This window comes from Uranotaenia lowii, chromosome 2, assembly GCF_029784155.1.
Source record: "Uranotaenia lowii strain MFRU-FL chromosome 2, ASM2978415v1, whole genome shotgun sequence".
NCBI classification, from domain to species: Eukaryota; Metazoa; Arthropoda; class Insecta; order Diptera; family Culicidae; genus Uranotaenia; species Uranotaenia lowii.
Genome location: NC_073692.1, coordinates 60274114 through 60346202, shown reverse-complemented (window position 1 = coordinate 60346202; position 72089 = coordinate 60274114). Strand labels below are relative to the sequence as shown.

General features: G+C 32.8%; 2 protein-coding genes across 2 annotated transcripts; both read left to right on the top strand.

The window, feature by feature from the left end:
• The first annotated feature begins 34871 nt into the window (after positions 1-34871).
• LOC129741455 (uncharacterized) lies at positions 34872-35924 on the top strand. The gene has a single exon (XM_055733191.1). The coding sequence runs from the start codon at positions 34872-34874 to the stop codon at positions 35922-35924; it is 1053 nt and encodes a 350-aa protein (XP_055589166.1).
• Positions 35925-62687: 26763 nt separating this feature from the next.
• LOC129741454 (uncharacterized) lies at positions 62688-68042 on the top strand. Its single transcript, XM_055733190.1, has one exon. The coding sequence runs from the start codon at positions 62688-62690 to the stop codon at positions 68040-68042; it is 5355 nt and encodes a 1784-aa protein (XP_055589165.1).
• The last annotated feature ends 4047 nt before the right edge of the window (positions 68043-72089 follow it).

Below are 72089 nucleotides of genomic sequence, written 5' to 3'. Positions count from 1 at the left end.
TACTTCTTCCACTGAGCAAACGGGATTATTGTTGACAATGCCGTCGGGGACGTTGGAAACGCACCTGAGAATTGGAACCGGACCTAGATAAGTATCTATAGGTTTAATTTAAAAAAAAAAAAAAAAATTAAAATAATGTTTTTAATGTATAGAGTAGTCAAAAAGCTAAAATAATATTTCGACTTTTAGGAACAAACAACAAACAGAAAAACAAAACATGGAAAACCAAAACAGCCAACAGAGGAAGAGAACAAATGAAGAGAAATGAAAGACAGAAAAAAAAAAAAATAATAATAATCGTAAGTAGAAACTGTATTTTTTAGAAATAGTGCTTCTTCCCTACTCAGGGAATGGATAGATTTTTAGAAGCGGGAGATTTACTTAACCAGCTTCTGATAAACCTCAAAAAGAATAATAAGTTAAGCAAAAAGACAAGGAATCTTAAAATCTTACAGATTAAAGATACCTTGTCTGATGCAAAAAACTTTGTTATAAAGCAAAGAGGAAAAGAAAACGAACAAAATATAAATAAAAGATATGTACATTTGAAAAATGTTGCCAGAAGTTGTTTGGCAATATTAAAATCAGATAATTTAGAAAAAACAGAACTAGAAGTAGTCCTACTAGAAAAAGTTACCAAAGGTTCTGAAGGACCAGGTATTTCTAAAAGCACTAGACCCGAAGGAGAACAGGAAACCGACGACGAAGAAGACGACACTGGAGAAGACGAAGAAGAATCCGAGATAGAGTCTGATTCAGAAGAAGAAGAACCAAACGACAAAATGCCACCAAAGCTAGACTTAAACATAGCTTTAAAGGTAGTAAAATCTTTCGATGGTTCCGCAGTTAACCTGCAGAGCTACATCGAAAGTATAGAACTTTTAAAAGACTATGCGGAAGGAGTACCTCCCGCAGAGCTGATAAAATTTCTGAAAATTACATTGACCGGAACTGCCCGTGGGGCATTCGACAGTGTTGCAACCGTCGATGCCGCCATTGAGGCATTGAAACAAAAATTCGGAGTCAAGCTCACTCCGAAGGCGGTGGAAAGTGAGATGCTTTCCAAACGCCAAAGCAACAAGACACTAACTGATTTCGGAGACGAAATCACCAAATTATCGTCCAAATTGGCCGCTGCTTACGTTTCGCAAGGAACGTTTGCCAGCGAGTCAGCCGCCAGCAACCTGGTAGAAACGGTTGCTGTGCGCGCATTTGTTGATGGGCTTAAAGATCCATCAGTAAAATTTTTATTAAGAGCACGAAACCCGACAACTTTAAACAAAGCGGTTTCAGATGCTCTGGAGTGTCAAGCAACACCCCATCAGGAAAACTGTGTTGACACTCTAATGGCACTCTGGTGCACAACCGGAAAACCGTCATATAGAGGCAATGGACAAAATCAATGGAGAGGCAGAGACCACCCTAGAGGACATGGTTCCTACAGAGGGAATAATGGATACCGTGGAAGAGGTAACCATTATACCAACTACAACCGTGGTTACAACAATAACAACTATGGTAATAACCATAGCAACCAAAACCAAAGAGGGAATAATCGAAGAGGTCGAAACGGTCCACACATGGCAAACATTGCCGAAGGACAACAACAACAAATTCAACAACAACAACCACAACCCCAAAGACAAGAACGAGAAAGGGAAGAAGCCAATCTAATTGATCTTTTTCGCTAATTTTAATGCGAAAAAGGCTCTCAGAATAAAATTTTTATTATTTGGTAAGGAAGTAGAACTAATAATTGACAGTGGAGCATCTTGTTGTATTTTGGACAAAAGATGTCTCCCTGAAATTTTCAATATAAATAATTCACAAACATTGGAAATAAGTGGTGTAAACGGAGTTACCAGCACGCTGGGATACGTTGAAACTTTTGTAGGATACAATTCTGTAGAATATCCCATTAAGTTTAATATAATAGAGAGTTTACCGGATACAGTTAATGGTTTAATTGGTACAAATTTCCTTAAGGAGTTCGGAGCAAACATTGATTTCGCAAGAATGAAGATGGAACTCAAAAACCCAAATCACGAGTATTTTACAATACCGGCTAGAACGGAAATTGTTAGATACATCGAAACTAATTTTTTTGAAACGTGTGTTGTATTGAATGAGGAAATACAACCACAAGTATTAGTTGCAAATGCTATTGTACAACCGTCAAACGGAAAAATACCCATCCGAATGGTCAATGTTAAAAACAAACCAGTTCGAATTTCAAATCTGAAACCAACAATCAAGCCAGCCAGTGAGTATTTGATACTAGCGATGGATTATAAGAATGATAAGTCAGACAGAATCCAACAGCTTTTCAAAGAATTGGATTTGAGTCTTTTGCCAAAAACAGAGAAACAGCATATGGAACAAATTTGCACAAAATATGCTGATATATTTTGTCTTGAAAACGACAATCTGACTGTAACAGATATCTACAGTCCAGTGGTTAAAATAAATAAAGAAGCCCAGCCAATTTATAGTAAACCCTATAAATTGCCGCAAATGCAAAAGTCGGAAGTAGAAAAGCAAATTCAAAAGATGGTAAAGAACCAAATTATTGAGAAAGCCACTTCCGCATGGAATAGTCCAATATTGCTAGTGCCCAAAAAATCTTCAAATGACAAGAAAAAGTGGAGACTTGTTATAGATTACAGGAAGCTAAATACGGTAATTGAGGATGATAAATTCCCTTTGCCTAATATTGAAGACATAATCGATACACTTTCAGGTGCTCGTTATTTTTCGCATTTAGACTTGTCACAAGGATACTATCAATGCACCCTACGTCCAGAAGATAGACCAGTGACAGCTTTTTCGACACCATCCGGACAGTATCAAATGACGAGACTGCCGATGGGTCTCAAAATAAGCCCCTCATCATTTTCCCGTCTTATGACGATAGCGATGTCAGGGTTAGATATGACAAAATGTCTTGTCTATTTAGATGACATTATTGTCTTTGGTAAGTCAATTGAGGAACACAATAGGAACCTCATCGCAGTTTTTGAAAAACTTCGAAAAGTCAATCTAAAATTGAATCCTAAGAAATGTAATTTCTTTAAAACAGAGTTAATCTACTTAGGACACTTTATATCCGCTGAAGGAATAAAGCCCGATCCTGCTAAAATAGAAGCAGTGAAAAAATGGCCTATTCCGAAAAATGCGGACGAGGTGAAGCGTTTCGTAGCGTTTGCGAATTATTATCGCAAACATGTTAGAAATTTTGCAGCAATATGCGCACCACTAAATCTTCTAACAAGAAAGAATACACAATTCAATTGGAGCATTGAATGCAATGAAGCCTTCAATACTTTAAGAGAAAAATTTATAAATCCACCTGTACTTGATTTTCCTGATTTTGGTAAAAATAATACCTTTACGTTACATACGGATGCATCTGGGTATGCAATTGGTGCAGTTCTTTCCAATGGAAATGGCAGACCGGTTGCATATGCTAGTAAATCCTTAAACCAGGCTGAGACTAGATATCCAACTATAGAGAAGGAACTGTTGGCTTTGGTGTGGGCAATTAGACATTTCCGACCGTACCTTTACGGAAGAAAGTTTATTGTTCATACTGATCACAGGCCGTTAGTTTACCTGTTTTCTTTAACGGATCCTTCAAGTAGACTAACCAAATTCCGGTTGGCACTTGAGGAGTACGATTTTCAAATTAATTATATTCCCGGAAGAAATAATGTGATAGCGGACGCGTTATCACGCATTTCGATTTCCGATCTAAAAACTATGACAGAAACAACAATGACAATGATAACACGGTCAAAATCAAAACAAATCAAAGAAACCACTGACACGGAAGGAACTGATCAGCCTCAAGAGTCAAATGTGGAATATATGGAAATGGAAGTATGTCCAAATATAAAAGAAATTGAAATAACCCCACAAAAAATAAGAATACCGCAAACTCAAACGTTAACTCACCTACGGGGAGTAATGAAAAAGGTAGCGGATTATATAAAAAATTTAAAAATGAACGTATGCATACTATTAAAAAGAAAAAAGAGCGCTCAACATCTTATGGAAAATATCCATGAAATAAAAATGAAGGATATACCGGATATAATTATTATAGGGGAGCACATAAAAGTGATAAAAGAAGACATACAGAAAAAGATAATAATGAACGATTATCATGTACTACCAACGGCAGGCCATGCAGGCATCAATAGAACTCTGCACACTATCCAGCAAAGATTCTATTGGAAGAATATGAAAAAAGATATCAAAGTTTTCATTGATTCGTGCCAGTTATGCCAGAAAAACAGAATCATAAATAAACCCAAAACACCAATGATAATCACAACAACAGCTGAAACTGCGTTTGAAATAATTTACTTAGATCTTGTTGGTCCTTTACTGCCTAGTGCAGAAGGTAACCGATATATAAACAACGCAATGCGACCTGACAAAGTTTATTACGGCAACAGCCATTAAAAACAAAGAGACAGAAACGGTAGCGAAAGCTTTTGTAGAAACCATTGTTTTAAACTATGGGATTCCAAAAAGAATCGTAACAGATAGAGGCAAAGAATTCATGTCGAATCTATTTTCGGATATATGCAAATTACTCGAAATAGAAAAACTGAATTCAACAGCATATCACCACGAAACAATCGGTGGACTAGAAAATTCTCATAAAAACTTGGGAAATTTCTTACGTATATATAGTGAGAAATCACCCTTGTATTGGGACAGTTGGTTAAAATACTACCAGTTTGCGTTCAATACTACAGTCCACACAACGACAAACAAAACACCATTTGAGCTAGTTTTCGGTAAAATCTGTAATTTGCCATCAAACCTATCTGACGCCGAGACAGTTGACCCAATATATGACATTGAGGATTATTCAAAAATTTTAAAAATTAAATTGAAATCTTCGCAACAAGCAATCAGGGACAGAATAGTACAAGAAAAAATAAAACGAGTTGAAAAATTCAACAACTTGGCGAAACAAATGAATTTTAACAAAGGAGACTTAGTGTTATTAAAAAATGAAACTGGGTCCAAGATGGAAAATATATATGTAGGACCATACCAAGTAGTTGAAGATTTAAATTCAAATTTGAAAATAATAATCAAAAATAAGGAAGAAATAGTTCATAAATCTAGGATAAAGATATTTAGGGAATAAAACCAGAGCGTGTGGTGGATAGAATAAGGACTTAACATTATAAACATCATAAACATAACATAACAACACTATTTTACATTTTATTAAATACGAATCATACGTATAATTTAAAAATTAAATCTATAAACTAATTTTTAAATTTATTAAGGAAGGGCGTGTGGTGGACCCGCAACATTGTATTTATCAATATTACAGTTCGTTTATGCATGCAAAGCATAAACAAACTGTATATCGAACAAAGTCCAATGTGAGGGCTCAGCGCAAGACGCTGACTCCGCACTTTCGGACTGTACTATGTTCGGTCGGTCACCGCACGCAGCACTGTAAAGAAAGTAGCAAATAGATTAGTCTTAAGTGACACACGAACGACAGCACACGTATTTTTATTCAATTAATAATGTCTGCTCTGGTTTTAACAGAGCATCCATAACACTTTCAAAACAACTTAAACAACATTTTAAGTAAAGCATTACAAGCGTTTTCAAAACTACCTGAAAACAAATGGTCGAAACAAGAGTATAAACATTTATTATGACTATTGTTGACTAAAAGTTATGAAAACAAACAAACATAATATATAACACTAGTATGTGGCAACACTGGAAAAGAACAAGCAAAGTGTAAAAGGAATTTCTTTATTATCTGACGGGTTTGCGCCGTTGATCTTCAGATTATCCCCAAAATTGAAAATTTGGTTCATATTTACGACTTGAAAATGCATGTATTATTTCAGATTTCTTACATTTATCGGGATAGATTCGGTTGAAATTTGATCAACTTTTCAAATAAATTATTTTAGCTTAGCTTAGCTTAGCTTGTTTGACTACTCATATTCACCTTAAATCATTGAACCCGAAATGCTTCTCTAACATTGTTTTCCTAATATTATAATTTTTTGATTGTTTAAAAAAATATATATTGAATACATTTTGAGCTTCATGAATCGCTGGCGTGGCTAAGTAGAACGAGTTCCACATCGCCAATGGTTGCTACTCCGTGATTGATCGAGGCCATCAATTTTGTACAAGGGCCAAAAGAATGCAGCTTGGGATTAGAAATTCCTTCTCAATGCACAAAACTCATGCTCTCCCTATAAAAAAAAAAAAAAAAGATCAATAACGACGCCGGCCACGTCCTAGTAGTCAATGAGGGATGAAGGAAGGATTGTTAGTGAGATACTTTTTAGGATCAACTATAAATCTGTTATTCCAGTTTTCTTCAAAAGCTTGTTTTGAAAAACTCTGAAATAATGATAAGTCAGTATCACCAGCTATAGAAACCGTCTATACGTCTGCGAATCTATATTCAAGTATCTCAGGAAGGGTTGTGTTAGTAAGGGAGAGGTTTGGATCAGGAGCCATTTTTGGAAAATGGTGCGATCTTCGTTTTACCTACACCTCCTATGCTCCTAGACATTTCCTGAGAAATCTCCTATTAATACCTACGGACTGCGGTGTGTTATTATGTTTTAAGATCAGTTCAAAAGAACTGAAATGTTAGCGCATATTATTATAACTTTTGTTATTATTTTTCCTCTTTTTTCCATTTCTCATTCAAGACTGCCTCAGCTCCGGAAGTTCTTGAATAATATATTTCCGAATTCCATAATTTCAAATTTATTTGAATCCTTTTGCTTTTAGAGTTGTAATGCATAAAGTCTACAAGCTCTTATAACGACAATTAAAAAAAAATTTATATAAAACTAAAATGCTTTTAAATATAAAATGTCATCAATAGTTGCTGAATACGGGCTCAGACGAAAATTTAATTTTCTAGTTTTTCAGAAACTCAAACAAAAATTTTAGTTAAACTATGAAGCATTTTAAACAGGAAAAATATGTGGTATTAAATAATCATAAACTCATTGAGCAAACCTAGTGATGCAATTTTATGGTGAGATAGTCTTCTATGTTTCATTTGTTTTCTATTTAAATTATTTCCAAAAAAGATTAAAGTCTTTTATGTTTAATTCTCTATTTTTTTGTCTTTATTTAAGAGGTTTTAAGCCGCAGGCTGGTTTGCCTCTGTAAAACATGGTATTGATCTAGTTTAAATCTATTTTCGCCTTAAGATTACTTTTTCTTCACTGTTTATGCTTGTTTGTACAAGCAGATTTAGAGAGTTTGAAGTAAATTTATGATATATTTAAATGGCATTTGAATGATATTATCAATTTCATAAAATAGTACAGTATCTATTCAAATTTGGCATTAGTCCTTTTTTTATATGCCCGAAAAATGTCTACGTATATGCCCAATAAAACTTCAGAATCAATTCTGTTATTCTTTTCATGATGCCGTTTCAGATTCTTCAAAAACTTCTTCTGTTGATTCCGATTTCATTTTCTCAATACTACATTTCTTAGGTATGAGATTGATGGATTTCCCTTTGAATTTTTATTTCTAAAATTTCTTATCAGAAAAAATGGCGATTTCCAAAAATAGTAAAAACTTGGTATTTACTTGATGCTCTACTTGTGATGAAAAAAAAACGCCAGAATGTGCTATATTTACTTCTGTGAAAATAAAAAGCTTCTCAACAAGAATATTCTAATTGAAAGAGCCTTTCGAATCTGATTTGCTAGGTACCAAACTTGTATGCATGAATGAAATACAATATAAAATATATCTCGTTTTGCTTGAAAACAAAATTCTACTGACTAAAATTAAAAACGTTGGCTTCAAAAACTTCATAATGATTTCCATAATGAAACAGAAGCAATGAAATAAGTCTACTTATCTTAAAATTGATGCTTTCCGGTATTTACTCCTTCAGTTTAACGCCCGGTGAAATGAACAGCTACTCTGCGTTGTTTTGAAGGGCTTGGTGCCAGCCCTTCAAAGTCAGCCACTTCAGATAATATTCGATTTTATCAAGTCAATCGTATCTGGGTCTAAACTTAACTTGAAAAACTTGAAAAACTATAATTTTTCATAAATTTTGACTTGAAAATTTTTGCTGCCAGAAAAAAACTTCGTCTAACTTCTACGAGCATCGCCTACCGAGTCCTTTTCAAATAAAATATTTAATTATATTTAAGTCATGACTTAGACCACTAAAAATTGTAAATGATAATTTACAAAATTAGCTTTGTTTCTATTTTCAAAACTTTCGTTAAACAAATTTTTCACCATTTTGTCGCTATTTAAAAAAAAATCGTCACGATTGTTATTTTTCTATAGTCTTGTCACAGTTTAGTAATATTAAACAAAATTGTCACTAAAGCTTAGTTCTTTTAGAAATGGGACAGTTACGAATGCGTGTATATCAAAAGCCATTCGTTTGATGAAATACTTCCTATAAAGGAAATTAAGGTATGCTTATGATAATTCATGAAAAAATTTGAAAAAAAATTATTTTTCGTTTTTTGTAAGAAAAATTTGTACTTTATTCTTGGTATCTCCCATTGGCCGGCGCACCCTTTTTTCAGTCATGATATTGATCAGTTTTTCCAACTTTTACTGCGTCTCATTTTTTTTTCTAGGTGGCTGCATCCTCCTGCTTCAGTTTCTGATACTTTTCGGTCCAATACTACTCTTTTGAAAGAAACTTAGGGCAATTAAGTGGATACAGCTGTTTCGAAATTAACAAAACTTGATTATTTTTATGCTACATAAAAGCGTTTTCAATGGTATTTCTGCTGGTATAACCAGATAATAACGAAGTAAAACAAATATGAGATTAACATTAGAGTATAATTGATTAGTAGAGATCGTAGGTTGCGAAGGGTACATACAAAATTATTATTTTAAGGCTTTTAAAAACAGCAAAAAAGTGCTGTGTGGCAGCGGCCTAAAGAATACTGCCACTGGGATACTGGTCCATATCGTACGAAGCGACTTATCCAGTACTTCCCAGATACGTTTATCTCATATTTTTGTCTATTGGAAATCAATGAGGCTGTATCTGGGCGGGGGAGAAAATAGGTCAAGGTCAATTATTGCATGCAGAGTTCAGAAGTTTTTCAAGTTCAAAACATTGGAAGAAAATGTTTTGAATCTGAATCAGTTTTAAATTCTTGCTAGTATTTTTTAACCGTTGTACGTATTTTCTCTCGAGAAGGGTATGCCAATAGTGCATATGTAGTACATGCATTTGCACAAGCTGTATTCTTCCATATTTTCTCGTTTTACCAATTTGGAATATGATTTTTCATTTAACTAATCTCTTAGCTCTCCTAGTAACTCCGTTCAATAAAATCTCTTCACAAGTGTTCGAATGTGAATCGCAAACCCATCGCTTACGGTCCCATTGCTTTTGGCAATCTGTTAATATTAATCGATTTGAAATCATAGAAGAATATGATCTACATCAGTTATAGCTGTTACGTCAAGCGCAAAATTAGTGTATTTTCCATATAATGGACAAGTTTTCAGTCCCTTCTATCTTTGGATTGGTAACAGAATTTTGTGGAGTTAAATGTCCGTTCAAATAAAGATATTTAATTGTTAAGATTGCGTCATGGTTATTCAATCATTGAAGCTGTACAAATATCGTTTCCGTGGAAAAAAAAAATTACAAAAAAAATTTTTTTTTAGGTTGCCAAAAGGCTTCTATATTCCCTATTAAATCAATTTTTTGATCAAAACTTGTATCGCATGTCGACAGTCATATCTGTTTCACCTTATATATGTCACTTCTCTTGTATTGACACATGTTCCTTTTGCTTTAGAATGGTTATAGTGTTAAGAAGAGTCAAAGCTCCATTAATATCGTACTCTGATATTTCGTATCATACGTCAATCCTGGTTCTGGAATCCACTGCTACAGCTTCGTGCACAAATTTGGCGTCACAGAAGCTCATTGTAGTCGTCTAACCAGAGCGCTAACTGGACAGTTAAATATTTAACAAAGAAAGTTAAAAAAAAAGTCCTTATTTCCAATATTATGATTAAAAAAAAGCTTCATTGCTTAAAAATCCCTATGTGGATAGGCTAAATGCCAACTTTGCCATTATAAAATCGTTTATTTGCCCTCATGGTAGCATCCTGGTTAGAACATTTTCTGATCATTGTAAACTCAAATTTCCTGAATTTTGTAGTTGTGAATCAATAATGTAAGATTTATTTTAGCTCATATATGCCTGTTTTTTCATTTGTTAGAAAGCTTTTATTTGCTCTCGCCTATCCTGTTAAAAGTGTATCTAATTCTAAGAATTAAAATAAAATAACAATCTGTCATTTTTCACCCAATGTGGTTATAAGCTTCAATGCTTCAAAATCCCTACGTGGATCGGCTTTATGCCCTAAATATTTACTTATTTTCTAATCCTTTTATGGTTTTCAGGTTTCTCAGGTATATGATGAAATCTGTAAAAAAAAGGCTAGGCACAATTTTCCCGTTTGTTTGGATAACGTACCGCTATTAAGCCTACACCTTTTCTGATACCTGATGTAGGAAATAGATGAAATAAAGATAATGAAATCGATAAATGAATATTAACATTGGGATGAAAGCAGTACACACAGTTTATAAAAATATCAAACAGGTTATAAAACAACGATTGAATTAGCATCGCAGAACTATCGTGCATTTATACTGTGTGAAAATATTCAAGCGTGCGTGAGCAGGAGAAAAGTCAGTTGATTCGCGGCTATTGATAAAAACAGATGTGTTTATTTTGTGACTGTGATGAAATTGAAATCAGTGACTCAACCGGCAAATTCGACAATGGCGCAGTTGAGACTCCCTTGGCCGGGTGAGTAGTCGGTAATAAGGTTTTGTTTAAAGGAACAGAAAGGGAAAGAAACGAGAACTGGTAAAAAGTGGTCTCATGGCTTGCTGAATTGGAGGAGCTCTGCCCTTGCGTCAGAGCTCCTCCAATTCAGCAAGCCATGAGACCACAACTCAGGGCAGAGCACTGACGCATGGGCAGAGCTTTAGAAAGCAACACAATTTAAAGAAGTTGATGTGAATCTTATGGATGACAAAGAGGCACTGACGCAAGGGCAGAACTCAAGAAAAAAAAAATAATAGAAATCAATGTGATTTATTGACAAAAAAAGAAGATGAAGTACTGACGCAAGGGCAGAACTTCAATGCAAAGAGGTTCTGACGCATGGGCAGAACAATACAAATGGAAAGCAAGAATCTGACGCAAGGGCAGAGCTACAATGAAAGTTAGATCTCCAATACAAGTAAAGATTTGCCAGTTGAAAGTTGTAATGAAAGCGAAAATTTGATTAGTATGAAACTTAAAGGGAAAAGCTTTGACACCGAAACTTTAATTCTAAAAACACTAATCAAAACAAATTTAAGAGAATCGAAAAAAAATTGAAAAAAATGCAACAAAAATAGGAAATGAAAAAAAAATGCATGTAGAAATAACAGGCCAAAATAAGCTAATTTTTATACACTGCAGTGACTGCAGTAAGTTTGTTTATTGCTGAATTATGCAGTCCACAAAAAAAAAGTAAAAAAATGTTTTTTGTTTTAATTGAAATGATCAAGTGAAATTAATTGTAAGAACTGAGAAAAAACTGAAGAAGGGGTGGCAAATGAATACTCCTGTAAATCAAAGAAAAAAAATGAAGTAACTTACAGAAAATGAATGAAAATAATCAGAAAATGTAACGCCTTAAAACAATATAAGTTGAAATGACTGGTCAAAGAAATTGTAAAGAATTTAAAAAGGCAAAACAAACATCAATTGTGTTAAATGGAGCTTTAACACAAGATCCAATGGACCAATAAGAAAAAAATTGCAACATTTATGCGTAGAAGTTCAAGAAAATGAAAAAAGGATGCAAAGGTGTCAATGGAATAAAAAAAACTGGAATAAATTTGCAATGCAAATTGCAAATAATGGAAATGCAGAATAAATTTTGTTTATCGGGAAAATTTTATCAAAACACAATGAGAAAAAATGGGTACTTGAATCAAAATCAAATGAAGATATTAAAAGAATTTGTATTCGTGAAGCTTTGAGATGAGAGTTGTATTTTAAAAACTCTTAAGAATTTGGTTAAAATGAACAACTTTCAAGGCATGTAAGTTGATTGAAACATGTCTGTACATGTCTGTACATGTAGTAAAAATTCGTGATGGTTTTTCAGCAAATACCTTGCTTTCAAAATTAACAATAACAAAAAAAGGTGTTAATGAAATCATGAAGGTATCAAAAAAAATCGAAAAACTATGAGCAGGAATTACTGAAACAAGAATTATCGGAAAATTGTAGAAAGTACTGTTCGTAAAACAGCAAAACGGTTAAAATGATGATTTTAAATTAATAAAATTAACAAAAGCTAGGATTGGTAAACATTAACAACTTTCAAGGCATAAACCTAAATAATATACAATTGGCAATTGAATTGAATCAAACCGGAGAAGAGAACAGAAGAGTTAAGATCAACAGGTTTGAGCTAACCTAACTCTAACAGATTTTTTTTTGTATAGAGATTTGTAATAGCCGATAGAAAATTCAAGCGACATTCGAAGTTTGACCTTGAAAATAAAATGAATCACATTTTAGCCAAAGGGAACCTTTTGTACAACAGAGTACAGGAGGAGATGAATGTAGAGAATAGATGAAATAAAGATAATGAAATCGATAAATGAATATTAACATTGGGATGAAAGCAATACACACAGTTTAAAAAAATATCAAACAGGTTATAAAACAACGATCGAATTAGCATCGCAGAACTATCGTGCATTTATACTGTGTGAAAACATTTATACTATTGATAAAAACAGATGTGTTTATTTTGTGACTGTGATGAAATTGAAATCAGTGACTCAACCGGCAAATTCGACACCTGATACCTGAACATTAGAGTATATTTAATTGATTAGTAGAGATCGTAGGTTGCGAAGGGTACATACAAAATTATTCTTTTAAGGCTTTTAAAAACAGCATAAACCAAAGTTTTCGTTTTGAAAATTGTTGTTTTTTTCCACAGAGACAGAATCTTTGCTAATCAGTATATTTCATACAAACAACCAGCAAATACATACTTTGATATGCTAGGGACCTTACCACAAGCAGACATGTTATGGGATTCAAACGCTGGAATTTGTTTGACATTGGGTTTTTCATAAGTTTTGCCGTCTATCAGAAATCATCTGTCCCTTAGGCTCAGTACCGGCTGTACACCTTACGAGCTCTGGAACTAGCAAAAATTTGTTGTTTGAGGTTAGGTTAGCATAACTCCTAACGAAGCAACACTTTCAGCTTATCGGAGAAAAAAAAAATGCTGGATTTTTCAGCGATCTACACTTAGTTTTCTGCTTATTAAAAATTAAAAATTCTGGTATGAGCCTTGACTTTTCTGATGAACCTTAACCGTAGTTGCCGATCATGTGCTTCACTACAATGCTAGATTTGAACTTTGTGGACATTTTTGAATGTTTTTGCATACTTTGCCACTACTCACACACGGTAATTTTTTGAATATTCAATGGTTTTTTCAGCAATCAATTTGATAATGATGGTTTTTGAAGAAACTGTGCAAGATATTTTTTTTCTTTTTCTCTTGCATCGTAGAAATCTCAAAAACGCGGAAATTTAAAATTTTGAAAAAGTAGGTTGGTTAGTACTTTTCTCAGGCAACAAAATCATGTAAAAATTTTGTATGTTTGATTACTAGTAAACGAGCTATTAGCAAAAGAAAGTTTCCCATTTCTAAAAGAACTATGCTTTATTCGTCACAATTATGACATAACTTTTGTCAACTTTATCAATAACTTTTATTTTTAGGTACACTAGCATTGAAACTTGGTGATGCTTCATTTGTTTAGTTATATATGTTGTCAGTTTAGGAAGGCAGTGTTGCCATAAAAAGTTATTCTACGTCATACAATCGATAACATACCAAACATAGATTAACCACTGATCATACTGACAGGACACTTAGAACAAAAATTTGATCATTTTCTGGCAAATTTTTTTCGTCACATTTAGCAGGTTCGCAATACCGACGGAAGGTGGCGAACCCACCATTTTTCTACAAATGCCCTATAGGAAAAATGTACCTGTTTAGCCCGATTTTATCGTCGAAATTGCCTGTTTTTAATTTAAAGTTGGGTAGCATTTCCTAACTGGGATAGCATTTCTTCAAATTGATCGATGCACACTCTGGAATCGATATTGCGTACTATTGGAAAAATTATCCACAAAACGAAATCGAGTGTCCAATCAGTATGGTCAGTGGATTAACTCTATTTTCTGAATCGATCCTCGAGTGATGATGAGATTCCCTGACAGCGAGGACGATGAATGATTCCGCTCGCGGATGGACAGCGGTCGAAAATGAAACTCTCCGGAAGTGTGGCTTACTTTCGCGTCACTTTTATGATCCAGACACGATTCCATTTCTCACTCCAGTCCGTGCAGCCGGAAGTGTGGTTTTAAGTAGAGCGATTGCTTCCTCACCAGCTGATGCTATCGCCTTCGTCATCGGTCGCGTCATTCATCGAGACCCAAAACCGACCAGCAGCGTTTATTTCCGCTTCCTGGATTATGGAGCCCGAGCGAAATGGAAACGTGAAAATGGCACGAAAAATCATTTATTCAATAACGAGCTTTCTCTAGCTGAACAAAAACCGAACCAATCATTACGTGAAAGAGGAGAATGGGATAGAATTGTAATCTTCGCCCGTTAAGTGGTTATTTGCGGAAGCGATTTCACAAAATGAAGCTCATGTTCAGAAGAGATAATGCCGAACTTGAAAGCTTGCGCTTCTTTTTTCTTCTTTCATTTTTTTTTTTCAACAAGATTGAAAACAAACTATAAGTTTGTGTGACAGTGTGTTAAGATTTTTTTTGTATGTATGTATACGAGTTGTACTTATATACAGTTTGAAAACTTATATTTAAAGTGATGCTCATTATATCCCTGGAAATTGCTCACTTCACCCCACACAGGAACTTATTTGCAGCTTTTGAAATACCTATTAAATTAGTAAAATACATTTAAGATTTTGATCAATTTACTAAATTTCCCCTATAGTAGTAAACTATAAACGAGAACTAAAAACGGATTTTAAATTTATTTATTGATTGGTAGTGTTAGATCCGTTTGAGAAAATTTGAAGGATAGTTAACGATTAAATCATTGGAAAATCATAAACAATCTCCTTTATTTTGCGTTTCATTGATTGTCCTGGCACTCAGTTTTTGCCACAAGATCATAAAGAGACCTGCACCAGGCAAAGAAAGGCCATAGGGGACTCATCATCTATTATCGTTGCCGAGGCTCAGAAATGTGGTTCATAAATCATCGGGCAACCGAATTGCAAATTGCAATCGAATATGTCACTCCGATGGCAGCCCATATGTACACATTTCTTCCTTGATGACTAGAGAGCCCAGTCCATTCATTGTCGGAGCAAAAACTTACAAGCGACGTGAATTATGTTTTCGCTTTAACGACCTTCCAATCCAGAAGTGGTGCTGTTATTGCTGCTGCTGCTTCTGCTGGTGGCTCTTGCTCTCACTTTCGATGTTATTCTCTGTCTCGCACTCCACAGGATCCAGTCTCTATAAAAGTCATTCGGATGGGCTTTCGCAAACGAACCGGAATAATTGTCTTTAATTGAGTGTCACCAGCTTCCGGGACCCCTTGATGGGATGAAAGTAGTTCGGTACTTCAGAAAAATATTTTACTGGTTTACTGCAAGTACCTACCTCAATGAATGTATGCTATTGGTCTGTTGGTTTGTGAGGCTTTGGGAAATAAATTGCTACCGAGGGCAGACATCTGTCTCTGGTAGATCGTTAAAGTTGGCTCTAGGATGAGTATTGAAGCATGAATTGATGGAGAAAGAAATTCAAATATATTACTTTTTCAAAAAAAAAAGGTAGAATAAGTTTTCAGAAAAATTAGGTCTAGTTTTGAAGCGAATTGCAAACCTATGAAAAACTAAGCTTAATCAAACAAAACCGAGAAGTCCGGAAATAAAAGTTAGAAAATATAAAAAAAACTGTAAAAAAACCCAACAAAACAACAAAAACTAGAAAATGGTAAATAAACAGAAAATCAATTGAAAATGAAAAAATGCTAAAAATGACAAAAATGACAAAAATAAAAAAAAACGACAAAAATGACAAAAATGACAAAAATGACAAAAATAACAAAAATGACAAAAATGACAAAAATGACAAAAATGACAAAAATGACAAAAATGACAAAAATGACAAAAATGACAAAAATGACAAAAATGACAAAAATGACAAAAATGACAAAAATGACAAAAATGACAAAAATGACAAAAATGACAAAAATGACAAAAATGACAAAAATGACAAAAATGACAAAAATGACAAAAATGACAAAAATGACAAAAATGACAAAAATGACAAAAATGACAAAAATGACAAAAATGACAAAAATGACAAAAATGACAAAAATGACAAAAATGACAAAAATGACAAAAATGACAAAAATGACAAAAATGACAAAAATGACAAAAATGACAAAAATGACAAAAATGACAAAAATGACAAAAATGACAAAAATGACAAAAATGACAAAAATGACAAAAATGACAAAAATGACAAAAATGACAAAAATGACAAAAATGACAAAAATGACAAAAATGACAAAAATGACAAAAATGACAAAAATGACAAAAATGACAAAAATGACAAAAATGACAAAAATGACAAAAATGACAAAAATGACAAAAATGACAAAAATGACAAAAATGACAAAAATGACAAAAATGACAAAAATGACAAAAATGACAAAAATGACAAAAATGACAAAAATGACAAAAATGACAAAAATGACAAAAATGACAAAAATGACAAAAATGACAAAAATGACAAAAATGACAAAAATGACAAAAATGACAAAAATGACAAAAATGACAAAAATGACAAAAATGACAAAAATGACAAAAATGACAAAAATGACAAAAATGACAAAAATGACAAAAATGACAAAAATGACAAAAATGACAAAAATGACAAAAATGACAAAAATGACAAAAATGACAAAAATGACAAAAATGACAAAAATGACAAAAATGACAAAAATGACAAAAATGACAAAAATGACAAAAATGACAAAAATGACAAAAATGACAAAAATGACAAAAATGACAAAAATGACAAAAATGACAAAAATGACAAAAATGACAAAAATGACAAAAATGACAAAAATGACAAAAATGACAAAAATGACAAAAATGACAAAAATGACAAAAATGACAAAAATGACAAAAATGACAAAAATGACAAAAATGACAAAAATGACAAAAATGACAAAAATGACAAAAATGACAAAAATGACAAAAATGACAAAAATGACAAAAATGACAAAAATGACAAAAATGACAAAAATGACAAAAATGACAAAAATGACAAAAATGACAAAAATGACAAAAATGACAAAAATGACAAAAATGACAAAAATGACAAAAATGACAAAAATGACAAAAATGACAAAAATGACAAAAATGACAAAAATGACAAAAATGACAAAAATGACAAAAATGACAAAAATGACAAAAATGACAAAAATGACAAAAATGACAAAAATGACAAAAATGACAAAAATGACAAAAATGACAAAAATGACAAAAATGACAAAAATGACAAAAATGACAAAAATGACAAAAATGACAAAAATGACAAAAATGACAAAAATGACAAAAATGACAAAAATGACAAAAATGACAAAAATGACAAAAATGACAAAAATGACAAAAATGACAAAAATGACAAAAATGACAAAAATGACAAAAATGACAAAAATGACAAAAATGACAAAAATGACAAAAATGACAAAAATGACAAAAATGACAAAAATGACAAAAATGACAAAAATGACAAAAATGACAAAAATGACAAAAATGACAAAAATGACAAAAATGACAAAAATGACAAAAATGACAAAAATGACAAAAATGACAAAAATGACAAAAATGACAAAAATGACAAAAATGACAAAAATGACAAAAATGACAAAAATGACAAAAATGACAAAAATGACAAAAATGAAAAAAATGACAAAAATGACAAAAATGACAAAAATGACAAAAATGACAAAAATGACAAAAATGACAAAAATGACAAAAATGACAAAAATGACAAAAATGGCAAAAATGACAAAAATGACAAAAATGACAAAAATGACAAAAATGACAAAAATGACAAAAATGACAAAAATGACAAAAATGACATAAATAACAAAAATGACAAAAATGACAAAAATGACAAAAATGACAAAAATGACAAAAATGACAAAAATGACAAAAATGACAAAAATGACAAAAATGACAAAAATGACAAAAATGACAATAATGACAAAAATGACAAAAATGACAAAAATGACAAAAATGACAAAAATGACAAAAATGACAAAAATAACAAAAATGACAAAAATGACAAAAATGACAAAAAGACAAAAATGACAAAAATGACAAAAATGACAAAAATGACAAAAATGACAAAAATGACAAAAATGACAAAAATGACAAAAATGACAAAAATGACAAAAATGACAAAAATGACAAAAATGACAAAAATGACAAAAATGACAAAAATGACAAAAATGACAAAAATGACAAAAATGACAAAAATGACAAAAATGACAAAAATGACAAAAATGACAAAAATGACAAAAATGACAAAAATGACAAAAATGACAAAAATGACAAAAATGACAAAAATGACAAAAATGACAAAAATGACAAAAATGACAAAAATGACAAAAATGACAAAAATGACAAAAATGACAAAAATGACAAAAATGACAAAAATGACAAAAATGACAAAAATGACAAAAATGACAAAAATGACAAAAATGACAAAAATGACAAAAATGACAAAAAATTACAAAAATTTTGAAAAATGTCAAAAATGACAAAAATGTCAAAAATGTCAAAAATGTCAAAAATGTCAAAAATGTCAAAAATGTCAAAAATGTCAAAAATGTCAAAAATGTCAAAAATGTCAAAAATGTCAAAAATGTCAAAAATGTCAAAAATGTCAAAAATGTCAAAAATGTCAAAAATGTCAAAAATGTCAAAAATGTCAAAAATGTCAAAAATGTCAAAAATGTCAAAAATGTCAAAAATGTCAAAAATGTCAAAAATGTCAAAAATGTCAAAAATGTCAAAAATGTCAAAAATGTCAAAAATGTCAAAAATGTCAAAAATGTCAAAAATGTCAAAAATGTCAAAAATGTCAAAAATGTCAAAAATGTCAAAAATGTCAAAAATGTCAAAAATGTCAAAAATGTCAAAAATGTCAAAAATGTCAAAAATGTCAAAAATGTCAAAAATGTCAAAAATGTCAAAAATGTCAAAAATGTCAAAAATGTCAAAAATGTCAAAAATGTCAAAAATGTCAAAAATGTCAAAAATGTCAAAAATGTCAAAAATGTCAAAAATGTCAAAAATGTCAAAAATGTCAAAAATGTCAAAAATGTCAAAAATGTCAAAAATGTCAAAAATGTCAAAAATGTCAAAAATGTCAAAAATGTCAAAAATGTCAAAAATGTCAAAAATGTCAAAAATGTCAAAAATGTCAAAAATGTCAAAAATGTCAAAAATGTCAAAAATGTCAAAAATGTCAAAAATGTCAAAAATGTCAAAAATGTCAAAAATGTCAAAAATGTCAAAAATGTCAAAAATGTCAAAAATGTCAAAAATGTCAAAAATGTCAAAAATGTCAAAAATGTCAAAAATGTCAAAAATGTCAAAAATGTCAAAAATGTCAAAAATGTCAAAAATGTCAAAAATGTCAAAAATGACAAAAATGTCAAAAATGTCCAAAATGTCAAAAATGTCAAAAAAGTCAAAAAAGTCAAAAATGTCAAAAATGTCAAAAATGTCAAAAATGTCAAAAATGTCAAAAATGTCAAAAATGTCAAAAATGTCAAAAATGTCAAAAATGTCAAAAATGTCAAAAATGTCAAAAATGTCAAAAATGTCAAAAATGTCAAAAATGTCAAAAATGTCAAAAATGTCAAAAATGTCAAAAATGTCAAAAATGTCAAAAATGTCAAAAATGTCAAAAATGTCAAAAATGTCAAAAATGTCAAAAATGTCAAAAATGTCAAAAATGTCAAAAATGTCAAAAATGTCAAACATGACAAAAATAACAAAAATGACAAAAATGACAAAAATGACAAAAATGACAAAAATGACAAAAATGACAAAAAATGACAAAAATGACAAAAATGACAAAAATGACAAAAATGACAAAAATGACAAAAATGACAAAAATGACAAAAATGACAAAAATGACAAAAATGACAAAAATGACAAAAATGACAAAAATGACAAAAATGACAAAAATGTCAAAAATGACAAAAATGACAAAAATGACAAAAATGACAAAAATGACAAAAATGACAAAAATGACAAAAATGACAAAAATGACAAAAATGACAAAAATGACAAAAATGACAAAAATGACAAAAATGACAAAAATGACAAAAATGACAAAAATGACAAAAATGACAAAAATGACAAAAATGACAAAAATGACAAAAATGACAAAAATGACAAAAATGACAAAAATGACAAAAATGACAAAAATGACAAAAATGACAAAAATGACAAAAATGACAAAAATGACAAAAATGACAAAAATGACAAAAATGACAAAAATGACAAAAATGACAAAAATGACAAAAATGACAAAAATGACAAAAATGACAAAAATGACAAAAATGACAAAAATGACAAAAATGACAAAAATGACAAAAATGACAAAAATGACAAAAATGACAAAAATGACAAAAATGACAAAAATGACAAAAATGACAAAAATGACAAAAATGACAAAAATGACAAAAATGACAAAAATGACAAAAATGACAAAAATGACAAAAATGACAAAAATGACAAAAATGACAAAAATGACAAAAATGACAAAAATGACAAAAATGACAAAAATGACAAAAATGACAAAAATGACAAAAATGACAAAAATGACAAAAATGACAAAAATGACAAAAATGACAAAAATGACAAAAATGACAAAAATGACATAAATGACATAAATGACAAAAATGACAAAAATGACAAAAATGACAAAAATTACAAAAATGACAAAAATGACAAAAATGACAAAAATGACAAAAATAACAAAAATGACAAAAATGACAAAAATGACAAAAATGACAAAAATGACAAAAATGACAAAAATGACAAAAATGACAAAAATGACAAAAATGACAAAAATGACAAAAATGACAAAAATGACAAAAATGACAAAAATGACAAAAATGACAAAAATGACAAAAATGACAAAAATGACAAAAATGACAAAAATGACAAAAATGACAAAAATGACAAAAATGACAAAAATGACAAAAATGACAAAAATTACAAAAATGACAAAAATGACAAAAATGACAAAAATGACAAAAATGACAATAATGACAAAAATGACAAAAATGACAAAAATGACAAAAATGACAAAAATGACAAAAATAACAAAAATGACAAAAATGACAAAAAGACAAAAATGACAAAAATGACAAAAATGACAAAAATGTCAAAAATGTCAAAAATGACAAAAATGACAAAAATGACAAAAATGACAAAAATGACAAAAATGACAAAAATGACAAAAATGACAAAAATGACAAAAATGACAAAAATGACAAAAATGACAAAAATGACAAAAATGACAAAAATGACAAAAATGACAAAAATGACAAAAATGACAAAAATGACAAAAATGACAAAAATGACAAAAATGACAAAAATGAAAAAAAAGTCACAAAAATGACAAAAATGACAAAAATGACAAAAAATTACAAAAATTTTGAAAAATGTCAAAAATGTCAAAAATGTCAAAAATGTCAAAAATGGCAAAAATGTCAAAAATGTCAAAAATGTCAAAAATGTCAAAAATGTCAAAAATGTCAAAAATGTCAAAAATGTCAAAAATGTCAAAAATGTCAAAAATGTCAAAAATGTCAAAAATGTCAAAAATGTCAAAAATGTCAAAAATGTCAAAAATGTCAAAAATATCAAAAATGTCAAAAATGTCAAAAATGTCAAAAATGTCAAAAATGTCAAAAATGTCAAAAATGTCAAAAATGTCAAAAATGTCAAAAATGTCAAAAATGTCAAAAATGTCAAAAATGTCAAAAATGTCAAAAATGTCAAAAGTGTCAAAAATATCAAAAATGTCAAAAATGTCAAAAATGTCAAAAATGCCAAAAATGTCAAAAATGTCAAAAATGTCAAAAATGTCAAAAATGACAAAAATGTCAAAAATGTCAAAAATGTCAAAAAAGTCAAAAATGTCAAAAACGTCAAAACGTCAAAACGTCAAAAAAAATGTCAAAAATGTCAAAAATGTCAAAAATGTCAAAAATGTCAAAAATGTCAAAAATGTCAAAAATGTCAAAAATGTCAAAAATGTCAAAAATGTCAAAAATGTCAAAAATGTCAAAAATATCAAAAATGTCAAAAATATCAAAAATGTCAAAAATGTCAAAAATGTCAAAAATGTCAAAAATGTCAAAAATGTCAAAAATGTCAAAAATGTCAAAAATGTCAAAAATGTCAAAAATGTCAAAAATGTCAAAAATGTCAAAAATGTCAAAAATGTCAAAAATGTCAAAAATGTCAAAAATGTCAAAAATGTCAAAAATGTCAAAAATGTCAAAAATGTCAAAAATGTCAAAAATGTCAAAAATGTCAAAAATGTCAAAAATGTCAAAAATGTCAAAAATGTCAAAAATGTCAAAAATGTCAAAAATGTCAAAAATGTCAAAAATGTCAAAAATGTCAAAAATGTCAAAAATGTCAAATATGTCAAAAATGTCAAAAATGTTAAAAATGTTAAAAATGTTAAAAATGTCAAAAATGTCAAAAATGTCAAAAATGTCAAAAATGTCAAAAATGTCAAAAATGTCAAAAATGTCAAAAATGTCAAAAATGTCAAAAATGTCAAAAATGTCAAAAATGTCAAAAATGTCAAAAATGTCAAAAATGTCAAAAATGTCAAAAATGTCAAAAATGTCAAAAATGTCAAAAATGTCAAAAATGTCAAAAATGTCAAAAATGTCAAAAATGTCAAAAATGTCAAAAATGTCAAAAATGTCAAAAATGTCAAAAATGTCAAAAATGTCAAAAATGTCAAAAATGTCAAAAATGTCAAATATGTCAAAAATATCAAAAATGTCAAAAATGTCAAAAATGTCAAAAATGCCAAAAATGTCAAAAATGTCAAAAATGTCAAAAATGTCAACAATGTCAAAAATGTCAAAAATGTCAAAAATGTCAAAAATTTCAAAAATTTCAAAAATGTCAAAAATGTCTAAAATGTCAAAAATGTCAAAAATGGCAAAAATGTCAAAAATTTCAAAAATTTCAAAAATGTCAAAAATGTCGGTAATATCAAAAATGTCAAAAATGACAAAAATGTTAAAAACGTCAAAAATGTCAAAAATGTCAAAAATGTCAAAAATGTCAAAAATGTCAAAAATGTCAAAATTGCCAACGGTGTCAAAAATGTCAAAAATGGCAAAAAATTCAAAAAAAAATAAGGAATTATAGTAAAAAATGACAAAAAAGGAAAAAAATAACATTTTTAGTTCTTGTCGTTTTTTTTTCAAAGTACAACTTATCTATTGAGTTGGTTTTTCCGCTTGAACCTTTGTTGGGTTGCCAAGTGAAAACATTTGATCGACTGTTCATGTTCCATGCTTAGTTGTATTCAATTTTAAAATCCCTAGCTGTGTGCAGAATTTAATCTCATGAATCTTTAATGGGATGCTTGGCTCGATAAGCCGGCAATGTTTCAGATAATGATGCATCAAGAGCCCCCTTGAAAAACACAATGCGAGTCGCCGTTTGTTTCATTCAACCCTCAGTGATTCCAATCGTTTCCCGGTATTCTACAAGAGTTAATTTTTATGATCATCCCATTCTTTGGAAAAATCCTTAAACTCCAACCAGAAGCGGAAATTCACCCAATTTATGTCGCTACTGAATTTCCACCAAAAATAAATAGGCTGCTCAACGAGTTTTCGGAATCGGGAACGGTAAATCGAAGGTGGTGAACCGAGAAGATGCAATTTCGAGTACACCCTAGGCTTGGTACTAAACCCTTGACAGTCCGAAATTGCGAAAGAATATAAGGGGGAGTCCTGGACTGACTGTATTTGCACAACCGAACAGGCAATTCCAGGATTTTTGGCAACTGTGCGGGGGTGAGGACTAATAATTAAGACATCCTAACAATGAAAAGCTATTTTCGGGCGACGGCTCATTTATTCACGGCTGGATGTGGTGTTTTGTCTAGTAGAAGGTACAAATGTTTGGTTTTTGGCGATTCTGAATGGAAGGGTGTGACTGTAACGTGACTAATCTCGGTTTCATTTATGACCGATTGAATCTGTTTGCGAACATATTTGTCGACCAGCAACGCCAACGCCTAAATGTTTTCTAACCTCCAGTTTGTTTTCATGTCTTGTCCATCGATGAACATGTTTCGACGTTCGATTTATGTTTCATCGACATAACGCGCGTTACGTTAAGCTATGTTCTATGAATACCGGCGAACGATTTTGACAGCACCAAACTGACAGCCTCCTGAAACATATGATTTGGCCGAAGTGAAACCCGAATGAAACACGAATGAATCGGTTTTCCGATGTCGTTCGTTGTGTTTATGGAATTGCACTCCGGGGAAGGAAAATGCAACCCTCCCGTGATGTTGACGGCTTAGACGAATGCTGGTTCAGTCAGTTGTGATGCTGTGGGGTGGAGGGTGATTTGTTGGAAAATGTCCCAGTGCAAGATGAACTTCCACAGTCAATTTTTAGAAGAAAATCTTTGAATATTCATCAGATAGAACTGTGGAGATTGGAGAGGATATTCGAATGATTTTATAAATGATTAAAAAAAAATCTTTATTTGAATATCTGTTCAACAGTTCATTAGACTGTTCATTGGCTGGTTGATTCACGGACAAATCCCAAAATAATAAATTATAAAAATATTTTATCATCAAATTATAGTTAGCAGCGGATAAGAAAATATAGGCAGTGGCCAAGAGGAAAGCGTTCAAAAGCCAGCGATCATGAGATCGAATCTCGGTCACGGCATACATAGCACTCTTTATGTGGGTTGGTGGTTTCAGCATTTGTAAGATGTTAGCTATCATATCCTAGTAAAAAGTACGCCTTAGTGTTAAGTAAATTAGACATTTCTTTATGAAACTTGAAGTTTCACTAAGATCTAAAAAAAATCAACAATACGATTACTATTTCTATCCCATTTTAAGTTAGCGAACAGCTTTTATTAATTACCAATTTTAACAGAACATTTAATGATATGAATAAGCGTCCAAGAGCTATTTCCACCCACGGGCTCACTCAAAGTTTCTAGAGTTGGGTCGACCACCGACAAAAAAAAAGTTCAAATTTGGATTTCTCATTCAACCAACTACAAGAAAAAAATAGCATTCAGATTAATTCAACCCAACAATGATATCATATGGTATCACAAAAGTTTGAACCTCATTCTAGCAGTGTCGGTATCAAATGATTATGTTGTGATTATTTTTCTATTCAGTAATCAATAAACTTAAAAAAAGACTAATTTACCAACAAAACACATTCAATTTAGTCTGAAAAAAAAAAACTTCAAAACTTTAATTTTTTTTTGTACTACCGAACTTTTTTAAACCTTCATAATACATTATTTTAGTTGTTGCGATAGATGTAGAAAATAAATTATTGATAATTCGAATATTTGGCTCACTGAATAGTTGGGCTGAATATCCGCCCGAATGAGCCGAACTATATAAATTTTGCATTTTTTTATAAAATATCCAAAAGTAATTTTGAAAAAAGCTACACAATTATCAAAACCTTTAATTTATTTTATTTATTTCTGAAGTCTTTGACTATTGTCATACAGACTGATTGCTTAAGATTAGCTTATAATTAAATTACATAGCAATTAAGTTAGGTGACGTCACGGATTGCACATTTAAACTTAGATTTAGTAACATGATAGTCAAACAAGTGAGAAACAGCATTGAAAACTTCACAACATCGAAAGAGGGGGTGATTCTGTCCGAACACTGTCCTGCTTCTTGGCAGCCAAAACATGGTTTGATTACGCAGTCGGCGTGCTGGAACGTATATGTTCAATCTCTGGAGCAATTGCGGGCAGTCAACGACATTAGTCAAGATGTCGTAGACGAAGGTGCGCTGTAGAAAAGTTCTTCTTTGGCTCAAAGACGTCATTGATAGCAAGGCACACCTCTCAGAATAGGGTGGTAACCGTACGGGATCTTGCCATGGCAATCGACGCAGTGCGTAGCGGAGGAATTTTTTCTGAATCCTTTCGAGCCTTTCGCTGTGGACAGAGTGGTAGGGTGCCCAGATTGGTACCGCGTATTCCAGAACACTGCGTACCAATGAGCAGAAAACTGTTTTCAGAGCATACGGGTCCTCAAAGCTGAGTGTATTTCGCCGCAGGAAGCCGAGCAAAGCAAAGGCTTTGGCTGCAGTAGTCGCGGTGTGTTGAACAAATGAGAGCTTTTGGTCAAACGTTATTCCGAGGTCTTTAATAAAGGTTACTCTTTCAAGAGAGGTGGCACTCAAACCGTAGTCGTAGACAACAGAGGCTCTGGTCCTAAAAAAGCTTATGCACTTACATTTTTTGGCGTTAACTTCCATACCGTGTAATCCACACCATACTAATAATCGATTGACGTCCTGCTGAAGCGCAACACAATCCAATATCGAATCAATGGTCCGGTAGATTTTAAGATCATCTGCGAACAGCAGTTTCGGCGACTGAAGGAATGTAGCTAGGTCGTTAATAAAAATCACGAAGATGAGCGGTCCAAGATGACTACCCTGCGGAACACCAGACGGCATGTCGAACAAGGAGGAGTGAGTCCCACGAATGTTTATAAAGCCTTGACGGTTCAGCAGATACGAGTACAACCATTTAGTTGCCCACTCGGGAAATCCATATCGATTAAGTTTTTCTCTTACGATTCTGTGAGGTACTTTGTCAAAGGCCTTGGCAAAATCTACGTAAATTGAATCCACTTGCAGTTTTTTACCTGTTGCAGAATGCAAATCGCTGGCATAGATCATTAGGTTTGTCAAGGTTGATCGTTTCTTGATAAACCCGTGCTGGACATCGGTGAATATTGGAGTGGCTGCTGAATAGATTCTCTCGTATATCAGGACTTCTAGCACTTTGGAAAAGCAGCAAAGAATCGATATTGGCCTGTAAATCTCCACACGATGAGCATTTCCTGACTTATGGATCGGTGAGATTGATGCGATTTTCCAAGGAGTAGGAAAAGTACCTTCCGAGATCGATCGATTGAAAATCATGCACAGCGGTGTGACAAGCGAAGCAGCTATTTTTACAACAAGCGACGTTGGAATCCCATCAGGCCCAGATCCTTTCGAGGGATCAAGGGAATTTAGCACTTTCAGAACTTCTTGTTCACTGAAAACGGGTTGCGGTAGACTGATGTCGTAGCTAGGAAGTGTATCAAAGTATACATTATTACAATCAGGAGTGACTGGGCTATACACGCTGCTAAAAAAATCAGCAAACAAGTCGGCTGACTCTTTGATGCATTCCGATGTTCGTCCTTGAAGCGTCACAGATGATGGGATACAGTTAGTAAGGCGGCGGCTATTGATGTATTTCCAGAATGTCGAAGGATCTTGTTTTACGTTGCGTTCGATGTTAGAAATATATTGGTTGAAGACAGCGTTGCGAAGAGTCGAATATTCAATCTCTAGCCTTGAGAGCATTGACTTGTTCAGGTCCGTTCGGTCACGAAGGTAGCGTTTGCGGGCCTTGCGAACTAAGTTACGGCTTCTCCGTAAATCAGAATTCCACCAAGGGAGCTTGTAAGGCTGGTGTCGGTGTAATCGTTTAGGCGGCGTGTGAATGCGTAAAGCGTCCCAGAGTTGATCATAGAAGGTTGATACAGCAACATCGATGTTCAGACCCTCGAAAAGTATTTGCCAATTTGTGTCCAGTAACATTTCCATAACACGATCGGTATCACAGCGCATAAAATCTTGATTTAGTCTATGCGGGCTAACGGGATCCGTAAGCTCATCAAAAAAAATAGTCGAGCAGTAAAACAGTAGGATGATGATGTCGATCGGTATTTAAAATTGCGTTTGGAGGGTGTAAAATATCAGCTAAATCGGGTCTATTCACAAACAGAAGGTCTAGTATTCTACCATTGGCGTTCGGAAGCGGCTATCGTCGATTCGATGACCGCAAGCTCCTGCTCGGTGGAGGCGTTCGCTGGTAAAAATCCGTCTGCATCCTCGTCGAAGGTCCAGAGCAAATTCGGTAGGTTGTAATCCCCAGCTACGACGATTATATTATTATTACTAACCATATTCATCAGGAATTCGAGAGCAGACATGTGAGACGCATACATGGCAGTTTCGCTGTTTGGCCTAAAATAGGCACAGCAGAAATAGACATTGCGACACCGATCTTTGATTCGCACAACAACTTGCTCCAGGTGGTCACAGTTTCTGCAAAACATCTTAAGAGTATCCGTGTGAATTTCACTGTAGATCGTACAGGAGAATTCTGACAAGAATCGCTTTATACTTTGATTATCGGTTATTCCAGGTTTTCTTTATGTATCAAGACTTGCCCAAAAATACAATAAAGAATTCGAAATAGGTCAAATTTAGCTGACATGCCCAGATATTGCTAAAAACTTTCCGGAAATGAACATAATCTTCCGTCATCTCCTTAGATATGATTTTAACACAGCTCTTGTGATGCAATGAATACTCGAAATTTTAATTAAATTTTCTTTCTTTTTTCTATTGTATGCAAAGACTTTGTTCAGATTTGCCCTTTTGGAAATTTTTCAAAAATTGTCCTGAATCGCCCGACCGTAAGGATAAGTTGTTTCAAAAAACTTTTTAAAGATTTTGCTCAAATTCGACCTTCATCTAATTCGTAATCAAATAAGCAATTTCTAATTGCTTGGCGCCTGTTTCGACATGTTTTGTCCCAAATTTTACAGGAATTGATAGGTTTTGAGGGAATGGTAAAGTCACCAAATTCAGGATAGCAGACACAGTTTTGTGTTGATCAGCTTCGAGCTGTAAATTACAGTTATATTATAGCTTGACATTATGATTTCAGATTTAATGCGCTTATAAATTTTGGTGCAACCTAGAACTTTACGGAAGGTGAGTCGGTAATATCCACGCGTTAATCTTTATCTGTTCAACAATTTAATTATTAGCTAAATGCAACGACCAATTGTTAGAAATACAAACAGTACAAGTGAACGGTTATGAGCTGAATATAAAGTTCACACTGCAGTTAACGATACGATTCAGGTAAAAGAAAGATACTTTTAAAAAAATGTACTATTCCAGAAAAGGTTTGAAGTTGGATACCTTTTTACTGATAACATTTCTTGACACGTACGTCAAATGCGTCAGCCAGTGCAGCATCGCGTGCAGCAGTGTGACAAGGGACCCCGTCGTCACTGGAATTTAATCTTTTTGGTGATAAACGCCCTTCAAGCGACAAGTCAACTGATGTCTTTTCAATTATTGGTGACAATTTTCTAATCCAAACTGATTGTTAAGACGAGGAAGGACACAGTTCTATATAATATTTAACGAAATATATCGAATCAAAACTTTTCATGACCTAATATTGCCCGTTGCACTGAAAATTTGATTTCTTAAAATTTTTGCAGTTGCAGTTATTCAAACAAAGTTTAAATAACCAAAAAGCGATTTGTGTTTATCGAAATAATATGATTAACACCGGTTTGATATTTAGTCCGCAGTTATCAGAAGCGCAGTTAAATTTAGTGTGATACGCATAAGAAAAAGGTGATCGTTGAGCAGCCTCTGTAACCGGAATCAAAATTTTGGATACAGATTGCAATACCGATTTTTGAGATTTTAAACACATTTAATTGGTTTTTTGCCTCAAAAATATATGTAGATTTGAATGTAGCATCGCTGACCATGATGCAAAAGACTGAGTCGATTTGGGGTCAATTTTGAATTTTTCAAACCTTGGTATCTTAAAAGCTTTGTTGTGGTTCAAAACTCATCCATGATTTTTTGTAGAATTTTTCAGTAACGTTTGCAAGAGTAAATATGAGCTTGTAGGTTTTTGTGAGAAAATGAATATTTTGTACTGAAAAATCAACATCATTTTTGATTTTTCTGTTGAACCAAGCCTGCTGATGGTTTTTGTGTCAATTTATAAATTTTTATAAAGTCAATTTTTCGCTGAACAACTTTGTCGAAGACCGTAGCTTCGTATCTAATAAGGCAAAAAAGTTATTGGCTGTTTAACAGGGGTATGTCATTTAGCATTGAAAAACAATAAATTCAATTGACATCACTGCTGGGTAATTAGCGAGATATTTCATGACTTCTTTTCATGCAAGACTGTTTCGAGAGTCGGAAGAGCAGGCAAAAATCGGAAGCTACGCATAATCAAAGGAATTTCGAAGTTCGTTAGTCAAGTCATTTTTTCGTATATTTTTTTTAAATTATTCTATTCAATTCGGCAGAATTACTTGTTTTGTAAGCATTCAAATATTGGCAAAAAAAATGTAAACGTAAACCTTGTGAAACTTTTTTTTAATTCTGAATAATGACAAAAGTTTTGACAGTTTATTTAATAATAATGCCAGGGTGATTGATTTGCACTCGGTAGGCTGTGACCGTCGATGACGGAAGTGTTTTTTGTGTTGGAGCAAAATTTTCAAGAGTTCTGAAATGGAGTTTCTGGTTTTTCTGAATTTCAAAGTTAATGAAAATTATCCGAAAACGGAATGCTAGCGCTACGCCTTCCGTAACAACCTTGGGGTGTTGAAAAGCTGATGGAGAATGGAATTCAAATGCCGGACGTATGAACATTATTTCTCAGATAAGTAGTTTGATTCAATTTTTTGAATATATATTTAGTTGAAATAAAAAAGGTTTTAGAGGATTATTTGGGATACTTTAGTAAACAACATGGAGTCAAGCAGGAAATATTTTTTTGCATGGTTGATTATATTATAAAAAAAAATAGTGGAATCTTATAGTGTTTTGCTGCTAGTTAATGTAATTGAGTTGGAATAGGAGTCAGTTAAATTTTTTTAACACGCTTTGTGTAGTTCGGATTATTTAAGAAGTTTTAGTGCTTCGAAATCATGTTGAGTTTTCTCAAATAAGGTTTTAGTTTTAACTAGTTCTTGATTCACCTAAAAACATTTATCAACAAAAGCATGTTCGTTTGCTTAGATAATTTCAATTGTAAAAAAATTAACTTGTTTAAATGTCTCAAGAACTTATGGTTCATTTTTTATTAATTATTATGCTGCCAAACATTTACCCAACATGATCCGAAATGTATAACCTGAATCGCTTCAATTTGCTTCTCAAGATACAAAAAACAAAAGCTTCATCACACTAGCATTACCTTAGAAACAGAAGATTACTTGTGTGTGGGTATATTATAAAATTCTAACTATCAAGATAGTAATCTGATTCTTAAATTCATAAATGTGACATAAATGTCACAGTCAACAGCTCACCAAAAAACTAGAAAAGTTTGCACTCTACAGATAGTTGAGATTACGGCAAGCTTTGGCGTTATGGATAGAGTTCATTTATTAGGTGATGAAGAACATCTGCATTATAAAAAGTTTTATATAACCATTCTATCTAAAATCAGAGATTATCAGCCTGTTACTAAATCATCAGTCAAAAAATGATTGGATTTTCATGTTCATTTATCATCGATATACTTGTTGCAATTCAAGTTAGGTTTTTCATATAGAACGCTCAAATAAAAAATGGGTTAACCGTTAACTTGATATGCCATTGGATTATTCGACTATATATATAGAAGAATTGTTTTTTTTTACAAATTTATGTTTACACTTTGTAAAGTTGTTATTTTTTATCGTAATTTAATTTAACATACACATGCTTGCTTATGAACTCAAAGCTTTCTATAGGAACTTTATTGGTTAGGATAATAATATTTATGGTTCACCGTAACAATAGTCAAAAGTGTCTCACAATCAATTCCTTTAACCCCTCTCCCATCCAAAATTATTTTGCTAGGATGCAGAGATGACCTCGGTCCTAAAGCACAAAATAGATCTTTCATCCTTTTCTCTTTCTTCCAATCTATCTATTGACTACTAGGACGTGGCCGGTGCCGTTATTGATGTTAAAAGAGAGAGCATCAGTTTTGTGCAGTGTGAATGAGCTGCCAATCCCAAGCACCATTCATTTGACATCTGAATAAAATTGATGGCCTCGGTCAATCACGGAGTAGCAACCATTGGCGATGTGGAACTTGTTCTACTGAGCCACGCCAGCGATCGTGGAACTCGAAGTGATTGTTATCATAATTTGATTTTGGAACAAGGCATGCATACACTTTCTTCAATCATGCATTTCGAGTTTTACGGTTAAAGGTGGATGTGAGTAGTTAATCAAGCTAAGCTAAGCTAATAATGCCAGGGTAATTGATTTTGTATTTTTTTTTATCAACATGAATAAGCCGGTATCAAAGTTGCCGAAAAAAAATGAAAAGTTCTTGATAAAAAGAATAGATATCTGAAATTCTGTGATTCGACCCAAAAGGTCTTTGACGATTATTTGTGATGCTTTTTTCAGAAGTTTGTAAGGAAATTTGTAATGAACATCTATAAATTGAGTTATTTCACTTATAAACCCCATTCCACATTACCAAAGTCATAATATAGCTTAAGATGTCCTTTCCTAATGATATCTAAATAAGATTAAAAATTATAAAAATCTGAATAAAAATTTTAGAATCAAGAATGTAGTTTTGAAAAACGTTGCTTAAATATATGTGAAATTGAACATTTGAATGTGATTTCGACAACCTTGCTAAACAACTTAATGCACTGATCCAATGCAGAACTATAATTTAAAAACTGGGTTTTATCGTTTGTAGGAAGAAAATCTAGACTCAATCAATGAAAGTCAATTGGTCAATTCAACGTCCAAGGTTAAGAAGACGGTCATTTCTTTGAATATATATTTTTCTCACTTTTAAATGGAAGTGATCTCAACTTTTAAATGGAAGTTATGACGAATAGTACCATCGGTTTTAACAAGAATGTTGTAAGAACGATTGTTCGCCATGAAGAACTATAAAACAATCGGAAGAATTTAAAATAAAACACAAAAATAAAATGATGTACCATTTTCAATGTCGGGCATTTAAAAAGTCGTCTTGAAATTATATTTTTAAACGCGTGAATTCGTTTTATTTTTCCTTATTCAGATTTGCTTTGGACAAAAATTTGTAGTTATAATGAATGATGTGAACCTTTGTTAATTATTAAAAAAAAGGTCATTACAAGTGAGGCCCGTCGACAGGATTTAAAATTTTTATTGACCTGTTGGTTCAAAAGGTTGCTCGCCCCTGGTCTAAAAAATTGTAACTTACAGAAGTTTTTTTCACCAAACAATCAAGATGTAGCTTGAATTCCAATAATTGGTGGTACGTTTTTGTCAAAAGGTAATGTATATCCTGTCAAAGGAGAATGGGCAATTGGGAAGATCTTAACGACACTTAAAATATGTAATATGGGGACAAAAAAACCTACAATGGACAAAAAATTGTGATATTGCATCTTTTACTAGTACTATTTCTTCAATCAATTATTTTTTTTCGCACGGTAGATTTTTTTTTGCCATATTACCTTTTTCTGGTCTTGTGAAGACCTTTAGAACCTTCTTAAACCCAAATTTTTCTTAATACCCTGATATTTACACAGAATCTTGGTTATGTGAATATAAACAACTTTTCTTCAAATGAAAACTATATAAACAAAAAAATACTGCTAAGAACCTATGCCAGAAGATTCTCTTATAAACTGGCTATTTTTTTTTAATAAATGAGTTTTGATTTGGAACAGACAGACCATTTAAAGTTTATACTGATTTTGATGATTCTTCAGCTCTCGCATTTGAAAGCTGTTTGTCAAACAAATGTCATCAAAGCGGATTGTAAGAGAACCATCTTTCTAAACAACTTTTTATATGAAATACTCGACGTTTCGTCCATTTTTGGTGGTCTTTCTCAAGACCCTTGATGGTCGAAACGTCGGGTATTTCAAATATAAAATTATTTCATTATAATCTCAAACCGTAAAAAGCCAAAAAGTATAAGTTTAATTACTATGCAATTTTTATACAACTTTTAGTAAACTCATTAAAAAGTGAGGCCTGGCATTAGAGGGTTACTATATTGCCAATAGATTCAAAATGGATAAGACGTCTTGAATGATACAAACAAAAAAAAATGAACAACATGATGCGATTTCCATTTTATTTCATCTCATAAAAAATATTGAAAAAAAATAAAATTTAGAATACGAGAAGGGTTTCGAAGTTATGATTTACGTTCTTAATCAAGATTTAAACTCTCGAATTAGTTATTACGATAGGCTGTATTTTTTATTTTGGAAAAAAAAGTTTGTCAAAATTAGGAAAGCTTTGCGATTTTGTTATCAAAAATATGTATCATTATTTTAAGGGATCAAGTTTCGAAAACTGCTCAAAATACACACTAGGTGGTGTTATTTTTTTCGCTCATACCCAGACGTGTGCCACCATACAACAATCGTCCAGCAGTTAGCCAAACTAAAAACGATGCAGCGTGCGCACATTTCAAGTAGGTACCTATATAAAACGAATGATGCGTTCTCATCTTCAAGTTACTATCCATTGCAGTGTGTAAAATGAACCATTTCGTGCTCGGTTTGTTGACTCTTTTCGTAGCACAGCAAGTTAGCTGCTATGAACATCACTGGGAATCACCATACTTCCGTCGATTTGAAGACTCCAGGGAAGAGTGTTCGGAATACTTGGCCCTGTCGGTGGTAGATCGGGAACGGATTCTACGGAACCAATATCCGGATGAACCGAAAGTGCATCAGCTGATCCATTGCGTGTTGACCGATTTGCAGGCCGTGTTGGACCCAAGTGGACTAAACAGGGCTCAGATGGCTGCCTTCTTCCAACCTCTTTCGACCGATACCTGTTTCGAAAGCCGGACTGAAAAGTGTCTCGAAACTTCCCTAGCCAATGTTGGAGAGAAGGACTTCCTGGCCCGGGCATACAAAATCTTCATTTGCTACTACCGGAACTATGGAACTTTGGTACAGGAGCACCGATTTGTAAATTATTGCAACGACAGTAGCAGCTTATATGTCAAAGAATCGCTTGTGTTCCAAAACGTAGCCCTCGATGTTCTCCAGCAATTCTGTCAGGGTAACATTCTCAACGTTAGAGAATTTCAGGAAGTCATCTACACTTTCTTGTTGAGAACCGGATTCTACGATCTAAACGAAGGTTTGGCTTTCGATCGTTTGCACATTCAATATCACCGCAAAGAGCTGCTGGAAGCTGAAATCCAACAATGTCAAACCGATGTAAAGAGACAATTCTGCCAGGAGCCGGTTCGAGCTTACCAAATTTTCAAACAGTGCTTGAACGAGTACGTCAATGTACTGGAAATAGTCCAAAAGGTTTCCAAAGCTCTAGTTGAAGCTGCCGGTGCTTCCTGTGGATGTTCAGTGCCGGAAACAACGACACCTGCTCCCTGTTACACTTGTGGAGCCCCGACTCCCTGCATTGTGTGCCCGAGGTTGCTGACCATATCTACGCCGCGAGATTCCTGCAACAGTTGTGGAGCACCTGCTCCGTGTAACGTTTGTTACCAAAACTCAACCATCTTGAGTGATGCCACTGAACGACCCAAAACGCAGCCGTGCTACAATGGGCAGTGTTAGGAGCTATGTTTTTTTAAAATTAAGATAGTTAATTTACCATTGAAAATCATTTTTGAACAGTAACATTTATTCAATAAAACCAGATCTCTAACTAATAATTCGGTGTATAACTTTCGGAACGAGTCTTGCAACAGTACAGGTTGTCCTAATTTTGCCATTCCCTGCAATTTTGACAATTCGTGAAAAGGTTGAGAAAAAAGGAGGGAGGTAAAGCTTAGTTCTTTTAGAAATGGGACAGTTACGAATGCCTGTATCTAAAAAACCATTCGTTTGAACGAAATACTTTCTATGAAGAAAAAGAAGGTAATGTTATGATCTTTCATGAAAAATTTTGAAAAAAAATATTTACCGTTTTTTGTTAAAGAAATTTCAACTTTATTCTCGGTATCTCCCATTAGCCAGCGCACACTTTTTTCAGTCATGGTATTGATCAGTTTCTCCAACTTATACTTCGTAAAATCTATATTTTAGGTGGCTTCACCCTCCTTCTTCAATTTCTGAGACTTTTTGGTCCAATACTTCTCTGGAAACTGGAAACTGGAAGCATTTTGGTGGATACAGTTAATTCGAAATGAACAAATTTGATTATTTTTTACCACATTTTTGAACGTTTTTTTTTCGGTACCGGTTTTAAAGCTTAAGAGCTTTGGAACTATCAAAAAATAGTTGTTTGATGTTGGATTTCAATGAGTCATCACTCGGCAACACTTTCAGCTTAAAGAAGAAAATTGTTTTGGACATTTCAGCGATCTACCCTTAGTTTTTCGTTTATTGAAAATTAAAAATGCTGGTATGAGACTTGACTTCCTTGATGATCTTTAACCGTTGTTGGCGATCATGTGCTTCTCTCCAATGCTTGATTTAAACTTTGTGGACATTATTGACAGTGTTTGCATACTTATCCACCACAAAAACTCAGTAATTCTTTGAATAATCAACGGTTTGTCAGCTATCAATTTGATAATGACGTATTTTCAAGGAAACTGTGCAAAATTATTTTTTTCTTTTTCTCTTGCATCGTACATATCTCAAAAACGCGTAAATTTTAAATTTTGAAAAAAATAGGTCGAATAGTACTTTTTACAGGAAACAAAATGCTGTCAAAATTTTCAATATCCAATAACTAGTTAACGAGCTATTAGCAAATGAAAGTGTCCCATTTCTAAAAGAACTAAGCTTTAGGAGGGAATTTAGGGGTAAACCTTTGGCCAATATCAACTTGACGTATTTCTTTCAATTTTGCGTTTAAAAAACCTGAACACCCCTCATTTTGAAGGTGTGTATGTGTAGAATGTTGCTCCTATTTTGATTTTGAATTCACTCTTCAGTTGTCAAAATGCCTTCCAAGAAAGAAGAGCAGCGTATCAAAATTTTGCTCGCGCATCACGAAAATCCGAGCTACTCGCACGCAAAGCTGGCAAAATCGCTAAAAGTTGCCGAATCAACCGTTACAAATGTAATTAAAGTGTTTGGGGAACGTTTGTCGACAGCCAGAAAGTCTGGGTCGGGAGGAAATCGAAAACCGGAAGCCGCTGAGACGACAAAGAAAGTTGCCGGTAGTTTCAAGCGAAACAGTAAACTCTCTCTCCGAGATGCCGCAAATAAGCTGGGTGTATCGTCTACAACCGTGCATCGAGCCAAAAAACGAGCCGGACTATCGACTTACAAGAAGGTAGTGACTCCAAATCGCGATGATAAACAAAATACGACGGCCAAAGCGCGATCCCGGAGGCTGTACACGACGATGCTGACGAAGTTTGACTGCGTGGTAATGGACGACGAAACCTACGTCAAAGCCGACTACAAGCAGCTTCCGGAACAGGAGTTTTATACGGCAAAAGAAAGGGGAAAGGTAGCAGATATTTTCAAGCACATGAAACTGTCAAAGTTCGCGAAGAAATATCTGGTTTGGCAAGCCATCTGTACCTGTGGCTTGAAAAGCAGCATTTTCATAGCTTCTGGGAGTGTCAACCAAGAAATTTACCTGAAAGAGTGTTTGAATAAACGTCTGCTGCCTTTCCTGAAGAAACACGGTTGTTCCGTACTGTTTTGGCCGGATTTGGCACCTTGCCATTATGGTTAAAAGGCCTTGGAGTGGTACGCCGCCAACAACGTACAGGTGGTTCCCAAGGACAAGAACCCTCCCAACAGGCCAGACCTCCGCCCAATTGAGAAATACTGGGCTATTGTTAAGCGGAACTTAAAGTAGACCAAGAAACTACTAAGGACGAGTTAAGGGGTTAGGCGTTATGCTCGACAATTCGGATTTAGAAAAGCGGATGCCTTACTGAATATTTTTCCTGAATTTTATACTAATTAAACTTGAAAAAGAAATTTAATTTGATTTTTTATATAAACGATTTCACCGATTTACACGCGTTTTCCCTTGACCAAATTTTGACCGTATCCCTCTTGAATGTACAATTAGATATGTTGAATCTCGCGTTGAATCTGCGCATTTAGGAACACTTCCTCCTCAACTCAGCCTTAGAAGGTGTTTTCAGAAAGCTTTTTCTCAATCAGTAAAATGTCACTGAATTAATAAATAAACCCATTAAACACACTGCACAGTAGTCCAAAAGGAACTTTACCGTGACAAAATTAATTACGAAGATACTTTAACAGTTAGACAAACGGTGTCTAACTGTAAAAACTTTTTCCAATAAACAGATAGAGCAAAACTATCTTCTACAACCTTCATTCTACAAAAAAAAATAAGCTATCTTCCATAATTTCACAATCAAATATTTGATATATGAACTAAATAATGCCGTCAGAAAATAACTTTTTAGTTCGCACCAATCCGAGATATGACAAATTAAGTACAAGTACAAGTTTTTGTTAGAAAATGCATATGTTTAGAACAAATTTTTATATTATGAATTCATTCACAAAAGAAAGAGCCAGAATACTGTTTTTTTTTTTTCGACAAACCCTAACATTTAAATATTCATAAAATCATAAGGCTGGAACACATATCAATTTCTTCTTTTGGACCTCCCCCAACCCCAGGGGCGGTCCTAGAGCTGGCTCTTGGGGGGGGTGATTTTCCAAATTTTCAAAAATCAGTCAATAACGTATCTAAATATATAGCGGAAAAAAGTTCATTTGATGAGATCGAGTGGGGGGAGGGAGGGGGAAGTTTACAGTTTCAAATGAGACTTAAATATTTGCTACACACAAGACCCGTGCGAAGGTCACGTCCATGGGTGGGGGGTTTGCCAAAAAAGAGGACAATAAATAGGCAAAATGATTTCCAAAACCATATTCAAACCCAGAATCATCACACAAACTCGAAAAAAAAATACTGATACGAATCAAAATAAATCAGAATCAAAATTTCAAATCAAATTTATTTCTGGTTAGTCATTAATAAATTATTCGAAATGTTGGTTCTTATTTTGTATTTAAAAAAACTCAAGTATTTTCAAAACATCACAAACGAAATGCGAATTAAAATTTGGAATAAAGCCATAATTTGAGCCAGAAGATAAATACATCAAATATAACACCAGATTTGATAAAAATTGAACCATGAAGAAAGAATTGATGAGATGTGATTTAAATGCTTTTTATAAAATTCTAATCTCTAATTTTCAATATCCATACATTTCTTCTTATTTCCTATTTGCCAAGAATTTTCATAATGTAGAAATGTTCTTTTAATTTTCACCGATAAGGTCGATAAATTAAATTAACAAACAAAATCACGGTGATTGAACTCTTCATAAATATGAAGATAAAAAGATTAGTTTTGGACATTTGAAAATTTTTAATTTTTTTCTAATGAAAACGTCTTACCAAAATAATTCAAGAGTTAGCATTTTGGTGTCTTTGTTTTAATGATTGATTTAGTAGATTTTGGTGTGCTGAACTCGAATCTTCAACTAGATTTTGTTTATCACCTCTCGTTTTGGTGATATGGAGTTAATAAATTTTTAAATGAATCAGTTTTGAGTGAAGTCAATCATTGATAACTGATGAAAAGTTAACATAAAAAACTGATTCTGAAAAATCTACAGTTTTCAATAAATCGGAAAGACAAGTTTTTCTGATATTACTTAAGGAAGTTTTTAAAAACAAAGATTTTATTCCATTCAAAAAAAATGCTTAAGTCTGGAAATCGATTTGGTTTCTGCTTTGAAAAATATCTTAAATTCAATGTGGTCATTACTTCTTTAAACATTCGTTAAAAGTCTGTTATTTTACAGAATTGGGATCAGTAAACAAGCCGAAAACTTCAGTTTTTTTTTCACAGAAGTCAAAATCATTTGCGTCTTTGGGGATAGAAATGTGGTATGAACCCATATTTTGAATTTTATTTGAAATATTTCAAAGTTTTGTCAGAAAAGTGCAGAATTTACTTAAATAATTTTTAACCTTTTTGAAAATAATTTCTGACACCAACAAAAATCAAAATAAGCTCTTAAATTCTTTTCATCTTAAACAATGTTAATTATGTGGACTTGTGAATTGATAAATACCCTTTTGAATGTGGAGTTCAACATTCAGATAAAAAATAGAGGCTGAAAATGCGTTCTTGAAAAAAAATTACATATCAGCATAAAATTTGTAATGATTCAAACAATTTTTTTTTTCTAAATGATGAATCATCACTTTCAAAAAAAAAACAATATTACACGAACATGATGCACACAGCTTCTCTTCTTCCCTTCAAATTTCATTGAACTAAATTTGAGGTTTGTATTTTAAAACATTTGAAATTAGAGAATTTTTACAAACTTTCTCTACATACTTATTTTGATATCCTTTTAAACAACTTATGCATCCCTTTATAAAACAATCTGCGGATCTTTAATATTCACTGCGAACAAATGTTGATAACAAGATCATTTTCATCATTTGTGTATTCAGCAGTTTAAAAATTATCAATTTAAGAACTCTTTAAAGAATCTTCCGATATAAATGTAATTTATAGAAGAAAATATGAAAAAATTCTCAAGTAATTTACAATATTTTTCTTGAGTATCTATATATCACCGCAAAACTCTCACCAATATTTTAGTGATTCTCGTTTAGCATCAATATCATTGGAAATCCAAACATTCGTTTGAGAAAGTGTTAACAATTGCTATGAATTTAAAACTGAATATTTTATTATTTTTCTGAATTATATTGCTGAATCGTGATTCGAAAAAACGAATTAATATAAACTCTTGTTTCGATTCTTCAATTTCTTAAAATAAATTTAATTCAAAAACAAAATCATTAAAATCAAATTCTTAGGTTTGCAGCTTTCGGTGCTTTATTTTTATTTGTTTTCTCTTAAACTTCAAGCTCTTATAGATTTTAAAATTTATTGGAACTGAATAGAAAGAAATTGTTACTAATTTGAAACGAATGATTTAGTAAAAAAGTAAAAAATCTTATTTTTGGTTCGTACACTCAATATGTATATTATCATGTACTCAATATTTTCAAACTTATTGTACAATTTAAAATGAAAAAAAAAATAAATAAAGGGTTCATTTCTTAAAGCTCATACTATTTTTCAATGAAAAGTCCTAATCAATTGCAATGGGAATAACGGAACTTTCAGATTCAGGGTGGATTTGCAACTTTAATTATTAAGCTGGATTTCTACTTTAAATTTTAATCATTATTGTGTTGATGAGCTGCAGTATCGGCAATATAATTGGTGTGAATTTGGAACTCCAGCCGTGTTGGTCAAAAATTAGAAAAATATCTTGAGCGATTACCTTGTTCCCGAGAAAACAGTCGAGTGATGACAGGATATTATTATCACTGGTTTAATCTCATCTGGGAAAAATTAATACATAGGCATGTTTTCGGATCCTATGTTTTAAAAATTGTTTTTGGAGGTTTATTCTTGAACTCAATTTTTACCAGATTTTGTTCATCACCCCAAATTTTAGAAGTAGAATTTTTGAAATTTTTAGAAAATTGTATAGATCTGAATGTATAAAAGAAACATATATGGTCAGCAAATTTAATTAAACACTGTAAGTGCCTTAACAAAAGTAATTTGGTGAAAATCGGTCTAGGGAATTTCAAATAACAGCTGTTTTAGTTTGGCGGACCCAATTTTTTCCAATTTTAAGAATTTAAGAAATAAATAAATTCTTTTAATTTAACAATCACCCCCACGGAGTGGAAAATTTTGAAAATTCGAAAGAACATCCACTAGGAAAAGTACGGAGTTTCTATAGAAATTCCAGCGTTTGCGAGTATTTTATAACGGTTTTTTGCCGCTTGGGGGGGGTGATCACCCCGATCACCCCCCCCCATAGGACCGCGCATGCCCAACCCCGCCCCTTTGAAGTTTCCAAAAAACCCGAAGGAAGGGAATAAATAGAGTTTGAAGTATTTTATGTAAATTTTGAAAAATAAAATTCAAATATCCGAAAGATTACAAGACCAACAAACAGATTGTGAAAGATGGGAGTTATTTCACCATTTGTTTTCTATAGATGATATGCAATGATATAGTATGCAATTTTGTTGCATACAAACTTTCGTGCAATTTATTCCAATTTATTTGTTTTTCGAATTATTTTTTATTATCCCCTTCTCTCGCGATGTTCCAACACCGAGTGACAAAAGAAGGATTTGAAATTTGTTCCGGCCTAACTCGCTTACACAACGTCGTATGTATGTGGTGCCTTTGGTAAAGTTACCTCAAAAACCGTTGGCTACAGCTTTGTAAAGAGTGATACGGTCAAAATTTGGTCAAGGGATTACGCAAGTAAATTTTATCGTTTATTTAAAAACTCAAATTTAATTTCTTTTTCAAGTTAAATTAGTATAAAATTCAGGAAAAATATTCAGTTAGATTTCCGCTTTTCCAAATCCGAAATGCCGGGCCTTAAGCTTTACCCCTGCCTTCAGATTTTGTACAGCCACCTTATCCACCTTCTTCGCCGTAGAAAGCCAGTTTACCTTGAACTGCTGCTCGTCCTTAGCAGTTTTTTGGTCTTCTTTAGGTTCCGCTTGACAACAGCCCAGTATTTCTCAATTGGGCGGAGGTCTGGCCTGTTGGGAGGGGTCTTGTCCTTGGGAACCACCTGCACGTTGTTGGCGGCGTACCACTCCATGGCCTTTTTACCGTAATGGCAAGATGCCAAATCCGGCCAAAACAGTACGGAACAACCGTGTTTCTTCAGGAAAGGCAGCAGACGTTTATTCAAACACTCTTTCACGTAAATTTCTTGGTTGACAGTCCCGGAAGCTATGAAAATGCTGCTTTTCATGGCACAGGTGGCTTGCCAACCCAGATATTTCTTCGCGAACTTTGACAGTTTCATGTGCTTGAAAATATCTGCTACCTTTCCCCTTCCTTTTGCTGTATAAAACTCCGGTCCCGGAAGCTGCTTTGACGTAGGTTTCGTCGTCCATTACCACGCAGTCAAACTTCGTCAGCATCGTCGTGTACAGCCTCCGGGATCGCGCTTTGGCCGTCGTATTTTGTTTATCATCGCGATTTGGAGTCACTACCTTCTTGTAAGTCGATAGTCCGGCTCGTTTTTTGGTTCGATGCACGGTTGTAGACGATACACCCAGCTTATTTGCGGCATCTCAGAGAGAGAGAGGTTAGGGTTTCGCTTGAAACTACCGGCAACTCTCTTTGTTGTTTCAGCGGCTTCCGGTTTTCGATTTCCCCCTGATCCAGACTTCTTGGCTGTCGACAAACGTTCTCCAAACACTTTAATTACATTTGTAACGGATGATTTGGCAACTTTTAGCGATTTTGCCAGCTTTCATGCGAGTACCTCGGATTTTCACGATGCGCGAGCAAAATTTTGATACGCTGCTCTTCTTCCTTGGACGGCATTTTGACAACTGAAGAGTTAATTCCAAATTCAAAATAGGAGCAATATTCTACACACACACCTTCAAAATGACGGGTGTTCAGGTTTTTTAATACAAAATTGAAAGAAATACGTCAAGTTGATATTGACCAAATTGTGACCGTATCACCCTTTAGAAGATAGTTTTGCTCTGGAAAAAGTTTTTATGTGTAAATCATGCAAAAATTGCACGCCCTAATATTTAATTTAAGATTTTCACAGCGCATGGTTTAATGAGCATTGTTGCTAAAGACATCGTTTGTCTATCTCTTATAGTATCTTCGTAATAAATTTTGTCACGATAAAGTTCCTTTATGGACCACTATGCATTGGCAAGTAAGCAGCCATGTGACACTTTTCGTTCCATAGTAGAGAACCTTCATGTAGGAGAAGCGATGTTTGAAACCCAAAATTCCAATCGATACAAAAGATCTGTTGAAAATCGTGCCCCGCATTTCGCCCACCGCTCGTCGAATAACACCTTCTAGCGCCACGTTGAACACCATGCAGGATAGACCATCACCTTGTCGAAGCCCCCTGCGCGATTCGAATGAACTCGACAATTCACCCGAAATCCGCACACAGCACTGCGTTCCATCCATCGTCGCCTTGATCAGTCTGATCAGCTTCCTGGAAAAGCCGTTCTCGTCCATGATTTTCCATAGCTCGTTACGGTCGATCGTGTCGTATGCGGCTTTGAAGTCGATGAAAAGTTGGTGAGTAGGGACTTGGTGTTCACCGCATTTTTGGAGGATTTGCCGTAATGCGAATAACTGGTCCGTCGTTGACCGTCCCTCCATGAAGCCGGCCTGATGACTTCCAACGAATCTGTTTGCTTGTGGCGTTAGGCGGCGGAGTAGGATTCGGGACAACACTTTGTAGGCGGCATTGAGGACAGTGATCGCTCGACAGTTCTCACAGTCTAATTTGTCGCCCTTCTTGTAGATGGGGCATATTAACCCCACCTTCCATTCCTCCGGTAGCTGTTCTATGTCCCAGATCCGGATTATCAACCGGTGTAGGCAATCGGCCAACTTGTCCGAGCCCATTTTGATGAGTTCAGCTGCGATGCCATCCTTCCCAGCCCACTTGTTTCTGTTCAGCTCCACCTCTTGATCACCTCACGATTGTCCGTCAGGATGCCTCCGTCCTTATCCCGGCACATTTCGGCTTGCGGCACGAAGCCTTTGCGGGATGCGTTGAGTTTCTGATAGAACTTTCGTGTTTCTTGGGAACGATGCAGCTGCTCCAGCTCCTCGAGCTCCTCCTCATTTTCCACATTTCGACAGGTGCCTTTTTGCACTACTGCCGCCCGCGCGGCATTCTCTTCGTCCATCACCGTTCTACACTTCTCGTTGAACCAGTCGTTCCGTCGAGTTCGCTCCACATAACCGATGACGTTCTCCGCAGCACTGTTCATGGCTGTTTAGATGGTATCCCTACAGTCCTCGAGAGGGGCTTCGTCAAGCTCGCCCTCTGCCGGCAGCGCTGCTTCGACCGATTGCGCGTAGTCAGCCGCGACCTCAGGTTGCTTCAGTCGTACGATATTTAACCGAGGCGGGCGCCGGTTTCGTGTGTTGTTCACTACGGAGATTTTTGGGCGCATCTTCACCATCACCAGATAGTGATCTGACTCGATGTTGATGCCTCGACAGGATCTGACGTCGATGATGTCCGAGAAATGCCGGCTGTCAATCAAAACGTGGTCGATCTGTGATTGCATTTGGTACGGTGATCTCCAGGTGTACTTGTGTGAGAGGCGGTGCTGGAAAAAGGTACTACGTACGGCCATTCGTTTGGAGGCGGCGAAATCAATAAGCCTGAGGCCGTTTTCGTTGGTCAGCTGGTGCGCACTGAACCTTCCAATTGTCGGTTTGAATTACTCCTGGTCTAGTTTATTTATGAAAAAAATCACTATCACTTCCGAAAAGATCCAAAGTTGCTCTGTGTCCCGCAATATAAACAGACATTATAATTCTTTCAGCATCTCAATCTAGGTGCATCACTTCTGATAAAAAAATCAAGAAAAGGAACCAAAAATGATGCTAGTGACAGTTTCCGAAACATTTCAGTTACTGTTTGTTACCTTTTTTTGTGAGCGAGATGAAAACAGCCTTTCAGATGGCGTGTGCCATTTGTCTGTCCCCTTTTTTTTATTTTGCCCCGAAAAACGCCGTCCTCATTTGAACATCTGAACTATCAGCCGTGGTTGCTCGAGTGTTGTTTGCAGAGTCTGTTCACATGTTTAATTTGTGGCACGATAGGACCCCGGATAAAAAAAAACCTACAATGTTTAAATGACAAACTTCGATGTCACTTCTCGATGTTTGATATTTGTGTTTTAGTTATTTCATCTTTCTCATTTTCGCATTCGCTTCTCCGATGCCTCGCAGGAAGTCCGATACCAAGCTGCAAGTGGGTTTCCATATGTTTGCTTTCAGAAAAATTAAAAAAGAAATGACTAAAACTGCATTTTTTGCAGTCTCTCGCTAGGTTCGTTTGCTATCAAATATCAAATGTAGATGAAGGCACTCGTTTTTTCCCTTCATATTTTTAACATGACACCACTCAAGTTCTTCACAAAGCTGTTCGTTGTAGAAAATTTCCTCGAATATCAACAGGGAAATGTTCTATTTAGAGTAGAAGAGAAAATTAGGAAGCAAACTTTGCCCCTCAAGGCTTCATCGAAGGGACTGAATCCTTATGGTGCAACTTCATCGGGGTCGTTTGTTTGTCTATTAATTTTCTTGGGACTTCTTTGGAGAAATTTTCTCCCCAAGTAAAAAGGAACTCTCGTAAGTGAGGGAAAAATGGATGAAAAACACACGGCCCAAGTCAAGCGATTCATAATTAAGATCTTATCAGAAGATGCATATCTGATGGGTCCACCCACATGTTGACACCTTTTAATCACGAAAAGTGGTTCATCTTCTGAGGAATTTATTGGGATAATGATCCTACACGTGTGAACGCTAGACAATCTCATGCGGGCTACAGAATCTCCTCAGATTGGTTCAGCTCCGGCTTTATGCAAACTAAAAATTTTAATGTGCCAAGAAGCATCTTGACTTCTACATTTTTCCACAAGAACGTGATGAAGACACGTGCTTCCGAGAAAAGAAGGAAACATTTCCCATTAGTATGATTACGAGATAAGGTCTGATTTTTTCATGTAATCTCTTATAGGAAGCTTCTGATAATTTATCTTTTTTTAAAGGTCCGGCCAGTTAAATTTTCCTTTTTTCCCGAAAATTCCTTTTGACTTGAAAAAATCGATTACCGAATTTCCCGAACCTGTTCACACTTTTTTGCGTTATCCATCATCGTCCCAAGTATTTTTTTTGTGTTTTTTTCATCTTTTAGTCGACCCTTTTTCGCACCATTCCCTAGGAAGAAACCCGAAAGAAAAACCGTCTGTCCGAGGACTGTTTCAGAAGATTCTGCGGGAGCCTTCGGAAAATCGCATCCATTCTTCGGCGAAAATCTCCCTCACTTTGAAGGTTATCTGTCAGGAAGGGGAAGGAGCTTTCATTCATTGCCGTTTTCGGTCTGCAGAGCTGCGGTATTGACCCGTTTAGTTCTGCTTGGGTGGCGGCTGAATTTGGGGAATTTATGCTCTCAAATCTGCACCAATTTTGTGTTTCCTATTTCCAAATTTCGTTTTTATCAGCTGAGATTTCTGTTCGACAGACTGGAAGCAGGCGGAATTCGGGAATGCGTCTTCCGGTTGACCAACCTTGAATCGGTTTTGTTATATTTTATTTTCATCGCTGCTGCCTCAAAATCAGTTCGTTTCGATGAAATAAAAAAAAATCCATTCGAAACGCTTATCAGTCTACACCCTGGCCAAGAAATAAAAAAGTATAACAAGACCCGGTAGCTGAACGTGATTTTTTTCTAGATTGAATTATTTTTTTTTTTTGAGGTTCCAAACAAATAAGCACGCTGATGGTGTCAAAAGTAACACAAATTTAATGGGATGTCAGTCAGTTGTTCTTGGAAGCGCCTGATAAGGGTATCAGTTTTGTTATTTACAACTTCTGGTAGCTTCGGTCCTGAAGCAGGTTGAAATAATTTAATGAGCTATCAAACTAAACGGACATTAAACGGACAGATGTTTGTTCAATCAGTCGATGTGATAGTTTTTGAAAAAGTGTTTTGAAAATTGATTACCCGTCACTCTAGCGACAAATTGATGTATAAACGCACAAAATAGAAACTGATAGACAACCATTTGGTTCTCTATTGGACACTTTTAATATTTTAAAAATTTTGGTCATTTTTGTCATTTCAATCTTTTAGTTATTTCGAGTTTATTTAATCATTTTTAATCTTTTATTACATTTTTAACTTTTTTGTCATTTTTTTGTTTTCAATATTTTTTGTCATTTTTAACTTTTTTGTCTTTTTAATCTTTTTTGTATTTTTTTATATTTTCTGTTATTTTGATTATATTTTTTTGTTATTTTAAATCTTTGTTGTTATTTTTTATCTTCATTGTCATGATTAATCTTTTTTCTTAATTTTTAACTTTTTTTGCCATTTCCAATATTTTTTCTCATTTGAATTTATTTTTGTCACTTTTTATCTTTTTGTCATTTTCAATCTTTTTCGTAATTTTTATTTTTTGTTGCCAATTTTTAACTTTTTAGTCATTTCTAATATTTTTTGTAATTTCAATTATTTCTTTGTAATTTTTTATCTTTTTTGTCATTTTTAATCTCTTCATCTTTTTTGTCATTCTTAATCTTTTTTGCATTATTAGTTTTTTTGTGTTTAAATCTTTTTGTCACTTTTAGTTGAGCAAAGTCTAATCAAATATGCTATCTGAAGTTTTAAATGAATGACCATATCTAAGCACTTCATGTTCAATGATTTAAGGTGGATATGGGTAGTCAACTAAGCTAAGCTAAGCTAAGCTAGCTAAGCTAAGCTAAGCTAAGATAAGCTTAGCTTAGCTTTAAATCTTATTGTAACTTTCCATCTTTTTGTCATTTTAAAGTCCTTATTGTCATTTTTAATCATTTTTGTCATTTTTAAACTTTTTTGACATATTTTTTTTTTTAAATTTTCAATCTTTTTTGTCGTTTCAGTTTTTTTTTATTTTTAAACTTTTTCTGTCATTTTTCTTTCTTTAATGTCATTTTCAATCTTATTACCATTTTTAATCTTAATCGTCATTTTTTTGGTTCCCAATCATTTTAAATCTGTATTATCATTTTAAATATTTTTCGTAAATTTTATATCTTTTTTGACATTTTTTATCTTTTTTGTCATTTTGATTTTTTTGTCATTTTTATACCGTTTTTGTCATATTCAATCTGTTATGATATATTAAATCTTTTTGGTCTTTTATCATCTTTTTTCGTTTTAACTCCTTTTTTGTCAAATACAATTTTTTTTGTCATTTTTAATTACTGCTGTAATTTCTGATCTTTTTTGTCATTCTCTATCTTTTTTGTCATTTTCGTCTGAAATTTTAAATCTTTTTTTTTTTTCAAATAATCCTTTTTTAATTTTCAATGTTTTTGTCAATTTGAATCTTTTGTGTCATTTGTTATATTTTTTGTGATTTTTATCTTTATTATCATCATTTTGTCATATGTTTTAATCTTTGATGTCATTTTTTTATGTTAAATATTTTGTCTGATTTTTAATCTTTTTAATCAAATTTAATTTTTTTGTAATTTTAAATATTTTTTTTTTCATTTTTGACCTTTATCGCATATTATTTCATTTTTGGATTCTCTACTCTTTTTTTGTCGTTTTCATTTTATTTTAAAAATTTATCTTTTTTTGTCATTTTAAATCCTTTCTGTTATTTTAAATTTTTTTAAGTAATTTTTTTTTCTTTTTTGTCATTTAAAATATTTTGTCTCATTCTTAATCTTTTTTATCATTTTTTTGAAATTTAATACTCTTTTGACATTTTTATTAAAGGGACAAAAAAGACTTAAGATTAAATATTGTCTTTTTTGTCTTTTTTGTCTTTTTTGTCTTTTTTGTCTTTTTTGTCTTTTTTGTCTTTCTTGTCTTTTTTGTCTTTTTTGTCTTTTTTGTCTTTTTTGTCTTTTTTGTCTTTTTTGTCTTTTTTGTCTTTTTTGTCTTTTTTTGTCTTTTTTGTCTTTTTTGTCTTTTTTGTCTTTTTTGTCTTTTTTGTCTTTTTTGTCTTTTTTGTCTTTTTTGTCTTTTTTGTCTTTTTTGTCTTTTTTGTCTTTTTTGTCTTTTTTGTCTTTTTTGTCTTTTTTGTCTTTTTTGTCTTTTTTGTCTTTTTTGTCTTTTTTGTCTTTTTTGTCTTTTTTGTCTTTTTTGTCTTTTTTGTCTTTTTTGTCTTTTTTGTCTTTTTTGTCTTTTTTGTCTTTTTTGTCTTTTTTGTCTTTTTTGTCTTTTTTGTCTTTTTTGTCTTTTTTGTCTTTTTTGTCTTTTTTGTCTTTTTTGTCTTTTTTGTCTTTTTTGTCTTTTTTGTCTTTTTTGTCTTTTTTGTCTTTTTTGTCTTTTTTGTCTTTTTTGTCTTTTTTGTCTTTTTTGTCTTTTTTGTCTTTTTTGTCTTTTTTGTCTTTTTTGTCTTTTTTGTCTTTTTTGTCTTTTTTGTCTTTTTTGTCTTTTTTGTCTTTTTTGTCTTTTTTGTCTTTTTTGTCTTTTTTGTCTTTTTTGTCTTTTTTGTCTTTTTTGTCTTTTTTGTCTTTTTTGTCTTTTTTGTCTTTTTTGTCTTTTTTGTCTTTTTTGTCTTTTTTGTCTTTTTTGTCTTTTTTGTCTTTTTTGTCTTTTTTGTCTTTTTTGTCTTTTTTGTCTTTTTTGTCTTTTTTGTCTTTTTTGTCTTTTTTGTCTTTTTTTGTCTTTTTTGTCTCTTTTTTGTCTTTTTTGTCTCTTTTTTGTCTTTTTTGTCTTTTTTGTCTTTTTTGTCTTTTTTGTCTTTTTTGTCTTTTTTGTCTTTTTTGTCTTTTTTGTCTTTTTTGTCTTTTTTGTCTTTTTTGTCTTTTTTGTCTTTTTTGTCTTTTTTGTCTTTTTTGTCTTTTTTGTCTTTTTTTGTCTTTTTTGTCTTTTTTGTCTTTTTTGTCTTTTTTTGTCTTTTTTGTCTTTTGTCTTTTTTGTCTTTTTTGTCTTTTTTGTCTTTTTTGTCTTTTTTGTCTTTTTGTCTTTTTTGTCTTTTTTTGTCTTTTTTGTCTTTTTTGTCTTTTTTTGTCTTTTTTGTCTTTTTTTGTCTTTTTTGTCTTTTTTTGTCTTTTTTGTCTTTTTTGTCTTTTTTTGTCTTTTTTGTCTTTTTTGTCTTTTTTTGTCTTTTTTTGTCTTTTTTGTCTTTTTGTCTTTTTTGTCTTTTTTTGTCTTTTTTTGTCTTTTTTTGTCTTTTTTGTCTTTTTTGTCTTTTTTGTCTTTTTTTGTCTTTTTTGTCTTTTTTGTCTTTTTTGTCTTTTTTTGTCTTTTTTTGTCTTTTTTGTCTTTTTTGTCTTTTTTGTCTTTTTTGTCTTTTTTGTCTTTTTTTGTCTTTTTTTGTCTTTTTTTGTCTTTTTTGTCTTTTTTGTCTTTTTTGTCTTTTTTGTCTTTTTTGTCTTTTTTTGTCTTTTTTGTCTTTTCTTTTTGTCTTTTTTGTCCTTTTTTGTCTTTTTTGTCTTTTTTTGTCTTTTTTTGTCTTTTTTGTCTTTTTTTTTTGTCCTTTTTTGTCTTTTTTTGTCTTTTTTGTCTTTTTTGTCTTTTTTGTCTTTTTTTGTCTTTTTTGTCTTTTTTGTCTTTTTTGTCTTTTTTGTCTTTTTTTGTCTTTTTTGTCTTTTTTGTCTTTTTTGTCTTTTTTGTCTTTTTGTCTTTTTTGTCTTTTTTGTCTTTTTTTGTCTTTTTTGTCTTTTTGTCTTTTTTGTCTTTTTTGTCTTTTTTTGTCTTTTTTGTCTTTTTTGTCTTTTTTGTCCTTTTTTGTCTTTTTTGTCTTTTTTGTCTTTTTTGTCTTTTTTGTCTTTTTTGTCTTTTTTGTCTTTTTTGTCTTTTTTTGTCTTTTTTTGTCTTTTTTGTCTTTTTTGTCTTTTTTGTCTTTTTTGTCTTTTTTGTCTTTTTTGTCTTTTTTGTCTTTTTTTGTCTTTTTTTTTGTCTTTTTTTGTCTTTTTTGTCTTTTTTGTCTTTTTTGTCTTTTTTGTCTTTTTTGTCTTTTTTGTCTTTTTTGTCTTTTTTGTCTTTTTTGTCTTTTTTGTCTTTTTTGTCTTTTTTGTCTTTTTTGTCTTTTTTGTCTTTTTTGTCTTTTTTTGTCTTTTTTTGTCTTTTTTGTCTTTTTGTCTTTTTTGTCTTTTTTGTCTTTTTTGTCTTTTTTGTCTTTTTTGTCTTTTTTGTCTTTTTTTGTCTTTTTTGTCTTTTTTGTCCTTTTTTGTCTTTTTTGTCTTTTTTGTCTTTTTTTGTCTTTTTTTGTCTCTTTTTTGTCTTTTTTGTCTTTTTTGTCTTTTTGTCTTTTTTGTCTTTTTTGTCTTTTTTGTCTTTTTTTGTCTTTTTTGTCTTTTTTTGTCTTTTTTTGTCTTTTTTGTCTTTTTTGTCTTTTTTGTCTTTTTTGTCTTTTTTGTCTTTTTTTGTCTTTTTTGTCTTTTTTGTCTTTTTTGTCTTTTTTGTCTTTTTTGTCTTTTTTTGTCTTTTTTGTCTTTTTTGTCTTTTTTGTCTTTTTTTGTCTTTTTTGTCTTTTTTGTCTTTTTTGTCTTTTTTGTCTTTTTTGTCTTTTTTGTCTTTTTTGTCTTTTTTGTCTTTTTTGTCTTTTTTGTCTTTTTTGTCTTTTTTTGTCTTTTTTGTCTTTTTTGTCTTTTTTGTCTTTTTTGTCTTTTTTGTCTTTTTTGTCTTTTTTGTCTTTTTTGTCTTTTTTGTCTTTTTTGTCTTTTTTGTCTTTTTTGTCTTTTTTTGTCTTTTTTGTCTTTTTGTCTTTTTTGTCTTTTTTGTCTTTTTTGTCTTTTTTGTCTTTTTTGTCTTTTTTGTCTTTTTTGTCTTTTTTGTCTTTTTTTGTCTTTTTTTGTCTTTTTTGTCTTTTTTGTCTTTTTTGTCTTTTTTGTCTTTTTTGTCTTTTTTGTCTTTTTTGTCTTTTTTGTCTTTTTTGTCTTTTTTGTCTCTTTTTTGTCTTTTTTGTCTTTTTTTGTCTTTTTTGTCTTTTTTGTCTTTTTTGTCTTTTTTGTCTTTTTTGTCTTTTTTGTCTTTTTTGTCTTTTTTTGTCTTTTTGTCTTTTTGTCTTTTTTGTCTTTTTTGTCTTTTTTGTCTTTTTTGTCTTTTTTGTCTTTTTTGTCTTTTTTGTCTTTTTTGTCTTTTTTTGTCTTTTTTGTCTTTTTTGTCTTTTTTGTCTTTTTTGTCTTTTTTGTCTTTTTTTGTCTTTTTTGTCTTTTTTGTCTTTTTTGTCTTTTTTGTCTTTTTTGTCTTTTTTGTCTTTTTTGTCTTTTTTGTCTTTTTTGTCTTTTGTCTTTTGTCTTTTTTGTCTTTTTTGTCTTTTTGTCTTTTTGTCTTTTTTGTCTTTTTTGTCTTTTTTGTCTTTTTTGTCTTTTTTGTCTTTTTTGTCTTTTTGTCTTTTTGTCTTTGTCTTTTGTCTTTTTTGTCTTTTTTGTCTTTTTTTGTCTTTTTTGTCTTTTTTGTCTTTTTTGTCTTTTTTGTCTTTTTTTGTCTTTTTTGTCTTTTTTGTCTTTTTTGTCTTTTTTGTCTTTTTTGTCTTTTTTGTCTTTTTTGTCTTTTTTGTCTTTTTTGTCTTTTTTGTCTTTTTTGTCTTTTTTGTCTTTTTTTGTCTTTTTTGTCTTTTTTGTCTTTTTTGTCTTTTTTGTCTTTTTTGTCTTTTTTGTCTTTTTTTGTCTTTTTTGTCTTTTTTGTCTTTTTTGTCTTTTTTTGTCTTTTTTGTCTTTTTTGTCTTTTTTGTCTTTCTTTTTGTCTTTTTTGTCTTTTTTGTCTTTTTTGTCTTTTTTGTCTTTTTTGTCTTTTTGTCTTTTTTGTCTTTTTTGTCTTTTTTGTCTTTTTTGTCTTTTTTGTCTTTTTTGTCTTTTTGTCTTTTTTGTCTTTTTTGTCTTTTTTGTCTTTTTTGTCTTTTTTGTCTTTTTTGTCTTTGTCTTTTTTGTCTTTTTTGTCTTTTTTGTCTTTTTTGTCTTTTTTGTCTTTTTTTGTCTTTTTTGTCTTTTTTGTCTTTTTTGTCTTTTTTGTCTTTTTTGTCTTTTTTTGTCTTTTTTGTCTTTTTTGTCTTTTTTGTCTTTTTTGTCTTTTTGTCTTTTTTGTCTTTTTTGTCTTTTTTGTCTTTTTTGTCTTTTTTGTCTTTTGTCTTTTTTGTCTTTTTTGTCTTTTTGTCTTTTTTGTCTTTTTTGTCTTTTTTGTCTTTTTTGTCTTTTTTGTCTTTTTTGTCTTTTTTGTCTTTTTTGTCTTTTTTGTCTTTTTTGTCTTTTTTGTCTTTTTTGTCTTTTTTGTCTTTTTTGTCTTTTTTGTCTTTTTTGTCTTTTTTTGTCTTTTTTTGTCTTTTTTGTCTTTTTTGTCTTTTTTGTCTTTTTTGTCTTTTTTGTCTTTTTTGTCTTTTTTGTCTTTTTTGTCTTTTTTGTCTTTTTTGTCTTTTTTGTCTTTTTTTGTCTTTTTTGTCTTTTTTGTCTTTTTTGTCTTTTTTGTCTTTTTGTCTTTTTTGTCTTTTTTGTCTTTTTTGTCTTTTTGTCTTTTTGTCTTTTTTGTCTTTTTTGTCTTTTTTGTCTTTTTTGTCTTTTTTGTCTTTTTTGTCCTTTTTTTGTCTTTTTTGTCTTTTTTGTCTTTTTTGTCTTTTTGTCTTTTTTGTCTTTTTTGTCTTTTTTGTCTTTTTTGTCTTTTTTGTCTTTTTTGTCTTTTTTGTCTTTTTTTGTCTTTTTTGTCTTTTTTGTCTTTTTTGTCTTTTTTGTCTTTTTTGTCTTTTTTGTCTTTTTTGTCTTTTTTGTCTTTTTTTGTCTTTTTTGTCTTTTTTGTCTTTTTTGTCTTTTTTGTCTTTTTTGTCTTTTTTGTCTTTTTGTCTTTTTGTCTTTTTTGTCTTTTTTGTCTTTTTTGTCTTTTTTGTCTTTTTTGTCTTTTTTGTCTTTTTTGTCTTTTTTGTCTTTTTTGTCTTTTTTGTCTTTTTTGTCTTTTTTGTCTTTTTTGTCTTTTTGTCTTTTTTGTCTTTTTTGTCTTTTTTGTCTTTTTTGTCTTTTTTTGTCTTTTTTTGTCTTTTTTGTCTTTTTTGTCTTTTTTGTCTTTTTTGTCTTTTTTGTCTTTTTTGTCTTTTTTGTCTTTTTTGTCTTTTTTTGTCTTTTTTGTCTTTTTTGTCTTTTTTGTCTTTTTTGTCTTTTTTGTCCTTTTTTGTCTTTTTTGTCTTTTTTGTCTTTTTTGTCTTTTTTGTCTTTTTTGTCTTTTTTGTCTTTTTTGTCTTTTTTGTCTTTTTTGTCTTTTTTGTCTTTTTTGTCTTTTTTGTCTTTTTTGTCTTTTTTGTCTTTTTTGTCTTTTTTGTCTTTTTTGTCTTTTTTGTCTTTTTTGTCTTTTTTGTCTTTTTTGTCTTTTTTGTCTTTTTTGTCTTTTTTGTCTTTTTTGTCTTTTTTGTCTTTTTTGTCTTTTTGTCTTTTTTGTCTTTTTTGTCTTTTTTGTCTTTTTTGTCTTTTTTGTCTTTTTTGTCTTTTTTGTCTTTTTTGTCTTTTTTGTCTTTTTTGTCTTTTTTGTCTTTTTTGTCTTTTTTGTCTTTTTTGTCTTTTTTGTCTTTTTTGTCTTTTTTGTCTTTTTTGTCTTTTTTGTCTTTTTTGTCTTTTTTTGTCTTTTTTGTCTTTTTTGTCTTTTTTGTCTTTTTTGTCTTTTTTGTCTTTTTTGTCTTTTTTGTCTTTTTTGTCTTTTTTGTCTTTTTTGTCTTTTTTGTCTTTTTTGTCTTTTTTGTCTTTTTTGTCTTTTTTGTCTTTTTTGTCTTTTTTGTCTTTTTTGTCTTTTTTGTCTTTTTTGTCTTTTTTGTCTTTTTTGTCTTTTTTGTCTTTTTTGTCTTTTTTGTCTTTTTTGTCTTTTTTGTCTTTTTTGTCTTTTTTGTCTTTTTTGTCTTTTTTGTCTTTTTTGTCTTTTTTGTCTTTTTTGTCTTTTTTGTCTTTTTTGTCTTTTTTGTCTTTTTTGTCTTTTTTGTCTTTTTTGTCTTTTTTGTCTTTTTTGTCTTTTTTGTCTTTTTTGTCTTTTTTGTCTTTTTTGTCTTTTTTGTCTTTTTTGTCTTTTTTGTCTTTTTTGTCTTTTTTGTCTTTTTTGTCTTTTTTGTCTTTTTTGTCTTTTTTGTCTTTTTTGTCTTTTTTGTCTTTTTTGTCTTTTTTGTCTTTTTTGTCTTTTTTGTCTTTTTTGTCTTTTTTGTCTTTTTTGTCTTTTTTGTCTTTTTTGTCTTTTTTGTCTTTTTTGTCTTTTTTGTCTTTTTTGTCTTTTTTGTCTTTTTTGTCTTTTTTGTCTTTTTTGTCTTTTTTGTCTTTTTTGTCTTTTTTGTCTTTTTTGTCTTTTTTGTCTTTTTTGTCTTTTTTGTCTTTTTTGTCTTTTTTGTCTTTTTTGTCTTTTTTGTCTTTTTTGTCTTTTTTGTCTTTTTTGTCTTTTTTGTCTTTTTTGTCTTTTTTGTCTTTTTTGTCTTTTTTGTCTTTTTTGTCTTTTTTGTCTTTTTTGTCTTTTTTGTCTTTTTTGTCTTTTTTGTCTTTTTTGTCTTTTTTGTCTTTTTTGTCTTTTTTGTCTTTTTTGTCTTTTTTGTCTTTTTTGTCTTTTTTGTCTTTTTTGTCTTTTTTGTCTTTTTTGTCTTTTTTGTCTTTTTTGTCTTTTTTGTCTTTTTTGTCTTTTTTGTCTTTTTTGTCTTTTTTGTCTTTTTTGTCTTTTTTGTCTTTTTTGTCTTTTTTGTCTTTTTTGTCTTTTTTGTCTTTTTTGTCTTTTTTGTCTTTTTTGTCTTTTTTGTCTTTTTTGTCTTTTTTGTCTTTTTTGTCTTTTTTGTCTTTTTTGTCTTTTTTGTCTTTTTTGTCTTTTTTGTCTTTTTTGTCTTTTTTGTCTTTTTTGTCTTTTTGTCTTTTTTGTCTTTTTTGTCTTTTTTGTCTTTTTTGTCTTTTTTGTCTTTTTTGTCTTTTTTGTCTTTTTTGTCTTTTTTGTCTTTTTTGTCTTTTTTGTCTTTTTTGTCTTTTTTGTCTTTTTTGTCTTTTTTGTCTTTTTTGTCTTTTTTGTCTTTTTTGTCTTTTTTGTCTTTTTTGTCTTTTTTGTCTTTTTTGTCTTTTTTGTCTTTTTTGTCTTTTTTGTCTTTTTTGTCTTTTTTGTCTTTTTTGTCTTTTTTGTCTTTTTTGTCTTTTTTGTCTTTTTTGTCTTTTTTGTCTTTTTTGTCTTTTTTGTCTTTTTTGTCTTTTTTGTCTTTTTTGTCTTTTTTGTCTTTTTTGTCTTTTTTGTCTTTTTTGTCTTTTTTGTCTTTTTTGTCTTTTTTGTCTTTTTTGTCTTTTTTGTCTTTTTTGTCTTTTTTGTCTTTTTTGTCTTTTTTGTCTTTTTTGTCTTTTTTGTCTTTTTTGTCTTTTTTGTCTTTTTTGTCTTTTTTGTCTTTTTTGTCTTTTTTGTCTTTTTTGTCTTTTTTGTCTTTTTTGTCTTTTTTGTCTTTTTTGTCTTTTTTGTCTTTTTTGTCTTTTTTGTCTTTTTTGTCTTTTTTGTCTTTTTTGTCTTTTTTGTCTTTTTTGTCTTTTTTGTCTTTTTTGTCTTTTTTGTCTTTTTTGTCTTTTTTGTCTTTTTTGTCTTTTTTGTCTTTTTTGTCTTTTTTGTCTTTTTTGTCTTTTTTGTCTTTTTTGTCTTTTTTGTCTTTTTTGTCTTTTTTGTCTTTTTTGTCTTTTTTGTCTTTTTTGTCTTTTTTGTCTTTTTTGTCTTTTTTGTCTTTTTTGTCTTTTTTGTCTTTTTTGTCTTTTTTGTCTTTTTTGTCTTTTTTGTCTTTTTTGTCTTTTTTGTCTTTTTTGTCTTTTTTGTCTTTTTTGTCTTTTTTGTCTTTTTTGTCTTTTTTGTCTTTTTTGTCTTTTTTGTCTTTTTTGTCTTTTTTGTCTTTTTTGTCTTTTTTGTCTTTTTTGTCTTTTTTGTCTTTTTTGTCTTTTTTGTCTTTTTTGTCTTTTTTGTCTTTTTTGTCTTTTTTGTCTTTTTTGTCTTTTTTGTCTTTTTTGTCTTTTTTGTCTTTTTTGTCTTTTTTGTCTTTTTTGTCTTTTTTGTCTTTTTTGTCTTTTTTGTCTTTTTTGTCTTTTTTGTCTTTTTTGTCTTTTTTGTCTTTTTTGTCTTTTTTGTCTTTTTTGTCTTTTTTGTCTTTTTTGTCTTTTTTGTCTTTTTTGTCTTTTTTGTCTTTTTTGTCTTTTTTGTCTTTTTTGTCTTTTTTGTCTTTTTTGTCTTTTTTGTCTTTTTTGTCTTTTTTGTCTTTTTTGTCTTTTTTGTCTTTTTTGTCTTTTTTGTCTTTTTTGTCTTTTTTGTCTTTTTTGTCTTTTTTGTCTTTTTTGTCTTTTTTGTCTTTTTTGTCTTTTTTGTCTTTTTTGTCTTTTTTGTCTTTTTTGTCTTTTTTGTCTTTTTTGTCTTTTTTGTCTTTTTTGTCTTTTTTGTCTTTTTTGTCTTTTTTGTCTTTTTTGTCTTTTTTGTCTTTTTTGTCTTTTTTGTCTTTTTTGTCTTTTTTGTCTTTTTTGTCTTTTTTGTCTTTTTTGTCTTTTTTGTCTTTTTTGTCTTTTTTGTCTTTTTTGTCTTTTTTGTCTTTTTTGTCTTTTTTGTCTTTTTTGTCTTTTTTGTCTTTTTTGTCTTTTTTGTCTTTTTTGTCTTTTTTGTCTTTTTTGTCTTTTTTGTCTTTTTTGTCTTTTTTGTCTTTTTTGTCTTTTTTGTCTTTTTTGTCTTTTTTGTCTTTTTTGTCTTTTTTGTCTTTTTTGTCTTTTTTGTCTTTTTTGTCTTTTTTGTCTTTTTTGTCTTTTTTGTCTTTTTTGTCTTTTTTGTCTTTTTTGTCTTTTTTGTCTTTTTTGTCTTTTTTGTCTTTTTTGTCTTTTTTGTCTTTTTTGTCTTTTTTGTCTTTTTTGTCTTTTTTGTCTTTTTTGTCTTTTTTGTCTTTTTTGTCTTTTTTGTCTTTTTTGTCTTTTTTGTCTTTTTTGTCTTTTTTGTCTTTTTTGTCTTTTTTGTCTTTTTTGTCTTTTTTGTCTTTTTTGTCTTTTTTGTCTTTTTTGTCTTTTTTGTCTTTTTTGTCTTTTTTGTCTTTTTTGTCTTTTTTGTCTTTTTTGTCTTTTTTGTCTTTTTTGTCTTTTTTGTCTTTTTTGTCTTTTTTGTCTTTTTTGTCTTTTTTGTCTTTTTTGTCTTTTTTGTCTTTTTTGTCTTTTTTGTCTTTTTTGTCTTTTTTGTCTTTTTTGTCTTTTTTGTCTTTTTTGTCTTTTTTGTCTTTTTTGTCTTTTTTGTCTTTTTTGTCTTTTTTGTCTTTTTTGTCTTTTTTGTCTTTTTTGTCTTTTTTGTCTTTTTTGTCTTTTTTGTCTTTTTTGTCTTTTTTGTCTTTTTTGTCTTTTTTGTCTTTTTTGTCTTTTTTGTCTTTTTTGTCTTTTTTGTCTTTTTTGTCTTTTTTGTCTTTTTTGTCTTTTTTGTCTTTTTTGTCTTTTTTGTCTTTTTTGTCTTTTTTGTCTTTTTTGTCTTTTTTGTCTTTTTTGTCTTTTTTGTCTTTTTTGTCTTTTTTGTCTTTTTTGTCTTTTTTGTCTTTTTTGTCTTTTTTGTCTTTTTTGTCTTTTTTGTCTTTTTTGTCTTTTTTGTCTTTTTTGTCTTTTTTGTCTTTTTTGTCTTTTTTGTCTTTTTTGTCTTTTTTGTCTTTTTTGTCTTTTTTGTCTTTTTTGTCTTTTTTGTCTTTTTTGTCTTTTTTGTCTTTTTTGTCTTTTTTGTCTTTTTTGTCTTTTTTGTCTTTTTTGTCTTTTTTGTCTTTTTTGTCTTTTTTGTCTTTTTTGTCTTTTTTGTCTTTTTTGTCTTTTTTGTCTTTTTTGTCTTTTTTGTCTTTTTTGTCTTTTTTGTCTTTTTTGTCTTTTTTGTCTTTTTTGTCTTTTTTGTCTTTTTTGTCTTTTTTGTCTTTTTTGTCTTTTTTGTCTTTTTTGTCTTTTTTGTCTTTTTTGTCTTTTTTGTCTTTTTTGTCTTTTTTGTCTTTTTTGTCTTTTTTGTCTTTTTTGTCTTTTTTGTCTTTTTTGTCTTTTTTGTCTTTTTTGTCTTTTTTGTCTTTTTTGTCTTTTTTGTCTTTTTTGTCTTTTTTGTCTTTTTTGTCTTTTTTGTCTTTTTTGTCTTTTTTGTCTTTTTTGTCTTTTTTGTCTTTTTTGTCTTTTTTGTCTTTTTTGTCTTTTTTGTCTTTTTTGTCTTTTTTGTCTTTTTTGTCTTTTTTGTCTTTTTTGTCTTTTTTGTCTTTTTTGTCTTTTTTGTCTTTTTTGTCTTTTTTGTCTTTTTTGTCTTTTTTGTCTTTTTTGTCTTTTTTGTCTTTTTTGTCTTTTTTGTCTTTTTTGTCTTTTTTGTCTTTTTTGTCTTTTTTGTCTTTTTTGTCTTTTTTGTCTTTTTTGTCTTTTTTGTCTTTTTTGTCTTTTTTGTCTTTTTTGTCTTTTTTGTCTTTTTTGTCTTTTTTGTCTTTTTTGTCTTTTTTGTCTTTTTTGTCTTTTTTGTCTTTTTTGTCTTTTTTGTCTTTTTTGTCTTTTTTGTCTTTTTTGTCTTTTTTGTCTTTTTTGTCTTTTTTGTCTTTTTTGTCTTTTTTGTCTTTTTTGTCTTTTTTGTCTTTTTTGTCTTTTTTGTCTTTTTTGTCTTTTTTGTCTTTTTTGTCTTTTTTGTCTTTTTTGTCTTTTTTGTCTTTTTTGTCTTTTTTGTCTTTTTTGTCTTTTTTGTCTTTTTTGTCTTTTTTGTCTTTTTTGTCTTTTTTGTCTTTTTTGTCTTTTTTGTCTTTTTTGTCTTTTTTGTCTTTTTTGTCTTTTTTGTCTTTTTTGTCTTTTTTGTCTTTTTTGTCTTTTTTGTCTTTTTTGTCTTTTTTGTCTTTTTTGTCTTTTTTGTCTTTTTTGTCTTTTTTGTCTTTTTTGTCTTTTTTGTCTTTTTTGTCTTTTTTGTCTTTTTTGTCTTTTTTGTCTTTTTTGTCTTTTTTGTCTTTTTTGTCTTTTTTGTCTTTTTTGTCTTTTTTGTCTTTTTTGTCTTTTTTGTCTTTTTTGTCTTTTTTGTCTTTTTTGTCTTTTTTGTCTTTTTTGTCTTTTTTGTCTTTTTTGTCTTTTTTGTCTTTTTTGTCTTTTTTGTCTTTTTTGTCTTTTTTGTCTTTTTTGTCTTTTTTGTCTTTTTTGTCTTTTTTGTCTTTTTTGTCTTTTTTGTCTTTTTTGTCTTTTTTGTCTTTTTTGTCTTTTTTGTCTTTTTTGTCTTTTTTGTCTTTTTTGTCTTTTTTGTCTTTTTTGTCTTTTTTGTCTTTTTTGTCTTTTTTGTCTTTTTTGTCTTTTTTGTCTTTTTTGTCTTTTTTGTCTTTTTTGTCTTTTTTGTCTTTTTTGTCTTTTTTGTCTTTTTTGTCTTTTTTGTCTTTTTTGTCTTTTTTGTCTTTTTTGTCTTTTTTGTCTTTTTTGTCTTTTTTGTCTTTTTTGTCTTTTTTGTCTTTTTTGTCTTTTTTATCTTTTTTGTCTTTTTTGTCTTTTTTGTCTTTTTTGTCTTTTTTGTCTTTTTTGTCTTTTTTGTCTTTGTTTGCGCCAAATAGCAACAACAACAGAAAATCCAATACTGTAAATCAGGTCAGCCACAAGCAGCATCAATAACCATCCCCAGCCGCACGCATCTACAGTGGTCAGAACCAACTGTGCGTGTATGCAAATTGAATGACCGATGACCGAACGTAGGTACTCGATCGACAATTACGAGTAGTTGATAGCAGCGAGTTGGTAGCGAGACAAAAGAAAATTGTTTTGGTGACCCGTGTCGTGCGGTCATATCGTTTAGCGAGCGTAGCAAATACAGTCCACTTTTGTGTTAAGATCGAAGTTAAGCGTTTTTGAATTGAGTGTTGTTCCCCCGTGATCGTATCCCACTCTAAGTGCCGTGTTTATTAATTATAGTTTCGAACTAAGTACGTCAGGGAACTTCGCGGCCTTCCGAATCAGCAGCTTTGGGGATTGGCCTCAACATTTGGTCCTTCGAGCCGGATTAAACCGCGGAGTTTGTGCGCGTTTTTTCTTTGTGAACAAGTGTATTGTGATAGCCGGCTTGGCTTGGGTTTGCCCCATTTTGTGCGGGTCCCTACTCTTAGCGGGTGGCTTGGGTTGATTCCCTTTTTGGTTCGCTGGCTTGGGTTCCCCTGGGGATGAATAAAAGTGCGCTTGGATAGCCTGTTTGGCAAGCAGCTGAAAATCGAAGGGAAGATTTAATTGAAACCTAGGAGTGAAAAATTGTGTACTTCACCTGAACAACAAAACAAATCACCCTGGGAGAAAAGACTTAGTTTGTTGATTCCGACATCAAGTAAACGCGCTGGGTGATTGCTGTAAAATTGAAAGTGCTTTAAACGGGGTTTAATGTGTACGAAAACTGTTTGGTACATTCTATCGAACTAATTGTGAAATTGTGAACGTTCGGACTATTCCTGTATTTAAAAGTGGTGGATTCCGGCAAAAGTTTCCGAAAAGTGCAACGCGAAATTAAGAGCTGAGCTGCAAGTGATCAAGCCGAATTTGGAAGGATTCATCATCGACCCACGGACGCCCCAAGGAATACAGATAAGTACTAGTAGATAGAGTGTGAGTGTGGAAATGCGATTGAATGGTTGAGGTGGCTGAATGAGAATACGTTGCATGGTTTGCCTTCATTTTTTAGAACTGTGGAGATTTGTAAAGCTTTCTCCGGTAGACTTTGAGCAGCCACTTAGCGCATGAAAGCTCGAAATTAATTGATACCGCTACTGTTCCACGTATCAGAAAATTAAAATTTTCATCTGTCAAAATATTGATATCAGTCAATTTGTCGCCGTTTGAGGTCTCGGGAGTGTTTTATAAAAAGTGTTAGTTCAAAGTACATATTGTGTTTTACAAAAATGGCCGACGATCTTCGACGTATGTCCAAACAGGAACGGATTTTGTGGAGTCTGCTAGAGAGCTTTGAAGATTTCCTTCACGACTACGACGATGTTCGGGATCATGGCTCACTTCAACCACGGCTGACTAAGTTGGACGAAGCCTACGAGAAGTTTTGTGATCTGCGAGTTCGTATAGAGATGATCCTTGAAGACCTTGAAGAGGAATCTGAAGACGGCGACGATAAGAAGGAAGTTCGAAAACGAGAAAGCAAAAAGGTGTATAAGGGATTTGTGACACGGTACTTTTCTTTGAAACAACAGCTGCTGTCGAAGATGGAGTCGATTCCCGCACAACCAACTCAATCCTCTGTTTCCGACGTGGTTTTGCCGTGTCACACAAAGTATCCAGAACTTCAGCTGCCAACCTTTTCCGGGAAGCTGTTGGATTGGATTAATTTTCGAGACAACTTCAAGTCGCTGATTCACGATAATGTCCAGTTGAACGATATGGATAAGTTTAACTACCTCCGGACGTCACTGAGAGATGACGCACTTCTCCATATCAATCAAATCCAAGTTTCAGCGATGAACTACGGCCTAGCATGGAGCACACTTGAATCGAAATATGAGAATCATAAACTGATAGCTCAGGAGCATTTGAAAGCACTCTTCGCCACATCTGCCATGCGGACAGAAAGTTACGAAGCATTAAATGTATTGTTGTCGACGTTTAAAATCAACCTTCAACAATTAGAAAAACTCGGCCAGAAGACTAGCAACTGGAGCACATTGCTAGCGTTTATGCTCTCACAAAAATTGGATGCCGAAACATACCGTCTGTGGGAAACTCACCATGCTTCTAAAACCGTCCCTACCTATGAAGCTATGGTTGAGTTTCTAGAAAACCATTGTTCAATCCTGCAGTCAACGGCCAGTCGCAGTGGCGACGATCATCATCGAAACACTAGAGCTCCTATCAGTCATAGCACAGCAACGTTCGAGAGTTTCTGCCCTATTTGCAACAATGGTCGACACAAAGCAGAACAATGTAACAGACTCATTAGGATGCGAGTCATCGACAGGAAAGTTTTGGTGCGCAGAATGGGGCTATGTCTGAATTGTTTGGATTCCGGACATTTTGTTGCTGATTGCATGCAGGAATCCTGTTTGAAGTGTGGACAATATCACCACGTTCTTTTGCACCCGTATTCTCCCAACCAAAGCAGCCAACAAAACATGCAGAACGTCTCTCAAGACCCACGAAGACCTCAACGCGCGGACAGTCAAACAAGAAGGCAACCTTATACACAACAGGCTCAGTCCCGGATGAATAGCAACCAATCTTCACAAAACATCTCACAACCTACACAACAGCCACCTCCCACAAACACTCCCACTCTTAGCCACCACACTTCTACTCTACTAGGTACACAACGCAACACCCACACCGCCATCCTGTCGACAGCCGTTGTCATGCTGTCTGATAGCAGTGGCAACAAAGTTTTAGCTCGTGCGCTGTTAGATAATGGCTCACAGATTTCTTTAATGACGGAGCATTTGTCGCAGAAGTTGAAATTTGTTCGTTTTCGAGAAAATCTTCCCGTGAAAGGCGTTGGAGGATCCATTCACATTTCTAAGGAGTCCGTTCTTGGTCGAATTGTGTCGCGAACTTCGTCGTTTAAAACTGATGAGATAAAATTCTTCGTGCTTCCTCGAATCACAATAGATTTGCCACAGAGAAGCTTTGATGTCAGCGCCTGGAATCTTCCGTCGTCCATCCGCTTAGCCGATCCCAGATTCAACGAATCTAGCTCAGTTGATCTTGTTATAGGAGTCTCCACCTTTTATGAGTTGTTACTAGCGGAGCAAATGAAGATTACTGATGCTGGTCCAATTCTTCAAAACACCCAGCTGGGATGGATCGTAGCAGGAGAGTTTCCAGAAACGCCAGTCACTTCTTACAGCGCCATGACACCAGAAGTTTCCACTGATGAGGTACTGCAGCAGCTAACCAAATTCTGGGAATTGGAGTCCTGCCGAACGAAAAGTTGTTTGTCAATTGAAGAGTCCACTTGTGAAGACATCTTTAATCAAACTACTACTCGAGATCCCGACGGAAAACTAAGAGTTTTTCTCCCAAAGAGAGAGTTTATGATTGAAAGATTAGGTAATTCGAAGCGGGCAGCCACGAAACGTTTTCTAGCTTTGGAAAACAGATTGAAAACTAATCTTGAGGTGAAAGCTCTTTACACAGCTTTTATTCATGAATACCAGTTGATGGGACACATGCGTGAGGTACACGAGGTCGAAGATGAACCTGCAGTCTGTTACTACCTGCCACATCAACCGGTGATGAAACCCAGCAGTACAACTACAAAACTCAGAGTGGTGTTCGATGCTTCTTGCTCCACCAGCTCTGGAGTTTCTCTAAATGATATCCTGATGGTAGGACCAGTCGTCCAGGACGATTTAATAGCAATCCTATTGAGATTTCGTATCCACAAGTACGCGATAGTTGGAGAAATTGAAAAGATGTATCGCATGGTAAACGTTCATGAGAAAGATCAGCCGCTACAACGGATTCTGTGGAGAGAATCCAGCGAAGAACCGCTCCGCACGTACCAGTTAACTACAGTAACCTACGGAACATCTTCTGCACCGTATTTAGCAACGCGATGCTTGCTGAAATGTGCTGAGGATGGAAAATCTTCGCATCCAGACGCAGCAGTCATTATAAAAAAGAATTTTTACGTCGACGACATGCTAGCGGGAGCGCATACTATTGATGAAGGGAAAAGCATGTGCAAATCAACTGTAGAGCTGTTGAACTCTTATGGATTTTGCCTGAGGAAGTTGAACAGCAACCATCCCGACTTGCTACGTGAACTTCCAGCACATTTATGTGACAAGAAAGATTTCTTGGATGTACAGACCGGAAATAGTACCATACAAACCCTCGGACTTACTTGGGAACCAGCACAGGATTTGTTTTGGTTTAAGCTACCAGTTTGGAAACCTGTTTTTCCGGTTACATTTCGCCTTGTCTTGTCTGATACTGCGCGTTTGTTTGATCCCTACGGTTTCGCAGGTCCAGTTATAGTCCAAGCAAAGATGTTTCTCCAAGAACTTTGGAAGGAAAAGTATTCTTGGGACGAACCATTAAAAGATGAGCATCAGCAATTTTGGCTGGAGTTTAGGGACAAATTAAATGGTCTAGATGGAGTATCTATTCCTCGATGGATCGCATTCCGCAAGGACGTGATTGCATGCGAGATTCACGGATTCTGCGATGCCTCTGAAAAGGCTTACGGAGCTGCGATTTATTTACGAAACACAACCAAGGACGGAGAGGTTACTATTCGGCTGGTGACTGCCAAATCCAAAGTAGCTCCTCTGGATGATGTTAAAGGGAAAAAACGGAAGCAAACAATACCTCGACTTGAGCTCTCAGCAGCCGTTCTTCTGTCACATGTGTACGAAACAGTTCAAAACAGTCTGGAGATCGGTGCTAAGGCTTATTTTTGGACGGACTCTACCATTGTAAAATGTTGGCTTTCAGCACACCCTTCAAGATGGAATGTGTTTGTAGCGAATCGTGTCTCAGAGATTCAGCACATCACTCGTGACGGTATTTGGAATCATGTTCCAGGTATCGAGAACCCCGCAGACATTATATCCCGAGGGCTCACACCTGCGCAATTGGCCCAAAGTTCACTTTGGTGGAATGGTCCAGAATGGTTGGCGAAGGATTCTAAAAGCTGGCCACAGAGCTCGCCAAATGAGCAGCAATTCGATTCAGTTTTGTTGGAAGAAAAACCTTTAGTCTGTGCGGCTCTGCAGATCTTGTCACACAGTGAAATTTTTGGACTTAAGGAATCACTCCTGGGTCTCGTGCGATTGACCGCCTGGATGCGTCGTTTTGCCTTCAATTGTCGACATAAGGATCCCAACGAACATCGAATTGGAGTATTGAAAAGTGAGGAGCATAAAGAAGCATTGCTGTGTTTAGTAAAAATAGCCCAATCGGAAAGTTTCCCTGTTGATATAGCGGACCTCGTAGCGAAAAATGAAGTGAAGTCTTCATCGAGAATACTTCCATTTCATCCAATTATGAAAGATGGGGTTTTATGCGTAGGCGGGCGGCTTAGAAATGCTGCGATTCCCGAGGAGCGAAAGCACCCGATGCTGTTAGATAACAAACATCCTTTGACAAAGCTAGTATTTGTGGACTATCATCATAGACTTCTTCATGGTGGACCACAACTGATGATGGCGAGTGTTCGAGAACGCTTTTGGCCGATTGCAGCTCGGAATTTAGCCAGAGAAGTTGTGCACAGTTGTGTAAGATGCTTTAGAGCGAGACCACGTGTTCATGAACAATTGATGGGAGATTTACCTATGGAACGCGTATCGCCGGCCCCAGTATTCCAGCGAGTTGGTGTGGACTATTGTGGTCCTTTTGAAATCAAAGCTATCCATCGGAAAGGAGCTATGAATAGATGCTACGTATGCGTATTCGTGTGTCTCGTCGTGAAAGCTGTTCACGTGGAAGTCGTAGCAGATCTTTCCACCGGTGCATTTGTAGCAGCATTTAGGAGGTTTACAAGCAGACGTGGGAGGCCCGTACTTGTCATGTGCGACAATGGCACCAACTTTGTAGGAGCTCGTCGAGAGCTGAATGAATTACATCGTTTGTTTACTGCCGAGCAATTTCGAAACTCTGTAGTTACAGAAGCCGCCAGTGAGGGCATCGAGTTTAAGTTCATCCCTCCCAGATCACCGAATTTTGGTGGATTGTGGGAGTCTGCAGTAAAATCAATCAAAACACACATGCGCAGAGTCATTGGAAGATATGTACTGAGACCCGATGAATTCCACACTGTAGTAGTTCAGATAGAAGCATGCCTGAACTCCAGACCTCTCACACCGATATCCAATGATTCAGAAGATTTAGAAGTGCTCACTCCAGGACATTTCATAATACATCGATCGTTGCAAGCAGTGCCAGATCCAAATCTTCTGCATCTTCCAGAAAATCGTCTGAATAGGTGGCAACAAGTTCAAGCGATCAACCAGTTGATTTGGAAGCGTTGGTCGACCGATTACCTGTCACAGCTTCAAAGCCGGAACAAATGGACGAGGCAAAGATCCAACCTGCACATTGGAACAATGGTTCTGCTCAAAGAGGACAACTTGCCTCCTCTAGAATGGAAACTAGGACGCGTTACTAACATCCAGCCTGGTTCAGATGGAAACATCCGTGTAGTTACAGTCCGCACGCAATATGGAGAGTTCACGAGAGGTATCTCCAAGATTTGCATTCTTCCCATCCGAGACAATCAGCCATCTGAAAATCCACGCGAGCATCATTAAGCCACCAACGTCGAAAACATTCCTGGGCACCCGTTTTTAAAATAAGTATTTTCCGCCCCCATGAGGGGCACTATTGGCACTGGCGGCATATTAGCCGTATCTGCCAGGGGGCCAAACCTCAAGTTATGTACAAACCCACCTGTTTGTCTGCGGAACCTAAAATAGTTTCTTTCCGCCAGGGTTGTACACCACACCACATTGTTCGTCCAGGATTGTCGACAAATAAAGGATTCTGCTGCTCATCGTTCTGTCCCATCATCTGTATCATCCGGTCCTGTTTTTTCAAACAAAATAAAATAAGTATCTTACGCCCCCATGAGGGGCTTTATTGGCACTGGCAGCGTATCAGCTGCATTCGCCAGGGGGCCAATTTCTAAGTTACGTGCTACCCTATCCATTTGTTTGTGGAACCTACAGAAGTTTTTCTCCACCAGGGTTCTTTATCATATCATTTGTCGAAGATGTCCAGACCAGACCATGGAACCCGTTGAGACCGTAGTTTCTTCATCAGATAAGTATGCCCCCAGTAGGGGCGCAATTGGCTAAAAGCGGCAGTCAGCCGTTAATGCCAGGGGGCGATAACATAGTTACGTTTTCCACAACCACATGAAGCATGGAGAAATTGTCGTATAATTCTCATCAACAGGGCTCCGAGCCATCTGGTCAGCACGTTCACCATCCGTTCGAAGGTTATCATCATTAAGAGCAAAAGTATTTTAGCCCCATATAGGGCATATTGGCAGCTAGCGACATTCTTGGTCGTAATTGCCAGGGGCAGAACCCTAAGTTAAGTTTTTTTGATTCACCTTTTGGACAATGCTCAATCAGACTACTCTGATTTATAGGAACATCGCACTTGGAACATCATCTCACTTTTCGACTGCTGGGACACTAAAGTATCTTCAGCCCCCGCGAGGGGCGCACTCTGGTTTTGACGAAATTATATTTCGTTGATGCCTGGGGGCCACAGCGCAAGTTATGTTGCAACCACTATATAGCCATTTCAGAATCAAACGTTTACGTCTCCAGCAGGAAAACATTTCTACACCAGGATCATCTCACTTCCGAGTACAACGAGTTAATGGTAGCGTGTGTAATGTCGAGCCGATGGTAGTATCCAGAAGTCTACAACATCTTCATAGAGACGAGATCCAAGATGTCGATGCCGGAAAAGAGGAACCCGAGCAGGCCACATTTTCTGTATATTTAATGTTAAATTTCATGTTGAGTGAACTCAAGGCGGGCGGTATGTTTGCGCCAAATAGCAACAACAACAGAAAATCCAATACTGTAAATCAGGTCAGCCACAAGCAGCATCAATAACCATCCCCAGCCGCACGCATCTACAGTGGTCAGAACCAACTGTGCGTGTATGCAAATTGAATGACCGATGACCGAACGTAGGTACTCGATCGACAATTACGAGTAGTTGATAGCAGCGAGTTGGTAGCGAGACAAAAGAAAATTGTTTTGGTGACCCGTGTCGTGCGGTCATATCGTTTAGCGAGCGTAGCAAATACAGTCCACTTTTGTGTTAAGATCGAAGTTAAGCGTTTTTGAATTGAGTGTTGTTCCCCCGTGATCGTATCCCACTCTAAGTGCCGTGTTTATTAATTATAGTTTCGAACTAAGTACGTCAGGGAACTTCGCGGCCTTCCGAATCAGCAGCTTTGGGGATTGGCCTCAACAGTCTTTTTTGTCTTTTTTGTCTTTTTTGTCTTTTTTGTCTTTTTTGTCTTTTTTGTCTTTTTTGTCTTTTTTGTCTTTTTTGTCTTTTTTGTCTTTTTTGTCTTTTTTGTCTTTTTTGTCTTTTTTGTCTTTTTTGTCTTTTTTGTCTTTTTTGTCTTTTTTGTCTTTTTTGTCTTTTTTGTCTTTTTTGTCTTTTTTGTCTTTTTTGTCTTTTTTGTCTTTTTTGTCTTTTTTGTCTTTTTTGTCTTTTTTGTCTTTTTTGTCTTTTTTGTCTTTTTTGTCTTTTTTGTCTTTTTTGTCTTTTTTGTCTTTTTTGTCTTTTTTGTCTTTTTTGTCTTTTTTGTCTTTTTTGTCTTTTTTGTCTTTTTTGTCTTTTTTGTCTTTTTTGTCTTTTTTGTCTTTTTTGTCTTTTTTGTCTTTTTTGTCTTTTTTGTCTTTTTTGTCTTTTTTGTCTTTTTTGTCTTTTTTGTCTTTTTTGTCTTTTTGTCTTTTTTGTCCTTTTTGTCTTTTTTGTCTTTTTTGTCTTTTTGTCTTTTTTGTCTTTTTTGTCTTTTTTGTCTTTTTTGTCTTTTTTGTCTTTTTTGTCTTTTTTGTCTTTTTTGTCTTTTTTGTCTTTTTTGTCTTTTTTGTCTTTTTTGTCTTTTTTGTCTTTTTTGTCTTTTTTGTCTTTTTTGTCTTTTTTGTCTTTTTTGTCTTTTTTGTCTTTTTTGTCTTTTTTGTCTTTTTTGTCTTTTTTGTCTTTTTTGTCTTTTTTGTCTTTTTTGTCTTTTTTGTCTTTTTTGTCTTTTTTGTCTTTTTTGTCTTTTTTGTCTTTTTTGTCTTTTTTGTCTTTTTTGTCTTTTTTGTCTTTTTTGTCTTTTTTGTCTTTTTTGTCTTTTTTGTCTTTTTTGTCTTTTTTGTCTTTTTTGTCTTTTTTGTCTTTTTTGTCTTTTTTGTCTTTTTTGTCTTTTTTGTCTTTTTTGTCTTTTTTGTCTTTTTTGTCTTTTTTGTCTTTTTTGTCTTTTTTGTCTTTTTTGTCTTTTTTGTCTTTTTTGTCTTTTTTGTCTTTTTTGTCTTTTTTGTCTTTTTTGTCTTTTTTGTCTTTTTTGTCTTTTTTGTCTTTTTTGTCTTTTTTGTCTTTTTTGTCTTTTTTGTCTTTTTTGTCTTTTTTGTCTTTTTTGTCTTTTTTGTCTTTTTTGTCTTTTTTGTCTTTTTTGTCTTTTTTGTCTTTTTTGTCTTTTTTGTCTTTTTTGTCTTTTTTGTCTTTTTTGTCTTTTTTGTCTTTTTTGTCTTTTTTGTCTTTTTTGTCTTTTTTGTCTTTTTTGTCTTTTTTGTCTTTTTTGTCTTTTTTGTCTTTTTTGTCTTTTTTGTCTTTTTTGTCTTTTTTGTCTTTTTTGTCTTTTTTGTCTTTTTTGTCTTTTTTGTCTTTTTTGTCTTTTTTGTCTTTTTTGTCTTTTTTGTCTTTTTTGTCTTTTTTGTCTTTTTTGTCTTTTTTGTCTTTTTTGTCTTTTTTGTCTTTTTTGTCTTTTTTGTCTTTTTTGTCTTTTTTGTCTTTTTTGTCTTTTTTGTCTTTTTTGTCTTTTTTGTCTTTTTTGTCTTTTTTGTCTTTGTTTGCGCCAAATAGCCAGGGACCGAAAACAGCACGAACACAGTAAGTGCAACACAATTTGATGACACAGCACTTCCGAAACGAAGCTGTGCTGTGTTTGTGTTGATCTACTTTTGTTGCGTGTCGGCCGCAACACAGCACAGTATGCGACACAGTTGACGACACAGTGTGTTCGTGTGCCGGTCCCGATACGATTATCATTGTTGCTCCAGCCAGCTAGCTTTTTTTTTTCAATTCGTCGCCTACTTGCTAGCAGCCGAACTGGATAATTTTTTTTCTTTTGCTTTTGCTCAACACAATGTGAGTGAAGAGCTTCGCCATTGAAAATACGGAGAAATGCTGTCCAGTCAAGTGCGACGGGTGAAAAAACAGCCTTGCTCGTAACAACACTGTGTTGCGTGCTGTGTTATCCTCGACACAACACAACTGGGAACTGTGTCGTGTTGATTTGATGCAACACAACACAATTGAAGTGCTGTGCCAAACCAAAGTGTCGCACACAAAAATTTATGTGTCAGCACTCCAGAATTTGTGTTGCACGTTATGTACTGTGTTGTGTTTGTGTTTTTTGTCGGTCTCTGCAAATAGCAACAACAACAGAAAATCCAATACTGTAAATCAGGTCAGCCACAAGCAGCATCAATAACCATCCCCAGCCGCACGCATCTACAGTGGTCAGAACCAACTGTGCGTGTATGCAAATTGAATGACCGATGACCGAACGTAGGTACTCGATCGACAATTACGAGTAGTTGATAGCAGCGAGTTGG

Coding starts and splice junctions, on each gene's coding strand:
- LOC129741455 (XM_055733191.1), top strand. CDS start 34,872: ATGAACCATTTCGTGCTCGGTTTGTTGACTCTTTTCGTAGCACAGCAA.
- LOC129741454 (XM_055733190.1), top strand. CDS start 62,688: ATGGCCGACGATCTTCGACGTATGTCCAAACAGGAACGGATTTTGTGG.